Genomic DNA, 72089 nt, shown 5'->3' on the forward strand with positions numbered 1-72089 from the left:
CCACCCTGAAAGACATGTGTGACTGGCCACTAAGGTTTAAGTAAAAATACTCTCACAAACTTTAGAAACCTCAACTATACAATATGCCTACCTATTTATTATTCATCTAGCCAAGAATGTGACCTATGTAGATACTTTCTCAATCTGTATTTATTTATCTTTAACATACAGTATATTCAAACTCTTTATTCTACAGTACAATGTTGAGTCCTCCTCTTGTAGAAGTGCATTCTGGGAACTGACAGCAGCCAAAGCCTTTAATCAGTGCGACTCCCACTCTGTGACCGCACACGCCCTGTAATAAACTCTGTGTGTGCAGCCTATTCTCATGAAATAAATAGATGCGTTCTGGGGTTGTTCTTTCTGGCCAGTTCTTTTCACCATACCACAATCTGATTACAAGACGACATGCTCCTGGAAATGGCTACTGGAATTCTTTTGGGAATAGAGCACTGACTCCCTTCATTAGCCTCCATTATTGAAGCGGAAGTGCCTAGTGCCCTCCGAAAAATGTAGAAACTAAGAGTTAATGAGTGAGTTTCATACTTGCATGTGTGATAAAAGCTTTAATCTCACAATTAAAATATCAATGTCAATTTCTACAAGTTTCAATCAAATTAAATACTGTAGAAAGGGAATGTCGAGTATTTTACAGTATAAGCAACTGTTAATAATGTTAGCATGTTGATGTTCAATTTAATTCGGTTTGAATTTAATTTAATTCTTTTGAACTGAATTACAAATTATGAGGCAACATCACATGTACAGTATCATTTAAGTATCGCTTCAGGTGAGGGGCAGGTTTCTTTTGATGCATGTATGATGTTGCACAGAAGAAAGAAATACAGGTCTGAAATAACATGAGTGTGAGTAAATGATGACAGGAATTTCCTCTTTGGGTGGACTATCCCTTTAAGGAAAAGTGTTTGGATTTGATCTGCCTTCATGAACTTCAACTTGGTCAATAGGACACATTTCAGTTACAACAAAGTCTGCATGACATTTGTCTTCATAATGTTGTTTTTAACTATTTACAGTAATCTGACAATACTGCCATATTTTGACATGCAACTATGGTAATATATGCTGCTGAAAAACAGCTTAAACCAGCCAAAGGTTGGTTGCTGATCTTAGGTTTAAGTTGGTATTGGTGTGATCTACCAAAACCCCTCTAAAACGAGCAAAACAGATCAGCCAGACAAGACTGGAAGACCTACTTAGAATTTTTAAGTAGGAAAGTGTTACACTGCATGTGGGGCATGAATTTGTGAATTAAAGAGAGCACAGAAAACATGACCCACCTGATCTTCGCAGTTTCTTTATGACTGTTGATTTTTCTCTTTGAGAGGAAAGTGGAAAAATTATGACCCACCCAAACATAACCTCAAACAGTCCTTTACTCACTTTCAAAGGTTTTAGAAAGTTTTTGAAAGGTCAGGAAAACAAAAAGAGCATGTGTGATGGAACTGGTTGGAAATGCAGAAGTTCAAAATTCATTAAAAGAAAAAGCTAAGATGGAAAGTTATGTAAATATTTGTCTCCTCTTAGAGGAACAAGAAAGAGAGAGATTAATGCCCAGCGCTTTTACCCAGAACCACACAAGTCAAAGCACAAGACAATGTCCATATTGTTCATATGAAAGTTTTACCCCTGGTTTCACAGACAAAGTTTAAGACTAATCCCAGACTAAAATGCATGTTTGAGCTGTTTTAACTGAAAGCAACTTGAATTGTTGCATCTTAAAATATGTCAGTGCCATTGTTTTGTCTCAAGATGGACACCAGTAATGTTTTTTCCTAGGGCACGTTTATAAAAGCTACTTAAATGTCCTAATTGAACTAAGGCCTTATCCTGGCTTAATCTAAGCCCTGTTTGTGAAACCAGGCCTTAGTCTATCTAGCAACATTAATTTATTTATAAATTCAACAACTCTTCAACAAGGAGAACTGTTCAATTTTTGCAGTTAAGCTGCTGCTTCACTAACGCTCTACAGAAACAGGACATGTGAAACTTCATAACCCCATGTTACAGCCACTTAAACTCTGGGTTAAGCGACCCAGATTACACTGATTAATACTGCTTTTAACCCTGGGTTGTGAAGCCCGGCTCTAAGCAGGTTTCAACAATATCAGCAATACTGCAATACTGAATTTTAAAAGTAAACCGTTATCATTCTGGAAAAATAGAGAAACATGTACATATGCAGTATATAAGTATTAAGGTCTAGGTAGATTAGATGGTAAGCATTCAGTCAGTTCTCGTAATCAGTGTGTTGGATGCAGGAGAAATGGGCAGGACTAAAGATCTGAGCGACTTTGACAAGGGCCAAATTATTATGGCAAGGCGACTGGGTCTGAGTATCTCTGAATCGGCAAGGCTTGTGTGTTGCTCCCGGTCAGCAGTGGTGAGAATTCACCAACAATGGTCTGAGGAGGAACAAACCCCAAATCGGCTATAGGGTGTTGGGACCCTAAGGTTCATTGATGCATGAGGGCAGCGAAAGCTATCCCGTCTAGTCTGAGCCAACAGAAGGTCTACTGTGGAACAGGTCACACAAAATTGTAATGACGGTTATGGGAGGAATGTGTCTCAACATACAGTGCATCGCACTCTGCAGCATATGGGGCTGTGTAGCCACAGACCAATCAGAGTGACCTCTTTCTGCAGGAAAATACACCCTGTTCAGGAATGGTTTTAGGAACATGATGAAGAGTTCAAGATGTTGCCCTGGCCTCCAAATTCCCAAGATCTCAATCCAAATGAGCATCTCTGGGATGTGCTGGACCAACAAATTATATCCACAGTGCCTCCACCTCACAATCTACAGGACTGGAAGGATCTGCTGCACATATTTCTGCCAGACACCACAGGACACCTTCAGTTTAAATTGGAAGTTTTTTTATGGTCAAGAAATCCATATTAGCAGGTGTCTTCTGCTGTTTCTATAAAGTCACTATGAACTGGAAGTTGCGACCGACATTACTTCAGTAATTTCCGAGTGAAACAAGGTGACGTCTTTAGAGAAGGAAGGCCATTCTAGAGAGGATGTGCATATTCAGAATTTGATCAAAGATTACAAATACTTTTTCTGTGAATCAACTTGCATGGATGAATTGTTCACCACAAGTCCAGTAATGTGCACTAAAAGTAAATAGGGTCATTTGATTTCATGCCAACTTTAAAGGTGTGATGGATGGAAGTGAAGGTACTAGCAATCAACTTTGTACCTAGTTGTGATGGATCATCATGTTGTTAAATGTACTGTGAATTACTAACGCAGAATAAAAGTGAACAGTGTGAAAGTAAGAGCTCCCATACATGATACATCCTTCACATGCAATGTTTGATTTGGCTCTAATAGTTACTTTTCCATCTTTCTCTCACAGGATCATTGTCTGTGTAACACCTCAAAACACACTGACATAAGAGGAAGTGACTTCAACGGCAGCAGTTAGTCAGCTCTCTAAGTTTTCAGCAACCAAACAAACCCTCACAGGCTCTGATTGTCATGAGGTCCAAAACAAGCTCATTTGAAACTTGGAAAATCAGGTAATTCTTTCATAAACAGCACAGCCTTTCCAATTCTGCACTTATGTGAACTCAAATAGTCTCTTTTGGTGGGAAGAACTGGAGGTGTTCCTCTCAGATTCCTCTAAACTGTAGAGTCTACAAGCACATTGACAGCATTTATATGGTGATTGCAGCTTGGCAAACATCAGGACAATACTCAGTATTCTTCCTGAGACCATGTGCTCTCCACATGTGACATTATGCCTACAAAACACAGAAAGACTTCATTCAGAAAGCTTGTTGTCCACTTGTAGTGGCTGTTTTACTTAACTGAATGATTGTTCAAATTGAACAGACCATCCAGAAGTGTAAGATCCAGCCTGAAAATATGGTTAGCTTCTCAGTGGGCGGTCAATAAAGGGTCAGATGTGTAACAGAGGAGCATGGCACTGGATCAAGAAGCAGATGTTCCTGGGGAACACACGTCTAGTGTGTAAAAAGTATGTTTAACTTGAATGCACTAAGTCGCTTTGGAAAAAAACACAAATGTAAATTTTACATCATGCATTTAATGTTTTAAGTGCCTACACAGCTCTGTTCCAAAAAAAGACTTAATGAGTTAGATATTTGACTGATATATGATATATTTTATTTCCATTTTTTAAAGAAATTTAAACTGAAAATGAATTTAACTGAAGCTTCTCGAACAAGAAAAGATGCAGGGCAGGACTTGATTTTGTCCATTGGGAATTGATTGGATCATTGTCTTTTGTCAGTTGATGCGATCTCATGTGAATGACATGTTGCCGGAAGGGAATTTAAATGATTTTAAGTGACTTTAAATTGCTTATACTTAACACACATGAAAAAACAACAACAACTGTTATATTTTTTAAGTGGCAAATGAGACAAAAGTCCCCTTCTGGTGAAAATCAAGTTTTTAATGTTATTTATATGTCTATGTGGTGTTTTTAATATGCTTTAAGACAAAACGTGCAAATTCATAAGTCAACACCATTGCTGAGTATTTTCTCCTTAAAACTCCAGTGAACCAACCGAAAAGAAAGTATACTTTATTGTAATTGAAATATGTTCCCTTTTTCAATAGTACATTGCAAATATACAAAAATGTTACTATCTTTAAATATATTAAAAGTATATTAGCATCATGCTTTTACCTATTTTCACAATACAACTCTTAACAAACTTTAAAATAATTGTACTTTAGTATATTTTCTAAAAATATATTTTAGAAAAATATCCTTGAAGTGAAAATTCTGTTTAATTTGTAAAAGTGTATTTATTTGCACGGTTACACTATTTTAAGGTGTCAGTATTACAGTATAATTATACATTTAAGTACTGAGTAATAATAATTAACTACATGTACTTACTATATGGTTAGGATTAGGATGAGAGTTTGGTTTAGGGTTAATTGCATGTAATTATGCATAATTTATAGTTATTACTACAGTAATTACATGTAACATAATGTAACAATGACACTGTAAAATAAAGTGTTACCAAAGTATACTTTAAAAATACATTATATAGTATTTTGTACAAAGTATAGCTAAGTTTTATTTGTCTAATAATGTACATTTGTTATTGAAGACAAAGTATGCAATTTGTAGTATTTGGAATAAGCCAAAGGTATTAATTAGCATATACTTTTTACTCAAATTTCCTGTCTAGCTACTGTCCTATCCTAAAGGCGAAAATGCCAAAAAATATATATATTTAAAATATATATAAATACACTTATGGTATATTGCTTGTATGTTTCGAAGACACTTGTAATGTACTTGTAACACAAATAAAGTACACTTTAATATAACTAATTAAGCATGTAATTAGTCCCTACAGAGGCATATACTTAAAGTATACTAAGTATACTTGAAGTTGGTCCAGTTTAGTACACAAAAGTACACTAAATACACTTAAAGTTATGCTTTACTACAATTTAATTATAACTAAAATGTACTTAGTACAAAATTAGTTGTTTCAAAATAGCACACTTCAAGTTAACTAATCATTAACACACTTGAAGTATACTGATAATTAGTCTGGCTGCAAGTATATTTAGCATAGTTTTTTTTTCACCAGGGAAAGACAGTCTCAAAATCGCGGTTTGAAATCGTTGGCGTTTTTGACGTCACAAACTACCTTGTAACCGATCACGTCAATGTGTGATGGTCAACGAGTGGATCGCTGTGCTGGTGTGAGTGAGTGGAGGCGGGGCTAATTTGCATATTCATAGAACCGTGTGTATACTAAATGAGGGTGTAGAGTTACGTTCAAGCAATTTTAAGGCATGGAGATTTTTTTTAAAGGAAAAACTTTGAAACTTTGTCATTTTGGTGATCAAAGATGAGTTTTAAGGGATACAATTGTTGACTACAGGGGGACTTTAAGAATATTATTTTTTTTAAAGTAGTGAGCTGCATTGCTGCCTACTGCCTAGCCGGCTTCCTTCTAAGGCATCATTTAAACTGATCTGGAACCTCATAAGATACTGATTTGGAAAGCTCTATATAGCCAGCTATTCTGTGAACTACACAAATAGCTCTCGTCTGCAAAGCACACGACTATAAATTAATTTCAGTTTGACGTGAGCATGTTGCTAATAACTAACGTTGTGATACTTTGATAGTCTAATGAGCATAAAAATAGAACACACAAATATTGGGTAAAATGTTAGATTATATCATTATACTGTTTTAGTACATTTTAGTAATTTTTTATTAAATTATTCTGGGGTATTTTTGAGGTGCATTTAACATTTACCTCAAATTTAACATTGCATTTAAATCTCTCTTGCTTTATCCAGCATCTTGGAATTACTATTATATTATTATTATTTGAAATGAATTCATTTTAGGATGTTTTCAAAGCATACATGTGATGTTCCCTTATAGGTTTCCCATATTGATGTCTCTTATTTTTAGGAACTTCCTTAAAATGCTGTCTAGGTAGGAAGCTCACTATAGATAGCTTTTGAAACAGAGCTCATTCACACACACACACACACACGCACACGCACACGCACACACACACACACACACACACACACTCCCTGCACCCACTCCTAATCCCTGTCAAACGTGAGATCACTGCAGAGCGCTGTACTGTGTGTTGCCAAGGAAACCTATTTTAGGTTGAGGATGAAGCGACGAGAAGCTCTGTTTACAGTGCAGCTGCAAAAAGAAACAGCTTTTTTCTATAAGTAATCAATATTTATCTATCTGGCTGTCTGTCTATCTATCTACACATCCATCCATCAAGCAAGGTTGCATTGTATCTCTCGGATGTTGTAATGGTGTCTGGTAAATGCTGAGCAAACAAATGAGGTAGAGATGCTGAAGTCAGCAGAAATAAAACGCAGAATGAGAGAATAGAAAGGGAATCAAAAAGACGTAGTATTAAATGTATTAAAAATGTACTTGAGTATATTTTTAGTACAATACAAATATACTTTAATGCATTTTTAATACATTTAACAGTACGTCTTTTTCACCTGGGATATCACCTTCTCTGAAGAGTGTGAGAGCTGAGATAGAAAGAAAAAAAACGTGAGAAAAAGCACGAGAAGGGAGGTGGGGAGCGAGAAGACGAAAAAGAGAGAGAGGGGAGTTATATTTCTTCCACTCTGTTTTGGAAGGGAAGGACTGTGACGTTCAGCAGCTGGAAAGCACAGTAGGAGAGACTCTTCATGTTCCTCCTCCCATGACTGAGCGCTGTCTGTCTGTATCTCCAGGAAATACTGCGGCTCGACACTACTGAGGACGAGAGAGTTGGATTTCAACAGCGCTGTCCGCAGACAGGCAGGGACAGGTGCTGCAGGCTGAGAAAGGAGGAGCAAAGACACGCCGAACCGCTTCAGAGGAAGAATTCTGAAACAGCTGTCCAGCAGACGTCCTGCCTGCGAGAAGTAAACCCTCAAGGGCAGAAAGAGAGAGAGAGAGAGAGAGAGAGAGAGAGAGAGAGAGAGAGAGAGAGAAGAGAGTGAGAGAGAAGACGAAAACTGCAATACGCTGCACCACCCAGAAGCTGACTAACAGTTTGGGTCAAGGCTCCTCTAGGACGGCAAACACAGAGCAAAGAAAGCAGGGACATTAATCTGCAAAGACACACGAGCAGGTAAAAATAGATATTGATGAATTTTTGCAGGTGTGTGTGCTTGATAATATATGTCTATTACATACATTACATTTTCTTAAGGGTGTGTTGCTTGAGTGCAACCTCTGATAGATGATAAAATTGAGAAATTTCTGTATTCATGGAGCATGTGGCTGTTATTTGCTAGTTAGGCTTGTGAAACCTCTTTCCACTCGTGCACATGGCTGTCATTACGACATGTGAGATTTTGGTGCTGCAGAATATGTACGAGCAAATTCCTACACACCACAAAACAAGGGCTGAGAAGCGCAAAGCAACCCGACACCTGGCTCTTCTCCGTTCTTCAAGCGCATACTCAACTGTTTGACCAGAAGAGAGCTTCTAAAAATTCCTCAGACACATTCCTCTGTCCAACAGAACTTGGGAAAGTCAACTTGACTTGTGCATGCATAAAGCCAAAGACAATAGCAGCTTGAGAACTGAAGCATTGGAGGTGGATTGCAGGGTGTAAAAAGCATGAAGTTGAGGCGAAAGAGACTTCGCTCCACCGCGGTTGCAATCCGCGGGTGTAATTTAGGGTTGCTTTATGTAACACACTGGAAACCTCGAATTGGGCTGAGTGCAGTATTTGTCTTTAATCATTTAGAACATTGTCCAAAAGGGTCGTTTGTGGTTGGAGGAATTTCGAAAGATTGAAAGCTTAGGCCTGAAACACCCAAGAGAGGAGGAAAAAGCTGAACCACCCAAGAGAGGAGAGCTTGACCAGCTCAGATGAAATAGCCATGTATGCTGTGGGAGATTGCACATCTAAAAACAACAGCCAAAAACATCCAAATTATGCAGATGTGCTTTAAATACAGCATCATCATCTGCAGCAGACGGGATCGGGTGGTCGGGTTTTCAGCCAAAAAAGGCTATGGCTAAAATGGCTCTGAGGGAGAATCAAAAGTGGCATAGTTGCGGGGCTGAAGAGAGTCTTAACACATCTCTGTCTGCAGTGTGAATGTCATCATCGCACTTGTTTAGATCACCGCTCGCACTAATAATAATGTGACCCACATACTCACACGTGAGTTATTTCCTGAGTGCCAGCAGCATGCAATTAGATCCGTCTTCAGACCCCTGCTCTTACCTCTCACCCCATTTTATCTTTTTCTGTCTCATTCTGGCATCCTCAGTCTTATTTTCTCACATTTTGTCATATGCTGTCTCATTAAATCTGCCTAGTTCAGTGTCAACCTGGCTTTTTCATTAATATTCAGTCTATTTTCTTCTTTAATTCAGTGAAATTCTTATTCATTCTCACTAATTCCATCTAGTTCAGTCTTAAAGGGATAGTCCACTCAAAAATGAAAATGTTCACGCCATGTCGCAATCACTGTAAATAAAGCTCTGAATGCTTTCGAATTGCTCTCGCGCCTTTGATGTCATCATGCCGATCAAGTCGAACACACCTTAAATCTGCAGTGGTCAGTTGGCACAGTGTTCAGGTGGCACAAATCGTAGCTCTCAGAAAATTACAAGTTTACATGTTGTAATTACAAGTAATACAAACACATGAAGGCTTTTTACCATTCAGAATCGTTACAACACTCTGAATGGTCTTACTTCTCTTTCTTCTTTCTATGTCTTTCTTCTGTATTCAGTCTCATTCATTCTAACTAGTTCAATCTCAGTCTGGCATTTTTAATGACATTAAGTCTTCTGACACACTTCTGGCACATTTAGCAACATTCAGTCTCATCTGTTTTCTTATTCAGTCTCATTAATTCCATTTAGTTCAGTCTTAAAGGTATAGTCCACCCAAAAAATGTATATTCTGTCATACTTGCTCGCCTCTCCAAAACTGTATGACATTCTTTTCTCCGTGGAAGATAAAAGAAGATATTTTGGTAACACTTTACAATAAGGTTTCATTTGTTAACATTAGTTGATGTATTAACTAACATGAACTGACCATGAGCAATACATTTGTTACAGTATTTGTTAATCTTTGTTAATGTTAGTTAATATAAATACAGTTGTTCATTTTTACTTCGCAGTGCATTAACTAATGGTAACAAATACAACTTTTGATTTTAATAATGTATCAGTAAATGTTAAAATTAACATTAACAAAGATTAATAAATGCTGTAGAAGTGCAGTTCATTATTAGTTAATGTTAACTCATGATGTTAACTAATGTTAAAGCTGCAGTCTGTAGTTTTTCCTCTTTGTCGCCATCTCTGTTCGAAATCTGCAATTGCAGTTATTCGCGGAATTATCAACTTTACGTTGGTTGTGCCTCGGCGCGGCACAGCGCAAATTAATCCAATGTTTTGAGGAGAATGTGCGGCTGTCAGTCACTGCGCCGGTGTGGATATTGTCATTCGGAATCACAGATTCTACTTTTTGGAAATATGACCAACATACGAATTTTCACTGGAAAATATCATCTGAACAAGTAAGTAACATCCACTTTTGTTCTGACCAACTAAGGGGAAAAAAGCATTGCAGTAAATCGCGCCGATTAAATCTGACGATTGCTTATCATATCACGTCAAACCGTGCAAATTATACTTTGTTCTCAAATTGTTAATGTTAACAACATCAGCATTGCGTGACTACATTTAATGTGTATTAGAACCTGTAGTTCAGTTTGTCATACCAACAAATTAATGTTCCATAGAACTGGTTCTCTTTGAAATACAAACACACTTATCTGTAATCAGATGCATATTTAAAACTGGAATATAATCTAATTTCAGTCACATACATGTGTCATTGCCATGGGCCCGGTTGCAGTGTCTTTTTTTCTGTAGCCACTCCGAAGTCCGAAGTCTTTTGCATTTTACCATGGGTGAATCTCCAGTTGTCACTGGTGATTGTCGTCTCAACCTTTCTGGATCAGCCATCGAATTGATGTTTAACTATATCAAGTGCTGTGAGAAAAGGCTATAAATCTCCACCTCCAACATCCTCACACGCAACATAGACTACTAGGCGAGACTCCTTCTTTATGTGTACAGACGTGACGTAATGACGCAAAGACATGCTCGAATTTCCAGCGGAAATCCACCAGTACCACTGGAATTAAAAACATTATTACAAGCTTACCGTTTTGAATCGAGCTAAGCCAAGCAGAGAGTTTTGAACACTGGCTGGTTATGTACTTGCTCAAAAATTTATTTTGGATCATTTTTAACCCAAAAAAGTTACGGACTGGAGCTTTAACTAATAAAACATTGTAGTGTTACTAATGTTTTGAGGATTTTGTTTTTTCATTTAATGGAAGCCAGTAGACTCCAATGTTGTTTGGTTTTCAACGTTCTTCAAAATATCTTTTGTATTTTGCAGAAGAACGAAATGAGGGTGAGTAAATGAAGACAGAATTTTCATTTTTGGGTGGAATATCACATTAATATATCTTATTCATTTCCAATTCACTCCCATTTTTTTCCTCTTCTGAATGTAGCTCAGGCTTCGGCTTATTCAGTCTGTCAGATGAGAGACACACTGCCGACCTGCTGACATGCACTTCTGAGGGGTGTGTGATGATACGTCCCCCCAGGGAAGGGGGGTAGACAGATCTATCTCAGCAGGGGCGTCAGGGCACTTGGAAGTGCAACATTTGCCCATGGACTCATTCCAGATCTAAAATGAAGGCAGGATATGGCCATGAGATAAATCCATATCAAGAGGGTGTGAGAGGCAGCTGCTCAGCTTCTAAACCTCAGCGTGGTAGATTGTTGCACTGAATGGCATTGTTTGTTATTGTTTAACAAGTCATGGCATTGTACAATTTATTCAAAGGCATCTCACACCTGCTGGGGTTTAAGTTGAAGACTAACCATAGCTTTAACCCTAACCCCTTAACCTAACCTAAGCATTATTTAGGCTTCCCTTTGAGATTTATTCCACCCGGTCCAGGGGTTCACACACCTGCTTGCTTTGATCATGCCATGACAGCAGGCCTTATGTTAACCTTTTCATCAGTGTAATCATCAAGCACATTTCTAGACGTTGCTGTTTATGCATATGCAACAACACAGATTAAAGTCAAATGGGTTTGATTCAGTGGTATATGTGACCCTGGATCACAAAACCAGTCACAAGTAGCACCGGTGTATTTGTGGCAATAGCCGACAATATATCGTATGGGTCAAAATTATCGATTTTTCTTTTATGCCAAAAATCATTAGGAAATTAAGTAAAGATCATGTTCCATGAAGATATTGTGTACATTTCCTACTGTAAATATAGCATAATCGCGAACATCAATGGACAACTTTAAAGGCGATTTTCTCAATGTTTCGATTTTTAGCACCCTCAGATTCCAGATTTTCAAATAGTTTTATCTCAGCCAATATTGCCCTATCCTAACAAACCATACATCAATGGAAAGCTTATTCAGCTTTCATGATGTATACATCTCAATTTCAAAAAATGTACCCATGTGACTGGTTTTGTGGTCCAGGGTCACATATTAGTATGATTTATATTTTATTATAGTATTTATAAAAATTTTGAATTAGCCTTTTCATATTTTATATATTTTTTCACAATTTAATTCTAATTCTGTTGTTTTTACCATTTTTAATAGATTTTTTAAAACATATTTATTTATTTTTATTTCATTTGAATTAGTACTCCAGGTTAAACTTAATTATTTCAGTTAGTTGCAATATTTCTAATTCTTGTTTAACTTCAATTTTTTTAACATTATTTTATTTACAGAAAGACTGTTTTTAATAGTTTTAGTTTTAGACAAAAAATAACAACACTGCTTTGATTTAAAGAATCAAGTACAGAGAGCGGGTTACTGGATATGGTTTTACAAAGATTATGAGAAAGTTGCAGAGGAGGCATATCCGGAGACAATCTCAGCTCTGACACAAAAAAGTACTGCATTGTTCCTTCTGTATTCTATCCCCTAACCCACCCATCGCATAAAACTTTCTGCATTTTTACAAATTAAAAAAAAAAAAAAAAAAAAAAAAAAAACTGTGATTTATAAGCTGTTTTTCAAATGGGGACAAGAAAATGTCCCCACAACAACAAGGATTTTGGATATTGCCATCTTTGAGGGGACTTCTTTACCAGGACCACGCACGCACACACACACACACACACACACACACACACACACATATTTTCCTCTATCACTGACACACTCATGCAGTCACACATTCTTCAAGCCATCCTGATGATGCTTGTCACATTTAAAAATAGATTTCCATTCAGTGCTCCAGTGAGGTTTATTTGTGTTTCACTGCATCAGTGTCCAAAAATGCTTTTAAAGCCCTGTTGAACTCGCACAGCAACCTCTGAGCTGGTGCAAAAAGTGCAAAAACACATAGATTGTAAAATGATCGGAATAATGCCATTCATCCAGACTAAAACGGATTACATCTTTGTCAAGGATTGTCCTGCTGCTCACCTTTACCTTGCTCCTGTTGTTTATCAGCTGTGATTTGTTAGGACGTTACCTCAGGGGAGTCGTGTATTCCTATGAAATGGAATTTCTAGTGTTTTGTAAACAGTGTCCTCCCTCACTGTCTCTAACTGGGATCTTCAGGGGATGTGGAACACTGAGCTGTGACATCAATCAGACTGTCATCTTTAGTACTTTGGTGGCTCCATGTTATCAGATGGCAATGCCGTGGTATTTTAATATACAGTGGCCTCAAACCGTATTTGGACACAGATGATGGTTTGATATTGTAGTATAGACATTGGTTACACTTTATTTTAATGGTCCACTTTTCTACTAACTATAAGTAACTTTGCAACTACATGTTAACTAACTCTCATTGGAGTATTAGTTTACTGTAGCAGACTGTTCGGTTAGGGTTAGGTGTTAGGGTTCGGGTTTGTAGAATAAGTTGACATGTAGTTGCAAAGTGATTTATTGTCAATAGAATGTCTGTTGGGGAGCATAAAAGTAAATTGTTAGCAGATATTAAGCAGACAGTCTACTAATACTCTAGTAAGTGTTATTTGACAATTACATGTAATTGCAAAGTTAATTAGTAGAATGTCTAAAGTGGACCATCAAAATTATGTTTACCTAGGCATATTATATCTCTTTATTTTTCATATAGACATTTCTAAATGTGACTGTCATGGGCATGTTTAACATTTAGCATATCAATTAGCATATGATGAGCATGGATATATAAAGATGTGGTTAAAAAAAATCATTCTAAATATAAAAGAATAACAGTCCACACCACAACTATAATAACAACTGCACAGAGAAGTTATATCATTGGAATCACTTTCAGAACGATTTTTCCAGCTGATCTGAAGTTTTCTGAAGGCCACTCACTTGTTTTTCTAAGACTGAGAGGGTTATGATTTCTCAAAGCACCAATTTCAGTCATATCTGTTACATAATAGGGATATTTTATGTGTTATTTAAAAAATATATATATTACAGCACCTTTATTATGTTTTTGCATCACCATACAGGTTCGCAAAAGGTTCTCTGTTGAAATGAAAAAGGCCTCAGGTCTTGAACAGTTTAGAGAAGCAGGTCTTAAAGGAGTGAAAGGACATTGGGCTCTGCTGCCGAGAGAATGTGGATGTTTTTTCAGTCGTACATATTTGGCTAGCCGTGGCCCGGTCGCAGCTTTAGAGAGTGTTTGCAGTCTGTCGTTGAGGGTCAATGTTTAAAGGCCTCTCAAAAGGAAATATGTCCATAAATGGCAAGAAGTCTCTCTCTCTCTCTCTCTCTCTCTCTCTCTCTCTCTCTCTCTCTCTCTCTCCTTGCCCTCCTCTCTCTCAGCCTCTATAAACTCTCTACAATTTCTACTTATCCTTTCTTTATCTTTAAAGCTTCTTTACTTGTGTGGTGTTATTTAAAAACATGTTAACATACCGTCACTATGAAATATCTATTAGCAACAGTGTAGCAATGTTCTTTTAGTATTATATTATTATAGTACTTATTAATATATTTATTTATTTTTATTTTATATACTTTGTTTTCATTTTAATATTAGTTTAGTTTATTTTTATTTTTGTCAGTCATTTTTATTCATTTTTTTTATTCGTTTTTTCTATATACAGTGAGGAAAATAAGTATTTGAACACCCTGCTATTTTGCAAGTTCTCCCACCTGGAAATCATGGAGGGGTCTGAAATTGTCATCGTAGGTGCATGTCCACTGTGAGAGACATAATCTAAAAAAAAAATCCAGAAATCACAAAAAATGATTTTTTAACTATTTATTTGTATGATACAGCTGCAAATAAGTATTTGAACACCTGTCTATCAGCTAGAATTCTGACCCTCAAAGACCTGTTAGTCTGCCTTTAAAATGTCCACCTCCACTCCATTTATTATCCTAAATTAGATGCACCTGTTTGAGGTCGTTAGCTGCATAAAGACACCTGTCCACCCCATACAATCAGTAAGAATCCAACTACTAACATGGCCAAGACCAAAGAGCTGTCCAAAGACACTAGAGACAAAATTGTACACCTCCACAAGGCTGGAAAGGGCTACGGGGAAATTGCCAAGCAGCTTGGTGAAAAAAGTTCCACTGTTGGAGCAATCATTAGAAAATGGAAGAAGCTAAACATGACTGTCAATCTCCCTCGGACTGGGGCTCCATGCAAGATCTCACCTCGTGGGGTCTCAATGATCCTAAGAAAGGTGAGAAATCAGCCCAGAACTACACGGGAGGAGCTGGTCAATGACCTGAAAAGAGCTGGGACCACCGTTTCCAAGGTTACTGTTGGTAATACACTAAGACGTCATGGTTTGAAATCATGCATGGCACGGAAGGTTCCCCTGCTTAAACCAGCACATGTCAAGGCCCGTCTTAAGTTTGCCAATGACCATTTGGATGATCCAGAGGAGTCATGGGAGAAAGTCATGTGGTCAGATGAGACCAAAATAGAACTTTTTGGTCATAATTCCACTAAACGTGTTTGGAGGAAGAAGAATGATGAGTACCATCCCAAGAACACCATCCCTACTGTGAAGCATGGGGGTGGTAGCATCATGCTTTGGGGGTGTTTTTCTGCACATGGGACAGGGCGACTGCACCGTATTAAGGAGAGGATGACCGGGGCCATGTATTGCGAGATTTTGGGGAACAACCTCCTTCCCTCAGTTAGAGCATTGAAGATGGGTCGAGGCTGGGTCTTCCAACATGACAATGACCCAAAGCACACAGCCAGGATAACCAAGTAGTGGCTCTGTAAGAAGCATATCAAGGTTCTGGCGTGGCCTAGCCAGTCTCCAGACCTAAACCCAATAGAGAATCTTTGGAGGGAGCTCAAACTCCGTGTTTCTCAGCGACACCCCAGAAACCTGACTGATCTAGAGAAGATCTGTGTGGAGGAGTGGGCCAAAATCCCTCCTGCAGTGTGTGCAAACCTGGTGAAAAACTACAGGAAACGTTTGACCTCTGTAATTGCAAACAAAGGCTACTGTACCAAATATTAACATTGATTTTCTCAGGTGTTCAAATACTTATTTGCAGCTGTATCATACAAATAAATAGTTAAAAAATCATACATTGTGATTTCTGGATTTTTTTTTTTAGATTATGTCTCTCACAGTGGACATGCACCTACGATGACAATTTCAGACCCCTCCATGATTTCTAAGTGGGAGAACTTGCAAAATAGCAGGGTGTTCAAATACTTATTTTCCTCACTGTATATATATATATGTGTGTGTGTGTGTGTGTGTGTATTTAGCTTAAATGTATTTTTATTTCAGTTTTAGTTTTACTAATTTTATTATTTCAATTTAAACTTATTTTAATTTGTCTATATCCAAAAGACAGTTTCAGACAGAGATAAATATTTTCTTTGAACTCTCTTTGCACATTCCACAGAAAGATTACAATCAGATACTTAAGATATATGTGAAATTTACTTTAACATTTAAACAAATTAAATATTAGAGTTATGACTACAATAAAGCTCTTTGATGCTGACTACAAAGAAAACTAAATTATTTCTCCATCTATCCAGGTAAAGGACATTAATTCAAACATCGGAGCTGGATTATCTTCAATGAGGATTGAGGACACATTTAAAACAGCTGCTCTCTGAGAATGTAACCCCTGCCCTTTTACTTTGCGAGACTCCAGCAAGTTTATCACACAGCTGAGGAGATCTGAACTTCTAGTGGTCTCGGTTCCTTCAAATACACACTGGACTCAAAGCAGGGATGCCTGCCAAAACGCCAATCTACCTGAAGTCCAACTACAGTAAGAAGGGGAAGAAATGTCGTCTGAGGGATATTTTATCACCAGATATGATCAGCCCACCTCTCGGAGACTTTCGACACACTATCCACATTGGAAAGGGTGGCGAGTGCGATGCCTTCGGTGACATGTCGTTCCTACAAGGAAAGTTTGAGCTTCTACCAGGGAAAGGTGGTCCTACTCGACCTCAATATGGCATCCACGGGGAATTCACAAGAGCTAATAGTGCCTCCGATGCATCGTGTGTCGAAACTCCATCGCCGGTCCTGAAGAATGCAATCTCGCTCCCATCCATCGGGGGCAGCCAAGCACTGACACTTCCTTTGATCTCCACCACCGTGTTTCCCATGAACCAGGACCACTTGTCTGAGCCATCTACTCCTCAAGCCAGTTCTGAAGATCTGGAAATCCTGCAGATGGAGACCCTGCTTCAGTCCATCAGCGTCTTCAGGAGTGACCCCAGCCCCGTCCCGGAGGAGGACGAACCTTCGATCGACCGCATGGAGATGCCTGAAAAATCTCTTGCAAAAAAGATGCACAGCAGTGAAAACGAGCTTGAAGCGTTTTTGTCCGTCTTTGTTAATGGAAACGGAGATGCCAATGGGAACTTTAACAATGGTAACAACGGCGATTCAGTCTTCCAGTGCGAACAGGAGATGTTCGGCATCAAGGGCGACTGGGCGGACAGAGATAGCGGCGTGGAAGAGGGTCGTCTATGTGATTCGGACTTTGAAATCTCCAAAAGCAAAAGCCAATCACAGGAGTCGCTTACACAAATCACAGGATCCCTTTTCTCTCTCGAACTTGACTTGGGCCCATCCATTTTGGATGACGTACTCAATATCATGAATAAGCCGGTGTCTTAGGTCATGACTTTCACAGAGAACCAAAAGGGAATCTATTAGTTATGAGCCCAAAAACATGACATGGCAATATTGAACTGAAGAGGCTGAACTTTCTTTCCCAGAGTAAGTTTTTTGTCTTTAGCTTCAGAGTATCTTGCACACCTTGTTTTGCAAAAAAAAAAATAATGCGACTGACACACAGCCTTTGTGCCTTTTAAGTTGCATAGACACTGATGTTGTATGTAGATCAAATGAGGCTTATTCTGTTTACTGTTCTTAATGCACGACATCCACATCATACAAAAAAATCAGTTTCTGCAAACATATACAACGCTCCCATCACAACATCCTTCACACACAAATGTGTTTAGACTGACAGTTTCATTAACCACACTACCAAGCCTTAAAGGCCTGTACCTACAGCATATATGTTTTGACGTTGTGAAGCTAAATACGAAATAAATAAATGAATAAACAAATCTCCTTTAGATTATTAATATTTTGTTTGGTTATTTTATTATTCTTTTTAATTTCTTCGGAATAGGGAAGACTCAGTAACTAGAAGGCCAAAAGTTCAATCAGATGGATTTTAGTTTTATCTATTATTTTTGTATGTTGTTTTGTGCCTTATTCTGGGCCCTATTTTAACGATCTAAGCACATGGTATAAAGCACACGGCGCAAGTGCACTTAGGGGTGTCTGAATCCACTTTTGCTAGTTTAACTATGGGAAAAATGGTCGGCGCACCCGGCGCATTGTCTAAAAGGGTTGTCCCTATTCTCTTAATGAGTAATAGGTGTGTTTTGGGCATAACGTGCAATAAACCAAGCAGAGTATCATCTCCCATTCCCTTTAAAAGCCAGTTGCGCTCGCGCCATGGCGGATTCGCTATTTACATGGCGGAATTTGCAAGCGGAAAGACTGAACGCTTCTCCAGAGAGGAAACGGATCTGCTCGTGTGCGAGGTTATAGCGCAAGCAGACAATCTACGGGACAAGCCGGATTCCACCATATCTTTATGTACAAAATATTAATATTTACATTGTAATCCTTTTATTTTTAATATTTGGCATGTTTGTGTGTTGCTATGCATCCCTGTGTGTGTAATAAGCAGAGTGTGCACGCATTGTGGACCTGCCTATAGGTTTACATTACTAACGCGCTCTATAAATAACAAAAAAATAAATGTTGCGCTGGACTTTAGACCAGGTTTTTGTTGGTCAATGGTGCCATCTATTTCAGTTGCCTAAAAAAAGCAATGCGCCAACAGTGAACCTGAACACACCTCGTTTTCAGACCAGCACGCCCATGGACGCACAAATGGGCGCAAATGCATTTGCTATTTAAACAACATGGCGCAGGACGTGAAAATGATAACTGCGTTAGGCTGAAACTAGCAAAAAACAATTGTGTCGCCTGGCACTGCATTGCGCCGGGTGTATGATAGGGCCCAAAGTGTTTAAATTTAACTGAAAACCCTATAATTGTTTTGTTTTTTTAATGACAGGTTCCAATTGTGACAACTTGTCCCATATAGTATGAGAACATGTCCTGCTATTTGGGCTTGTTGTCAAAAAGGTCAGCATGTGTTAAATAAAGATATAGGCCTATATAATGCTGGATGTGCTGAAAAAAGAGCTTTCCTGTAGCTCAAACAGTAGAGCGTTGGTGAATGTAAATGTGTACCTTGAAATGCAACACGTTGCTTTGGATAAAAGCGTCTGTTAAATGTAAAAAATCAGTCTGATACTGCAGCAGATGAGCATGTAACTGTAGGTGGAGAGTGAAAAAAGAGGGAGATGGAGTAAAACAAAGAGAAATTGACTTTTCTTGTTAGCATCTTGCATTCCTCAAATTGTGTCCTGCTGTGGGAGTGGACGTGGGTGAGATTGTGTCTAAAAGGAGATGCCAGTACTATTCGTTTGTGTCTTGTTGAGACAGAGAGAGAATGGTCTTTAGCATTCCTAGCATTCCTATGAGAAAACAAAGAGCATGGCCATAAATAAAGCCATTGGACTGAGGCATGACCCTCTCATGCTCTACACGGTCGTAAAAGCTAACAGCCTGAAGACAAACTTTGTCCTGTACAAGGAGATCTGACTGCTGCAGTGTCTTGGCGACGCAGAGATTTGTATGTCTCAATGCTGAAGTTGAGTCGGAGTGCCAGACAGCTGCAACATAATTTAGCTTTGTCTTTGAAAATGACGCTTATTTTATTCAGGTTGCAAACTTTCTATGGAATCTGCTCCTGTAGAAGTGGAAATGGAACACCTGTCCTTAAAAAAGTTATTCTCTGCTCTTCGACTGACTGATTACTAAAAGGTTTCACCACGTGGAATTCGAAATAGCATATTAGTGTCCGTTTACACAACAACGATATGCTTAAAACGGAGACGTTTTTCCTTTGAGTTTTCCGCGTACAGACAACACCATTGTCAAAACGATCCCAATTCACACGAATCTGCGAAAACGGTGTCATATGAACAGCCCCTGAGTTTTGAATTGTATTTCAGTTCTGTGCCTCAGGGTACGTTTACACGACAACGATATGCTTAAAACGAAGAAGTTTTTCCTTTGAGTTTTCCGCGTAAAGACGACACCATTGTCAAAATGATTCCCATTCACACGGATCTGCGGAAACTACTAAAAAGCCTGTATTCTGCTGCCAGGCCATTAGATGGTGATGAAACATTATAGATTGAACAAGTTATGTGCATGACGTCATCATCTTCAGAGATTCGCGTTTTTGCTGTTTAGATGGAGGCTGTTTTAAAAAACTTGCACTTTGAAACCCGTTTTCAAAAGTTTGTGTTTTCAGGCACCCAAAACGCTGTTGTCGAGTAAACAAACACACCCAAAGATGTTTCAAAATCAGCCATTTCCTGAACACCCCCCCTGTCTGTCATTTGTTGGAAAAACAGATAGTCCCGCCCCCAAACTCTATGATGTCGCACTGAATTCATCAGCTTTTGCGTAGTTCATTCATGCTTCATCCCTGTGTTTCTGTTTTAAAACTTATTTGTTTGCTTGTTGGTTGGTAAAAAAAAAAACTAAAAAAAAACATGGTGGTCTCTGATAATATGTGCTTATTCTAAGTTTATAATCATTAAAAGAAAATTATGTTTTTGAAAGAAGTCTCTTATGCTCACCAAAACTATTTTTTTTTTATGATCAAAAGTACAGTAGAAACAGTAATATTGTGAAATTATATCATTTAAATATATTTTAAAATGTAATTTATTCCTGTGATGGCAAAGCTGAATTTTCAGCAGGCATTCAGTGTCACATGATCCTTCACAAATCATTCTAATGCGATCATGTGAGAGCCGAAAATTCAGCTTTGCTGTCACAGGAATAAATGATTGTATTTTTGTTCAAATAAATGCAGCCTTGATGAGCATAAGATACTTCTTTCAAAAACATTGACAAATCTTAATGATTCAAAACTTTTGACAAGTAGTATATTTATTTAGCTCTGTATGCAACTTAGGACAATTTTGTCACAAAAGACAGAGACCTGTTCTCTGACTGGACATGAAACCACTGGGAATTTCCAAGAAGACCTGTGAAGATCATACCTTAAGCAAAAACGTTTGAAGCTGAAGAAGAGATGAAGTCATCCACCTGGACCACCTTGTAGTTTGTACCTTGGAGTCTGTGATGTGTTGTTAGGTAAATTACTGTATTTACTAGTACTCAGTCAAACAGATTGTTTTCTTTTCATGTTTTCTACTTAGATATGGTAGATTGCTCAACATAAATTTCATTGAATACTTTCCTAAATATAAATGTGACCGTACGGATGTCACGGTGAGGAAATGTTCACACCGGTAAATAAACTTGCCATAAACATCAAACTTTTTTGGCACATACTGTAGCAAGACTTTTAGACTTTAAAACACTGTAAAAAAAAAAAAAAAAATTAAATTGTAATTTTTACAAGACAGGCTAAAGATGGTTTTTAACAGTTCAAATTGTAGTCAGCATGTCAGAACACACCTGTTGTTCATCATCAAGTTAGAAAGCATTCCCTTACATAACTGGAAACACTATAAACCGGCACAACCTCAGTGAGAGCTTGGATATATTGTGTCCTGTTGCATAACTTTCATTTCAAATGAAGCCATGTTAAAAATGTTAATTTTTATCAGGGTTTCTAAGATTGTGCTCATAACTTCCTCCCATTGCTTTCTACTCTGCTTTGAAGAGGACGCAGAATACAAGACCCCACAGTTGGTTTTAAACCCCACAGTTTTAAGATTAAGTGTGAGTTGGTGAAAACGTCATGTAAGTTTCCACTTTTAGCCAGATCACATAACAGTACCACAGTCAAGTCACCTTTATTTACATAGCGCTTTTTTACAATACATAGTGTTTCAAAGCAGCTTTACAGTGATGATAGGAAATTAATGCAACAAAGTTTGTGCTGTACAGCAGATCTAGAAGTAAACAGAGTAATAGTCCAGCTTAAGAAAGTTCAGTGATGGTTAATTTTTGTTCTAAAATAGTTATTAATTCAGTTTATTTATATATGTATAGCTGCTCTGGAGAAAACAGTGCTGTCATCGTCCAGGGATGTGTTTCTCAAAAGCTTCGTAAGCCTAAGTTGATCGTAGAACAATTGCCACCAATGGCAATACGATTAACTTAGGCTTACAATGCTTTTGGGAAACACAGCCCAGCTCAGTTCAGTTCTCATATAATGGTGTCAGTGAAGGCAGATCAATAATATTGTTGAATATTAAATGTCCCCAATTAAGCAAGCCAAAAGTTAAAGGTGACATTTTTAACCAAAACTCCATCAGGTGACAGAATGGAGGAAAAAAAAGAAAACCTTGGGAGAAACCAGGCTCAGTCTTGAGCTTGAGATTCTCATTTTCATAATTCTGTACAAAAAATGTATTCTACCTCTATGACTTCAATAAATTACAAAAAGTTCTCACATTTCTCACATCTCTGTAAAATGTCTCACTATCTGCATCAGTTCTGCTGTTTCAGTCTCACTCAGACTGAACTAATAAAGGAAACATGGCGGCGAGAGACAGGATTACTTTCTTTTCCCTGTCACACACACCTGAAAAGATTTGAATCCAAGCTAATATTACTGGAGATTACTGGAGAGTGAAAAGATATTTTTCCTCCAGAAGAGCTTTTTATATGGTATAGGTGCTTGTTTATGAGTCACATGGAACTGACTGGAACTAAAAAAAAACAATATATGTGTACATACTCAGTATATATACACACACTCCCATTGACAAGTTTGGAGTCAGTAAGACTTTTAAGACTTTTACATTTAACTAATTAAAGTTGTATTTTGGTTAAACTTTGTAAGATATCATAGAGTGTTTCCAACTTGTCAACTTGCCAAACAATACACTGTAAGAAGCACAACAGCAGCAAACCTCGATTTCCTGGAATAAGGTGAGACTGTCAGACTCTTGATGAATATACGTTGGCTCATGATACAGAGGTGCCAAAGAAAGCATAATTCAAACTGAAGGATTTTCCACCTGGTCCAGAGCAGCGCTTGCTATAAAGCCGCCAGTGTCTCTGACATGAGGGTGTTACACAGGGGAAACCTCTCATACAACAATTTTTCTCCTGGCATGGAAGTAAATAAAAAGACAGAACGTACTGTTGGCTCTTTTTTTTTACTGACGGGAAGTGTTTTGAAACATGGCCATATTTGAAAGAATGAATGTAATTTCCTTTCCATAGTAACAAATGAGATGTGTTTTAAAACAGGGGAAGGTTTGGAATGGTGTTAGTGGATGTCTGGATAATGTTCCGGTTACAGGAAGGGCACGTTGGAAATGTGTTGTTATGATGGGGAGAGAGGACTGGAATCAAAAATCGTTCAGAGTGTCACATACTTCAACTGAAGAACTACTTCCAAAGTCATAAAAGATTCGCAAATAATATTTATTTCAGTAAATAAATCTCAAATAAATGCTGTTCTTTTAAACTTTCTATTCTAAGAATCCTGAAAAAAAAGAAAAGAATAATAATTACAGTTTCAACAAAAATATTGAACAACTGTTTTCAACATTGATAATAAATGTTGAGCAGCAAATTAGAATATTAGAATGATTACTGAAGGATCATGAGACACTGAAGACTGGAGTAATGCCATCACAGTGACAATTACATTTTAAAATATATACAAATAAAAAAACAGTAATTTAAATTGTAATAATATTTCAAAATATTACTGTTTTCACTGTATATTTGATTAAATAAATAAGAGACTTCTGTCAAATTACCAACATAAGACTAAAATAAAACTAGAAGTGGAGTGTGATGTGCTGAGCATGTAAAAAAAAAAAAAGTAAACATTTACTGATGTTTGTGGACTGTTGCTTTGGAAACTAGGTCTGAATCTCTGGCACATGACAGCAGTTTTGAGGACAGGTCAAAGGTCACAGGGCTACAGGCTGAAGAAGAGGCACATCACATGACCAGACAGCTCTAGAGCTTCCACCAAGACTCTTCTATACAGGAATGTTTTCATGTCCCAATTATAACTTATGCCTTCTCTCTCTATTAGTGTTCCTCTCTCTAGTTTAATAAGCCGCAAATGGTTTGTTATACAGTCACGTTTCTGGATCGGCTGCCAGCATGTCACTTTATGTTTTGTTTAGAGGAGTTTCAGCCACTTTAATAAACCTGTGGCAGAGACCATGAACTACACAACTAAATAGGCCCATTTAGGGAGAACTCCTTCCTTAAACACACATTTAGTGCATGCCATTCATTTAATGAGTAAGTATGAATCAGTGAGACAATATTATTTGGAAAAAGTTTGTATGAGAGTATTGTACAAGCACTGTAACCTCAGAAATATTGTTGCCCTTCATGCTTCGGGAGGTACAAGCATTTGGTAATATAACATTCTTTTCTATTATTGTTTCTATTTTTGTGTAATCTGTAGTATGAATCAAAATGCCACTGAGACTAAGATCAGTTATTGGTGCTTTACAATTGAAATCATCAAACCTTTAATAATTGAGCCCATGAGCCCCCTGTGGATTTAATCTAGTATTGCACCAGCATCAGAATTTAACAGTCTCTCACTGCAACTTTCAAAGCTTTTCATAATTTAATTTCTACAAATGTTCCCCGTTGGAAGTATCTGTAATGAAATCTGGGCAACACTTTACAATAAGGTTTCATTTGTTAACATTAGTTAATGTATGTAAATGAACTAACAATGAGCAATACATCGGTTACAGTATTTATTAATCTTTGTTAATGTTAGTTAATAATACATCTGTTAGTTATTATTAGTCTTTGTTAGTCTTCATGTTAGATCACAGTGCATAAGTAAAGTTAACAAATACAACCTCTGATTTTAATAACATATTAGTAAAAGTTTAAATTAATATTAACTAAGATTAATTAATGCTGAAGAAGTATTGTTCATTCTTAGGTAGTTAACTAATGTTAACTAATGAACCTTATTGTAAAGTGTTACGGCATGTTTTAACATTTACTAATCCATTTTTAAGATAAAAAAATGTATCTGTTAACATTAGTTAATGCACTGTAAACTAACATGAAAAAGAACATTTTTATTATTTAACATGAATAAATGCTGTAAAATAAATTGCTAATTGGTTAATGCTAGTTAATGCATTAACTAATGTTTACAAATGAAACCTTATTGTAAAGTGTAATCAAAATCTGCAATAAAATGATGAATGAAATGTCACTAGTTATGTTATTTGGTAATTTCTCATTCATTCAATATATATTTTTTATATATGTATAACATAATTACTTGATATCCAAAATGTTCAGATTTATTTATCCTTACTATTCAAATTACTATTACTAATACTAATTATTACTAAAAGTAACTTTCTGAATACCCTTATTGATTGACTGACTGACTGACTGACTGACTGATTGACTGATTGATTGATTGACTGATTGACTGATTGATTGATTGATTGATTGATTGATTGATGCTTTGTCAGCTATTTTGGGCATCTCAATTTAAAAGTTTAAGAAAACTGTCTTTTTAATTTTCAGAATATATTTTTAACATACATAGAATATTTCAATGTATATAAATCATTAGTCAGATAAAGAGCAGTCACTGCTTGCAGTCTATTAATAATTTATTACAGGGAGGACCATGATATTTAACCTTGATTGACTTTTCCAGCTAGTGGAATATCTTCTGAGTTGGACACACTATGGAAAAAGCTGAACTCTGAACTTGGTGCCTCTAGTTTAACCCTGGACAAATTTTCATGTTCAAAATTGCACCACATTCAGACCTGTCTCAATATACAAACCTCAATATAAAAATATAACAATGTATAATGTCAATATAAACTAAAGCTTGAACTTTCAGATGGCCATGGGTTCAGTTAGTTTATACATTTGAAACACTGCATGGCACATATTGTAGCTTTAAGCCTCTGCGAAAATCTGTGGCCAAAGATTTTGACATTCTCTGAAATGTTTTGTTTAGACTAATGAGATTATCTTATTCTGTGCCTCCCAGGGGAAAGAAAGTGTTTGAAAAGCAAGAAGGAAAAAAATCTTCGATTTGGCTCAGACTCAACACTTTTTGCATGCAACCTGCTAATTTAGCCTAGTTAGTGACCACATTGCGTGCCAGCAGATCGTTAGGCGGCTGTCCTGTATCTGTCACATGTCCAGGCCGCCCCGTTCAGACCTGTCAGCTACCCCACAGCGTAATGTAAGCTAGATCAGGCACACAGAAGCCAAGAAGAATTTTAATTAGCGGTGAGAAAACACAACATGGTTAAATTAATGCTGAGGAAGAAAGAGAAACAATTGCTCCTGTATGAGAGTGTGATGGCTGCATTGAAATAGGAAAAAAAGCCTCCAGGGAAAATAAAACATATCACACAGACATTGACAGTTTTATAAACACCTGGGAGGCACATCATGAGATCAATTTGGAGATCAACAATACTGTCGGTGGGACAGAGATGAAAAACACATTTGAATATGGTTTAATGGAGTGTGTTGAGCACGTAGCTGAAAATGTAGAATTGATGATAAACAGGTATAGTATTATGGTATTAAAATGATAGAAAACAGAAAATCCGACCTTTGATTGAAATACTGCATTTTTGAATCCTAAGATTCCCAGCTTTTTTTTTATTTATGTAAAATCTGTGAAATCAACAGTGACATTTACTTGTAAAAATATCCTAATATCAACAATTGAATTATTACTTGTAAGGTATACATTTATGCTAACTTAAACTGCAAAATCACTACTACAGTGGTCCTCAAGACCCCTGGAAACACAACTTCTAAGGAAACACAATGACTTAAATTATTTAAATGAATTAATTTTAACATGCACACCACACACACACACACACACACATATATAGTATAGTTTATACTGTATATAAACTGAGCCAAGAATTTGCATCAGAATTTTAAGTATTTTAAACTCAACTAATTTGTGTTTGACCAATTACACTTTACATGTTTTCAACATGCACCCTTAAGAAATCCCAACACAACTTTCCTCATAAACGCAACTCAAATACTTTGTGTAGCAGAAACACAACTCAAACTGAGTGAAAGTAACTCACATGAATTTTCAGGTGTCGTGTAAGCGGCCCCTAAGTTAATAACTACTGATCTTCGCAACGGAAGTGAATCAATCAATCGAAACTAACTTTAGCTGGACAATAACTTTATCCTAGAGCTGTTGTAAAGCCAAAACAATCTCTGTTCCTTTAACTTTCCAATTAGCACTGTAAAGCTGCTTTGAAACAATCTATATTGCAATATTAATATAAACAATATTATATACAGTATAAATGAAGGTGACTTGACTTGACTTGACTTGAATACACATTAGTGTAACATAGTAAATATATTGTCACATATTTTTCAATAAATGAAAAGCAGCAATTCCTTATGCATTACTCAATATATTGTAATATGTTAACATAACATATTATTACATTCAATATATTTAAACCATTTAATATATTGATCATAAATATATAGAAATATATTTTCTTTCTGGATAAGGGTGTGGAGGCCATTTTATTATAGTGAACTCATTGCTACGTATACAAGAAACCAGTTAGAGATGATTTGAGCTTTATGACATGGCAGTTATCCTGTTGGAAGGATCCATCAGAAGATGGGGGACACTGTGGTCATAAAGGGATAGACATGGTCAGCAACAATACTCAGGTAGGTTGTGGTGTTTGAAGATGCTCAATTGGTAATAAGGGGCCTAAAGTGTGCAAAGAAAATATCCCCCATTACACCACCAACAACATGCACCGATGATACAAGGCAGGATGGATCCATGCTTTCATTTTGTTTACGCCAAATTCTGACCCTAACATCTTAATGTCGTAGGAGAAACTGAGACTCATCAGACCAAGCAACATTTTTCTTTCTATCACCCACAGAACTGATGCTCACTGGATATTTTCTCTTTATATATTTTCTCTTTACTATTATTATTATTATTATTTGCACATACTGTAGCCAATTATTCTTGACTAATTTCTAACCAGTTGTAATTACTGATTTACACATCGTTTTTCTGAGTAAATTTTTTTACTTTTAATATCTGCAATTTGAATTTAGCTATAGGTTTTGTTATTTTAGAATATCTGAAAGTTCAATTTAAGCAGAGTGAATTAGTAATGAAAGATAACTTTGATTAATCTTTATATTCTATAATGAAAGTTATTATCAGGTCTGATTTTCTGCAGCATTCTTTAACTTGAGACCTGAAAGAAGTTTAGCACATATCGTAATAAACAAACAAAACAATACAAACAGATTACACCTTGCATGCTAAATGATCCCTTTAAGCTCCAGAATGATCAGGTCTAAGACGTTTTTCTAATTACATAAATCCTATTAAAGGAGCTTAACCCGCTTCCAGAAAGAACACAACATAACAAATCGTCAGTTCTCATTTTGAGCTTCACAAAAGAATTCCCCTAACTGACCTTCACTTATATCACCCAAGCAATAAGGTTCATGACGTCCTGTACTTTCTGTGCCATTCTGTGCCTCATCAAATGAATGATTGCAGTGATTTTCAAACAGATTTCCTGACCACTTCCCCAGTTTTGTCTTCAGGGGAATCAGCCAACAAATGACTTATAGTTTGCTCTGCATATTAAGATAAAACACGGGAAAGTAGGCCTATTTAAAAAAACAACAACAAAAAAAACAAAAAAAAAACACTATAGCTCTTCATTGCTTTTAATATTTATATTAAATCACACATTTGTGCTCAATAATAACAAAACAAAAAACACTGTGTTTAGCTACACAATAGACAGTAACATGAGTGATGTGATTCATAATTTGGAATCCTGCGCCACCTTGTGGCAAAAATAAGTTAATGAACTAAAGTTGTCATTCATGGTTATTAATCTGTGTTTAAGGGGTCTGTTTGTAAACTTCACAATCGTCTAATATCCATTTAGGGAGCTAGAAAGATAGACTGAATTAAATTGCTTTTGTATAAATTAAAACCACAGTTACCATATTAAGGAGAAACAAACTCATGTGGTTTAAAGTGATGATCAATAGTGCACTAAATGTTTACTTTCCTTAGAAACGCCTCCTGGGATCCAGCAGGTCAGCTTGTCCTGTTTTTTTTTTGTTTTGTTTTGTTTTTAACTTGTAATACAGCTGTAATACAGATACAACCAGATCAATAGAGACTTTACAGTCTGAATCAGCTGTGGCCAACTGGCCTGTCCTGAGTTATTTTAAGGGATGCTTCCTCTGACTCAGGATTCATGTGTCTATGGCAACAAACATGTGCATTGTCCACTTTCAAATGAACTCAGGTGAGAGGTCAAGGTAAGAGCAAGACAAAGTGTTATTCTCTTATAATTTATCAATCTCCGATTTCTTTTTCCTTTTAATTAAAATTGGAAAGGAATAATACCTTGTTTATTCAAAAAATTTCAAGTGGGAGACCAGTTTCAGATTAAAAAAACTAGTTACACAAATGCTTCTTTAGCAGTGGTTTTGTATGTTGCATACTGATCAAAACCCTATTAAATTAGAATAATTGTGCCTTCCAAGTTAAAATCTAATATATTTTTTGGAATAGCTTTTTTGGGAAAACAAATGCACACAATAAAACTACACTGGGAAAAAAATACTTTAAAACTTGATCTCAGGAGTCAGGACATTGTTTTACATTGTTTTTAAGTTGTAATATTATATAGCTTAATACAGTTTTCCGATTGCTTAAACACTATAACCAGGCTTTTGAACTAAAATTTCAACAATTTTATCAAAAAACACACCCATTTCCCTAAAGTATAAATACTATATACGAGTCAGATTTGTTAAACTGTCATTTCAAAACTCTACACACAATCCCCTTCATTTCTCATTGCCTACACCATGTTGTCATTTACAAAGCACTGGCATTCAATATTGTTCATTCAAGTCAGCACAGCTTCAACTCAGTTAGCATACAATTACCCAAGCGGAAACACTAAGAGTCCAAATTGATCACACACAAATTAAAATCTTCAATAGATAGATAAAAGGGCCCAAGTCAGTTCATTCAGTTTTGGAACAATGGATCCAGAGAGACATGAAGGAAGAGGTTGAGGACACTGGAGAGGAGGAGGGGGAGGAGGAAGAGTAGTAAGGAGTGGAGAAAAAGGTGAAGGAAGAGGAAGAGTATGAGATGGAGCAGGTGTAGGAGCAGTAGAAAGAGGAGGAAGAGGTGAAGTAAAAGGGATATGTGAAGAAAGATGTAGAGGAGGAGGATGAGGAGGAGGAGGAGGAGGAGGAGGAGGAGGAGGAGGAAGAGCAGTAGGGAGTGGAGTAAGAAGTGAAGGAAGAGGAAGAGGTGGTGAAGGAGGAGGATGAGGAGGAGAACAACGAGGTAGAGGAAGAGCAAGGGCAAGGAGACAAGCAGTCTAAGATGAAGTTCGTGCCACTCTAGTAGGCCATGTCCTTGTCCATGGTATGACTGAGGGAGGCTGGACAATGAGTATAGCCTAATTTGAGTCACTTCACCGTTGCTTCGATCATAAGAACCTTCAGGGAGTAAAACAGGTAGGTGTACATCAGAATGCTCTCTACTTTAACTTGAGTGCTGTACTCTGTGCTGTTACAGCACATACATGTAGCTTTTGCACTATGCTACTTGAATACAAAGAAATGCATTAAATTGCCTCTAATATAGAGGGTTTCTGTATGCTTCCATTTTGTAAAAAGGATGTGTTACAGTTACAGTAATAAGTACTTCTATTTTAGAAGGACACAGATGACCCATCTCGTGGAGGCAGGCTACGGCTCTTGCTCATTGTACATTGCCAACAATGTAATCCGCCTGCAAGAGATTCAAAGGAGAGTGATTGAAGATAATCACCAATTTCTAGGGATAAATGTCATCAGCCTCACCACAATTGATTGCATACTCCAAAAGCACAGGTTCCAGGTGAAACAGGCCTACCTTTCAAATTAAACTCTGACAGAGTGAAAGACCAACATCTGGAATATGTTCAAGTATGAGTTTTTATATTGTATGAAGTATTGAGTACCGTCACCTTATAGCAGTACAGCATTTTATACTGTAGCACAAAGAGAATATGGTGGTCTACCATTTGTGCCACCTTGAACCCTCTTGTTTCAGGGAAGTAATTTACTCTACAGTGTTTCATGTGTTTTGCAGAGAATCTAGGAGATTGATTCTCGATTGCCGGTCTGTTCCCCCTGAGATGATCTTTGTTTATGAGGCTGGATTTAACTTGACCAAAAGAAGGAGAAGAGGGAGGAACATAATTGGCCACCGAGGAGGGCCAATCTATGTCACTATGTGTGTGGCCATCAGCCAACAAGGTGTACTCAACTGCCATGCTATTCTTGGATAACACTATGCTTCTCCCTGGTTTCCTTGATGGTCTAAGAGAGTGTTTTTTTCCAGCTTGACCAGAGGGAGCCAGCACAACTAGAGTAGCCACGCTACGTTGTTGTTTGGGATACCGCCGGCTTCCATCGCGCTGCTCTGGTTCGTGACTGGTTAACCAATAACCCAAGGTTTTCCAACATCTTTTTGCCTGCATACTCTCCCTTTAAAACCCGATAGAGGATTTTTTATTTATTTTTTTTCGTGGCGGTGGAAAGTGTATGACAAACAACCTTACATCCATGTTCACCTCCTCAATGCCATGGAAAAAGCCTGCCTATTCATTTCAATTGATGCATGCCAGGAGTGGATCAGGCATGCAAGAGGATTTTACCCCTGCTGCCTAGCTAGGGCCAATATAGCCTGTGATGTTGATGAGATTCTCTGGCCTGTCCAAGACCAAAGAAGGGTTGCTGGGGCAGAATTATTATATATACACTCAGCTAAAGGATTATTAGGAACCCCATACTAATACTGTGTTTGACCCCCTTTCGCCTTCAGAACTGCCTTAATTCTACGTTGCATTGATTCAACAAGGTGCTGAAAGCATTCTTTAGAAATGTTGGCCCATATTGATAGGATAGCATCTTGCAGTTGATGGAGATTTGTGGGATGCACATCCAGGGCACGAAGCTCCCATTCCACCACATCCCAAAGATGCTCTATTGGGTTGAGATCTGGTGACTGTGGGGGCCATTTTAGTACAGTGAACTCATTGTCATGTTCAAGAAACCAATTTGAAATGATTCGAGCTTTGTGACATGGTGCATTATCCTGCTGGAAGTATCCATCAGAGGATGGGTACATGGTGGTCATAAAGGGATGGATATGGTCAGAAACAATGCTCAGGTAGGCCTTGGCATTTAAACGATGCCCAATTGGCCTAAAGTGTGCCAAGAAAACATCCCCCACACCATTACACCACCACCACCAGCCTGCACAGTGGTAACAAGGCATGATGGATCCATGTTCTCATTCTGTTTACGTCAAATTCTGACTCTACCATCTGAATGTCTCAACAGAAATCGAGACTCATCAGACCAGGCAACATTTTTCCAGTCTTCAACTGTCCAATTTTGGTGAGCTTGTGCAAATTGTAGCCTCTTTTTCCTATTTGTAGTGGAGATGAGTGGTACCCGGTGGGGTCTTCTGCTGTTGTAGCCCATCTGCCTCAAGGTTGTGCGTGTTGTGGCTTCACAAATGCTTTGCTGCATACCTCGGTTGTAACGAGTGGTTATTTCAGTCAAAGTTGCTCTTCTATCAGCTTGAATCAGTCGGCCCATTCTCCTCTGACCTCTAGCATCAACAAGGCATTTTCACCCACAGGACTGCCGCATACTGGATGTTTTTCCCTTTTCACACCATTCTTTGTAAACCCTAGAAATGGTTGTGTGTGAAAATCCCAGTAACTGAGCAGATTGTGAAATACTCAGACCGGCCCGTCTGGCACCAACAACCATGCCACGCTCAAAATTGCTTAAATCACCTTTCTTTCCCATTCTGACATTCAGTTTGGAGTTCATGAGATTGTCTTGACCAGGATCACACCCCTAAATGCATTGAAGCAACTGCCATGTGATTGGTTGATTAGATAATTGCATTAATGAGAAATTGAACAGGTGTTCCTAATAATCCTTTAGGTGAGTGTATATTTTTTGTTGATGTATTGTAATTTACATCAAAGGTGCACCGTGTAATTTTTAGCGGCATCTAATGGTGAGGTTGCGAATTGCAACCAACAGAAGTTACGATGTCTGTCAGAAAAATATGTCGTCGTCTGAGACATCAGAGAGTAGCCAGTTAAGCAATGGGGTTTCTTTACAAAGATAAATTAAGAAATTAGGTTTACTTAATTTTTCAGTAAAATTATGTGTTATTGCGAATATTACTGTTACTTGTTCATCATTGTGTCAGTGTTTTATTCACTGACTTTAGCTGGCTTCTTTGCACAAAGAACAACATAGTGACAAAGCACGTTTGTCCGTTTAGGGCTACTGTATAAACATGTCGGTTAAACATTTCAATGTAAGGGGACCAGCGGTGTACTGTATGTAGATAGAAATGGCTCATTCTAAGATAATAAAAACGTAACGGTTTAAACATAGCTATATATATATATATATGATATTGCATTTCTGTCAACATATCCTCCTTAATATTACACAATGCACCTTTAAGTAATAAAATATGTGCAAATGTGAAAAGGTTTTTGAGGTGGAGAACCACAAGCAACATAACTTGTTACCGGTTTTTGTAGTATTGTTTTCAATTTATCTCACCAGTATGTAAGACTATGTTGTAGTGTGTGATTTTGAGGGATTGTGTGTCATGTCTGGGGGCAAAGTTTGGTTTTCCAGCAAGATTGAATGGTTTTGAGTGCTTCAATTTGACCTGAAAATAGAAAGTTTGGGGAATTAGGTGTTTAAACAGGTGAGAAGTGTTTAAACAATCGAGAAAACTGTAATTCCTGTTTCTGAAAAACAATGGTTTGAAATTTGTGTATGTTACATGAAAAAGCAATAAAAATATGTTACAAATATGGTAGAACTATCTCTTCTACCACCAAAGATAGCTTTATAGATAATCTTTCTGACTCATCTCTCGACTGTAACCCTTGTTCCCTGAGAAGGGAACGAGACACTGCGTCAATACGACACGTAGGGAAATGCCCCCAGCATAGCGCGTAATATTTCATGCCGGGTGACACACATGAACTTTGCGTTTTCTGTCTGGGTGAAGAGCACGCACTTCTCGAGGGAGCCGCCTGTGCAAACTGTGAGCGTTTTTCTCTGAGAACGCTCCGCTCTTGTCTGGCCCTCTTCTCAAGTGAGGAGTGCTCAGCATAAAAAAAGGACCTCGTGGTTCAGGTCCCGCTCGTGCTGAGGCAGAGCGGCGATTTGCATCATGGGGTTCCCAGAAGGCCTAAATGTTGTTTACTGTAAAATCTGTTGTTTAGTACAAATGCACATATTGCCTGGACCATATTAAAATGTTTAATTTTTTATATTATATTTAAAACGAAAAGAGGCAGGTTTGTGTTTTATATTTCGTTTTGTTATAAATAGGCAAACGTTATGTGCAGTGAATATAATGAATATGCGTTGCCTGAACCACATTTGTGTGGCTATAATGTTTAAGATTTCTTTAAATGAAAACGAAAAGAGTTAGTGTGGTGTTTTATAACATATTTCGTTGCCTAAAATATACACAGAGATAACCGGAGTAGCAGAGCGAGCTGAGTAACGCGCTGCGTCAGAAGGTGGGCGGGGTTAGGATTTCCCAAGATTTTCCAAGATGGCGCCGCCCATACCCCCCATAAACGGCTTCAAACCCGTTCTTCAGAAAGTCTATGGGTGACGTCACAGACGCTTTGTCCATATTTTTTACAGTCTATGGGAAGAACCCATACCCTGCTAGGATCCACCGACATCAGTGGGCTAGTTTCGCTGATGATGAGGGGATCGGAAAGCATGGCAGGGTTCCCACACCTTGGTTGACTTCAAATTCAAGGACCTTTCAAGGACTTTCCAGGTCCAATACCCTCAAATTCAAGGACTTAATGCGGGGACACATTTGTTGTGTCCAACAACAAACGATGAGGTACCATCGTAGTTTCATGCTCACGTGAACTTCATGGCAACTTACAACACAAAGTACCTCATGCGGGAAACAGTTAACATAACTCAGGTTTTTCCTGGCTCAAAATGAGGCGGATGTGGTAAAATCCTATTAATGTATTTTAATAATAAGATAATAAAAATTTTATTTTTTGTAGATCATCATATAGCCTATTGTGTTTCCCACATTTTTTTGTGGGTATAGCTTGGTACCTCTAGGGGGGTACGGGGGCAGGCCCCCCCGTAAGATTTTTTTTTACATTTTAAAGATAAATTCATTAATCTGGTGCACTTTGAGTCACCCAAATCCACTGTTAAAAATAGATAATCCACCCGCAAACCGCCTATATTCTTTGATTTAGATATCTGCATCTGATCATCACATTACAATTATTCAAATTCTCAGTGTTAAGCATGATAGTATGGTAACATATCACACTGAAGTAGGCTGATTTAAAATTAACATTTATTTAAAATAAAAGTTCTTCTTTTGGCAAAATTACATAATTCCTTAATAGCCTAAACAGAGGCTTTACTAAATTGTTTAATTTCATTGTTGTTTCAATCTTTCATTACATTACTGTTTGAATACACAATTTTTTTTGTACCTTTTATAAAGGGCATTTTTCCCCCTAATTTTATTAAATGTATGCTCCATCTTTCATTTCAAATTCTTAAATTTGATCAATATATTCAATTAAAATAAGACACTAGGCTGTTACCAATCAAATTAAAGAATTTACGTTGAAAATTTATAACTGTATTAAATTAGATTATTTTAAATATTTTTGAATATACAAATAAGGAATGTTGAAAAGAATGATACTTTATGAAACTAAACCGCCAGTAGAAGGCGGCAGGCGACCGTCTTAATGAGCGAGTCATTGAGTCATTCATTCAAACGATTCGTTCAAATGGCTGATTTATTCAGAATGAGGCAGTTTATGAATGGGTAATTGAATCTTTGACTCAACCGATTCTTTCAAAACGCTGAATCATTCAGTAATGCAACAACTGTTGCTGTGAGATGCGCGATGGTTCTGCGGTGATCTTTGTTTGGAACTATTTTCGCTGCTGAAACAGAACAAAAACAGTCATTGCGTCTAAAATGTAAGTGACTTAATTTTAACTATTTGTTTATTGAACTGTTATGAAATCAGTCTCAGTTTCAATATTGATGGCATTCAGGCAAACAGCTCTCTGGTCGCGTGTGGCCTAGGCTATATATTGTTTCTTAACTATAATATGTTATAAATAACTGCGCGAGCCTCAACAGCGCAACATTGTTACCGTCAGTACATTAGGTAGGCCTATATTATTATCAACTATAGGCTATCAATCACCACTTACTTTAAATGAAATAAAACAGAATCATCCTCACGTTTTCGGTGATTCCCTAGTTATTTTTTATTGTCGCCTCATAATTCTCTATGCAGGAAAAACCCTGGTAACGTAACGCGTAAATGCGCTTAACTAGTGTAAATCAAGCAAGCTAGTATGCAAAGGCCATGAAGTGTTGGCGAAATAACACATTAGGGAACTGGAGTGAATATGGAATTATTTCCAGAAAACTTCTTGCACAAAATAAATTCAAGCACTTTCAAGCACCTGTCTCTATGTATGTTTATTTTCAAAAACTTTCCAGGGCCTTGAAAACATTTTTTCAGATTCACAAACTTTCAAGGATTTCAAGGACCCGTGGGAACCCTGGCATGGGTATGTGCCGATGTTGCCTATTGACGAGACGTTTGCAGACTATCATGAGTCTGGGTGGACGTCGACACTGAGAGCTCCAACCCTGCCATCCAAACTGCTGAAGACCACAGCACGTTTGAATGGCAGAGCATACACGGCAGCGGGTCACATGACGGTGTTACAGGCGTACCAGGCCGACCTGCTGGGGGATCTTGACCAGGGGGCAGGGATGTCCCCTGAGGCGGTTGCTGAGCTATGCCGCAACACAGATCTTGCTCTCCGGGCCACTAAACATACTGCTGCCGCGATTGGTCGGTCAATGGTGGCGATGGTGGCCATGGAGAGGCATCTGTGGTTAAACCTGGCTGACATCGGGGAGAAAGAGTAGGCCTTTCTCCTCGACTCACCGGTTTCGCCCTCTGAACTTTTTGGCACCTCCGTGGAGGCGGTGGTTGGAAATTTCAGGGAGGCGAAGGCACGCTCAGCTGCTTTCAGGAATAGTATACCGCTGAGATCTGGATCCACGCCCAGACAGATGGGAGGGCCTGGCCCTTCACGGTCTGAAGATCGTAGACAGGGCCAGAGAGCCTGTTTCGCCTCTCACGCCTCTCTTCATGGAGGAGCAGGTCGCAGAAGAGGCATGACTCCCGCAAGAAGAGGGACTTGAGGGAGGTGATCCAGCACAAACGCACGCAGCGTCGTGATGAATCATCTCCCCAGAGGGCGTTACATCTCAGCCCTCTCCTCTCGACTCCCCAGGCGTTTCTTACATCAGGCCTGGGGCTGGGCCCATGATGAGAACGATATTCTGATGGCCCGCCTCGGCTTGGTTAGTAAGAGCGCCTCTTTCAGGCATGTAAAGTGGTAGACCCCATGTTCATAGAGAACCGACTGGTGAGTCTTCACGCCGCACGCCGCAGGTGAGCTGAGAGGTCTTCTTTAATTCAACACAGATATTCTCTTCATTTCAGAAGCAGACCACCCCGCTTCAGTGGAGTGGTTTCGTCACTGACATTGCCCCAAAACGCCCCCGTTCTGAGACAGGAAGTTCTCAGTCTGCTCGAAAAAGAAGCGATACAGCGTGTCCCTCTGAGCCAGCAGGAGAGCAGATTTTAGAGCAGACTATTTCGTTGTGCCAAATCAGGATGGAAGACTCTGTCCGATTCTGGACATGAGACCCATCAACCGAGCACTTTACAAGCACACGTTCAGGATGACAACACTGGCACAGATCCATCCCGGGGACTGGTTCGTTTCAATGGATCTGAAGGACGCGTACTTCCATATTCAGATTACTACGCGCCACAGCGCTTCCTGAGATTTTCTTTTGAAGGCATGGCATACCAGTATTCCGTTTCCATTCGGGCTGGCCCTAGCCCCTCGTGATAGGAGATGCTCTGACATTGCATTGGCCGAAAGCCAGGCTTTTTCGCGTTCCCTCCGGTGAAGATTCTGCCTATGGTGTTGTGCAAAATCAGAGAGGGCGTCAGTGATCCTCGTGGCCCCGAACTGGCCGAACTAGCTCTGGTTTGCGGATCTGAGAGAGTTAATGGTGGCTCCCCCATGGCAAATCCCCCTCAGGAAGGACCTATTGTCTCAGGCGAATGGCACGATATGGCACCCCAGCCCGGAGCTGTGGAACCTTCATGTGTGGCCACTTCAGGGACCTTAAATAAGCGAGACACTCTGCATTCATGAGTGCTGGACACACTCGCGGAGTCGCACGCGTCTTCTACTAGGCGCCTTTACGCTCTAAAGTGGGGAGTTTTTGCAAAATGGTGCCAGGACATTGATATCGACCCGGTGATCTTTTCCGTGGTGGATTTTTTGCGTTTCCCACAGCACAGACTGGATAGCGGGAGTTTGCCATCCACACTGAAGGTGTATGTGGCTGCTATTGCTTCGTTTCGTTCCCCGGTTGATGGGCAATCGATCTGTAAGCACACTCTGGTGGCCAGATTTCTCTGGGGAGCGAGGAGATTATGTCCTTCACGGCCACCATCGGTGCCGCTGTGAGATCTACAGTAGCTCTAGTTTTGAGGGCTCTCTCTCTACCGCCGTTCGAGCCCCTAGCTTCGATTGCTGTTAAGGAGCTCTCCCTAAAAATGGCTTTGCTCCTTGCTCTCGCCTCTGCGAAGCCCATTGGAGACTTACAAGTGTTCTCAGTGAACGACGATTGTATCTGTTACAATTAGATGGTCTCTGTTTCGGACCCGGCAACTGCAGCGTTACTCTCCTGCCGAGACGGGGTTACGTGCTGTCTCAAAACAAACACTTTCTCACTGGATTGTGGTCCATTGAGAAATGGACTTGAACTATCGGACTTGAACTAGACAAATGGACTATTGCATTGACTTACAAGTGCCAGGGGGAAGATTGTCCCCTTAACATCAGAGCTCATGATGCCTCGCGGTTGCCTCTTCGTGGGCCTAGTCTAGAGGTATGTCTATCCAGGATTTATGTCTTGCTGCTGGCTGGTCTTCTCAGAACACCTTCGCCAGATTTTGCAAGCTGGATGTACAGTCTGTGGCGTCTCAAGTGCTTTCGGTGAGTTAAGTTTCTTACTCATGTAATGGTGAAATTTATAATTGTACGTAGTAGTTACCGCTATGCTGTTGACTCTGTGTATATGGCTACTCCCAGATAGCAACAAAGTCTGGACCGAGTCTGGCTTACATTAGGCACTTCTGGCTTAATTCTGGCACTGTTTTTTTCACACTCTTGTGTCAAACAGTACTAGGCTAAGCTCTGGCTGGAGTCTGGCTAACCAAAAGAAACAAAAATCTAATTGTATCTTTTTGGCTGAGCCCTGGCTTGAGCTCGGTCTGCCAGAATAAGAAAATATTTGGCTGAGATCTGGTTGGGTTTTGGTAGAAGAGTAAATAAAAGATCTCTGGCATGAATGTGCTTTACTGTAAAATAGCTGTGTAAGATGTGGTGTTAATTGGTTCATATTTTATACATCATAAGGTTAATTTTGTCAAAAAAAAATACAAATGAAATCTGTTTATTATAGGCCTAGTTAAAAAATACCTATAGATATTTATTCAAATAGTACACTTTTACACATAAGGAGACAAGAAGACCTTTCCTTTTTTTTAAAGGAAAGAAGACTTAATTATTCTGTTGGCAAGATTATTTTAATGGGTAGTTAAGGAGGTGACAATGTGCAGAATGAAAAAAAAGAACAAAAAAAAACAATGAGATGTTTGCAAAATGTTTGAAGACAAAGACAAATGGTTCAGTCTGCAGCATCATATAAGACAAAAGATTGAATGGGACTGAATGAGTACTTTGTGGTTATCCAAATGGTAGTCAATATGCCACAAAAAAAGTTTTGGCGAATTGATTACCATTTGTACAGTATAACGACAGTTTTACTACAAAAACCCATGGTTAAACTGGTTTTTAGAGCAGTCTTGCTCGGCAGACGGGTCAATAGAGAGCCTAAGTCCCTCCCCTTCCGGTCGACCACCATGGGACCTTATTTCGGAAAAATATTGTATGGTAGTCAATGGCGAGAGACAACAAATATTTTGATCTCGTTTGAATTGTGCCCTGATTTACACATATGATGTTTGTCAATTTAAAAGATACATTTTAAAGTCAAGAAAGTCGCAGCTTGATGACTGGACTAATAAGCTCACGTTGTTTTGGCGTTGTTTTGGGCCAGTTCTGGATAATATCTGGGTACATTGTAAAACTCTGGGTGAGTTTTGGTCTGCTTCCGGCATTGATCTGGTTGACTTTCTGCAAACAACACTTGGGCCAACCTTGGTCCGTAATTCCATGCGGTATGTGGGCCAAAATCTCAGCCTCACACTATAGTGTTTAATATAGCTGTTACCGCTAACGTATGCAAATTTTGCTAGGGTCAGAGCTGATGTCTCATTGGCCTAGTTCCGCCTATCAGATGTGAGCACTCGGCTAGTGACACGGCTATTAGCTGACTGTCTGTCTCTTCCGTGGCTGGTGTAGCTTGGCTCCGTTTTTTCCAGTCTTATTTTCCCTACTCACACGGCGGGATTTAATTCAATTCCCGCAGCGTTAGCTATGCAATGTAGAGTTACCGCTCTTGAAAGGGAACGTCTCCGGTTACCATCGTGACCTTGGTTCCCTGAGAAGTGGGAACGAGACATTGGGTTGCAAACCCAAAATTTTGTATAAAATATAAAGTATAAAATAAATAGTCCCACTCCACATGGTCGAAAGCCTTCTCTGCATCAAGAGAGACCAGGGCCTCTGGTATAATGAGTCTGAAGAGGTACTAATTATGTTCATCAGCCTTCTAAGGTTAAAAAAGCCTTGTCTATTTTTTATAAAGCCAGTTTGGTCCAGATGAATGATTTCCTGAATAACAGTTTCCAACCTTAGAGAGAGAATCTTTGCCAGGATTTTCACATCTACGTTAAGAAGGGAAATTGGACGATAAGACACAATCTAGAATTTTTTTATTAGGTTTCAAAATCATTGAGATGGATGCCTGATGCATGGAAGGAGGAAGATCACCATTATTAAGGGATTCTTCAAAAACCGAGATAAGTAGGGAAAGCTGAAGAGAAAACTTTTTTAAAAACTATGTGGGAAAGCCATCTGGACCAGGGATTTTCCACTCTGCATCTGTGTAATAGCTTGCAGAATTTCCACAAAGCACACTCAGGAAGACAAAGATAAATCCAAATAGTATTAATAAATTCACACAATATGATCCAAACAGAGAGATAAGCTACCAATGCATAGCCACAAACAATACCCAACAGCTAAGGAGTGAAAGGCATGAATTTAAATACTGAATATAATGAGGTGTGCACAGCTTCAGGAGCACTTTTGGCACTGTGAGCTTATTAGTCCAGTCATTTTATGAAAAAAGGTTGAACAAATTGCAACAGAAGCAAACTCAACTGATTTTGTATCCTCAATATGTCCTGAGTAAGGAATTTTGAAAAAGACCCAAATATATTCTATTCATATATTCTATTCGTGAATATAGGGTAAAAATTTTAACCTTTAGATATCACCATGAAAATTACTGAGTTGATTACTTACATCAAGACAAACAAAAAATGTATTACAAGTTTTTTAAAATTGTTTGTTAACATGGACAAACGGTGCATAATCTAATTACGTATGAGCTAATTTGCATAAATACCACAACAGATCTAAACACTGGGTATAGCCAGGAGAAAATGTCTTGTTGAATCTTGTTGACACATAACAGTAAAATACTTAATGTTAAGGTCTGAATGGAACCCATTTAGGCTACCCATGAGCATTAATACATAGAGGCAGGAAGAAGTACTTTAAACCAGCCTTTATTAATTATTATTGCAGAGATGGGGTTCGGGGCTGGGTCCGAATTTTTTATTATTATTTAACATATGAGTTGAACAGTATACCTAATAGTTTTTAAAATAATGATTACAAATGATATGCAAATTATATGAACCTGCTCAAAACATTCACATAAATATATAAATAAAAATAAATACTGGAATGGTGATATATAAAGTTCTCAGTCCAAAAGCACAAATATGTCATGAGAACATGCAAATAGCGCACAAAAACGGCATATATCATGTCCAAAGCTACGACTGTAATCTCTCAGAGTTGGAAAATACATTTTAGCAGTTTTTCTGCAATATTAGCACACCCTCATGTCAGGCTTTTTTGGACTTTGAGTAAACTTTTGTTTACTTGTAATAAACAAATACATTATTTTCATATTTGTTGTACATAATTCAACTGAACTACAGCCAAGGTGGAAATGATGCTGAATAAACATACTCTGTATAAAAGCTTGAGTTACCTTGATTTATTTTCTTGTGCTGAAGAGCACATGTGCCTGAAGTTTAATCTTCAACTAATATGTCCTTTTATTGTATATCCTTTTATATGTCCTCTATTATTTCAATGATTACCAAGTAAATAAAATATTTAAGGTGGATCTATTAAAGTGGATTTTGTTCAGGGAGGTGGAAATGACGGAAAACCTGGGGACAGACTTATTTTATTCCAAAAATAGTTTAAAATTGTGATATACATATGGAATTTCGATGGTATGATATTTTATTTGTCCTTAAGACAAACATGTTAAAAATATTTTTAAATCGATCCTAATATAATTTTTTTACATTCAAAGAGGGCCAGTCTGGGTTGGGGACAAGCATAAAACTGCAAAATCTGCTAATAAACAGAATTGCAAAAACATTTTTAAAAGAAAACAGGGGAAAGATTTGGTAGTTACTAGGATGTTGGAGCATGAACTTCATAATGACAATTTATCTGTGCATTTGTTTGTTTGTTTGTTTGTTTATTTACAAAAAAAGGCCAAGGACACAAAAGTGCCTGTAGGAGAATCACCCCTAAACAGAATGGTCAAATTAACTGCACAAAACTAATGAGGGAAGATGGTGCAAACTGAAAACAAAGTCAGTGTGATGTTTGTAGGACATAGAGCTAATGCAAAGGCTGGAAATCAATTTATCCGTTGCTTTGTCGTATTCATGGAGAACGCGGGTCATTATTGCTTAGCAAAAAAGAGAGAAAAAGCGGTGCAGCCGGCGTTTTCCACGGGTTTTTAGACGCGACATGTGGACGGCTCCTCAGTCGCCAGGTTTGATTTACAAGATGGAAAACGCAACCTTAAAAGCATTATCACTGACACAGTTCAATGATCGTGAACCTGTCATGGGCAGTGGAATTCATTGCGGCAGAAAGGACTGCCAGTCTAAAATTAATTTGTTCTATAAACAACTCACCTCTGTTCTCGCATCGCATGCAGACCTGACGAGCAGGTCGGAAATTTAATGAAGATGGAACCTCTGAGTGATTGGAATGAAGGAAACGGCAGGTGAAGACATCCGAAGAGAAGTCGTCTCATTGTTAGATGAAATTTCTCCTCACCTGGAGCACAAGCTATTGTGGATATAGTTCACCGTGTTGGTGACTTTCCTCACACAGCGAGCGACCCATTCTCCTCACAGCGAGTGACTCACTTTCCTCACACAGCGAGCGACTCATTCTCCTCACAGCGAGTGACTCACTTTCCTCACACAGCGAGCAATTCACTTTCCTCAGCTGGCGACTCACTCTCCTCACACAGCGAGCGACTCACTCACTTTCTTCAGCTGGCGACTCACTCTCCTCACACAGAGAGCGACTCAGTCATGTACATTGGCCTAATATTATAATAGAATCTCCACCCTTTTCAAGTACTGTATTGGTGCAGTAACTACTTCAGTAAAGTGTTAAATTTTTGTGTTGTAAAAGTCATTTATTCTGAACCAATAATCTTAAATTGATTCTCATTGCATTTTTTTAATTTTTTTTTAATTTTACATTTATAAAGGCAATTTTCCCCTAACTGTCATCTTTCAAGTCAAATTCTATACATTTTAAGTCACTATATTGCTTTTACCAATCAAATTGACTAGTATATCACAACAAAAACATTTTTCCCACTGCAGAGAAAACAGAATCTGCAACAGAGGTGGCATTTATAAAAATTTGAATAAACAAGCATAAAAAAACAAATAAAAAAAAAACATTGTTTAACCACTTTAAAATAAACACCCGTAAAGCTTTTGTTGATTTTATAAATTATCTTTAAAATAGAATATTTTAAGTTCTCTTACGAGAGGTTCTCTCGTATTGTGTAAGTTGGTTACGCTACGGGAAAGTCTTCTTTCTTCGAGATCTGAAGCCAAAAATTATCCTTAATTTTGTATTCATTGTCAACGCAGTGCGGCAGCCGGCAGACCAAGGCAGGCTGTACAAGCGTGCTCATTGGCTGCTCGGCGGCAACTGCTTAAGCCTATCAGTGAGCCTCGTGAAACCCAGTGAGCCCAGTGAGGCCTCCACACCCTTCTAACCGTCAAGATGGGTGTGGCCAGAGTGTATATAAGAAGGCTCACAGGCTGAATATCTGATTTTCTTGTCTTCAGCGAAGCTCTTCGCATCGCTGGATCTTGAGAGCCGCCGCCGTTGAAACCAGCGACCAGCAAGCCTAGGACAGCGCCTGAAGAAGCCGGCCACCTTCGCCGCCTTCAGCCATCCGTGCCTGCTACGCTATCCGGCGACATATCCTTTTACTGCTGTGTGTGTTCGCCTACTGCGACACATACTTTCTCTCATTCTAAAAGAGCACGAGGCGTTTTTCTAAAAATGCCTCGTTTTTTCCTGCGGCTTGTGCCGCGCCCCGCTCAGCAACGGAGACCGCCACCTCATCTGCGCTCTCTGCCTGGGCCGCGAGCACGCCGCCACCGCACTCTCTCCGGGCGGCTGCCCCGAGTGCGAAGAACTTTCAATGTCGACCCTGCGGGCTCGACTTGAAGTTTTCGACCAAGCTGTCGTTCCGCCTGTCCCTGCCGGGCCGCGCAAGAAGCGCCGCTCGCAGAGACCTCCGGACACTGATGTGACTGAGGAGCTCGCCGGAACTTCTCCCTCGAGCTTCTCTCTCGCCCTCTCCGCCCCCCCTCCCGGCCGTTCAACCGCCGGCTCTCGCCCGCGCCGCCGCCGCGTCAGGGGATGAGGCGAATGAGATAGATACACTCCCTCTGTTCGAGCCGCGCTACTGCGCCACTCACAAGGGATGGCAGAAGTGGACGGTCTCGGAGCGAGCTTCCTCTCCCTTTGTCGGTCCTGGAGCTCTCTTTACGTTACAAGAAAGCTACGCCGTCCTCGCGCGTCACTCACCGGCGAAAGGAGAACAGAGTGTTTTCGTCCCGCCCTGGCCGGACCTACCTCCATTCCTCACACATTTCTCAGTCCCCTCTTGAGTTCAGGCGACTGGAATTGTTCATATTGCAGTATACGAGCCTACGAGACATGACGCTCTTATATGCTCGCTCTAACCGACAGCTAATGTATTCTCCCCTGTGGCTCAGTGGCAGAATCTTAGGCTTTTGCGCCAGGGATCCGGGTTCGATCCCGGCTCTCGCGGCAGATAAAAATGTATGCTGTTCGCTTCTCCAAGCTCGCGGCAAGCTTTTCTTATTTACAGAAAGCGAACCCGCTCTCCCCATTGTTGGGCCGCGCAGATTGCGCCGTTCACAAGGGATGACAGAGCGGACGGTCACGAGCAACGTTCAGCGCGTGTGCCTCACTCACCGGCAAAAAGAGGAGAGAGAGTGTTTTCGTCCCGCTGTGGCCGGACAAACCGCCAATTCTCACACATTTCTCAGTCCGCTCTTAAGTTCAGACGGCTGGAAATATTACTATTGCAGTAAACGAGCCTGTTTTTATTACACGCACGCCTGCAAACAAACTTGAGGTCGCTCACTTATATGCTCGCGCTAACCAAAAGCTATTGTGTTCTCCCCTGTGGTACAGTGGTAGAATTATAGGCTTTCGCACCAGAGACCCGTGTTCGATCCCGGCTCTCGCAACAGATAAAGTTTATGCTGTTCGCTTCTCCGAGCTCGCGGCCAGCTTTTCTTACATACAGAAAGCGAACCCGCCTCTCGCACCCCTCCTACTCAGGGTGCTCGATTATTATTGAGCCTCTATACACGAGGGAAGAAAAGACGGTTAAGTCCCGCTGCGGTTGGACCACCATCAAAGCTTCACGCTCTGTCAGTCCCCATTGCCATGGCTACTGCAGATGTTTACCTCGCAGCCAACGAGCCGGTATATCTACCCGCTCGCCTGCGCGCAACCACCGTTCTCACGGCGACCCAGAGAAATCTCAAATGAGCATAATGTCTGGTTGCACGGCTCACGCCATATGTGTTTCAAATGCAGTGAATGTGCCCACGTTTCCGTGTTCACCCCTGCACACAAGCACTATAAATCCCGTGTCTCTCACAGAGCCCACTCTCATAAAGCAGGCAGAAGCCGCTCGAGTGTTAAAAGTAGGTCACGTGTCCACCTCCCCGTGCCCACACCTACTCACTGCCCACTCTGTCACACGGCCTCTCACGACCGGTCATGTTTTCAATGTAAGTCCTGTGCCCGCCCTCGAGCGCTCACACATACTAACAAACATTTCGCCCCGACGCCGCCCTCGTGCGTCGCGCCTCACACTGTATGTTCCCCGTCCAAAGCCACTGGGATACTGTGTGTAAAACGTCCAGCTATCGCTGCATGCGAGCCGCCGTATCTAAGCACCAAGAGCGCGTGCGCTGCGCCCGCGCCTCCGTTTCGAGCTCTCGAGCCCGCGACGCGCGGCAATCAGAGCTCGGAGGCCATTCTGCCCCTGGCTGCACACGCGAAAGCGTGGGAAGCTATTCCAGGCGCGTCAGAATGGGTGCTAAGCACAGTAAAACAGGGCTATACTCTGCAGTTCGCTCGCCGCCCTCCGCGCTTTCAAGCGTGTACCGAGACCAGAGTGAATGGGGAAGTAGCACATCTACTTTGAGCAGAAATAGCTACACTTCTGTGCAAAGGGGCTATAGAACCGGTTTTCCCCTTCTATGAGCGAGTCGGGCTTTTACAGCCGTTATTTCCTCGTTCCCAAGAAGGACGGAGCTCTCAGACCAATTTTGGATCTGAGACGTTTGAACAAAACTCTAATGAGAAGACCGTTCAAAATGCTCACAACCAGGCAAATTCTCGTGCAAATTCGCCCGAGGGACTGGTTTATATCTCTCGATCTAAAAGACGCGTACTTTCAGATCCAGATAATACCCCGTCACAGGCCATTCTTGAGATTCGCCTTCGAAGGTCAGGTATATCAGTACACCGTCCTGCCTTTCGGCCTGTCGCTGGCACCCCGTACATTTACGAAGTGCATGGACACGGCTCTCGCTCCCCTGAGGGGTCGGGGAATGCGAATTTTGAACTACTTGGACGATTGGCTAATTCTAGCACAGTCAGAGGTCGAACTCATCGCCCACAGAACAGTGTTTCTAAGCCACCTGGACAGCCTGGGGCTCACGGTCAACTAGACCAAGAGCTCATTAGTGCCCAGTCAATCAACCTCTTTTCTGGGTTTGGATCTGGACACTGTGGCAATGACGGCCCGCCTGTCGACACAGCGCGCGCGCTGCATTCAACGCCTGGCCGCGTCTTTCCTGCCGGGCAGCACCGCACCTCTCAAGACATTTCAGAGGATGCTGGGTTGTATGGCTTCAGCTGCAGCAGTGCTTCAGCTGGGTCTGTTACGTATGCGCCCGCTACAACGCTGGCTGAATGCCCGAGTGCCTCACAGAGCCTGGGCTTCCGGCGGCATTCGAATCAGAGTGACTCAGAGCTGCGTTTCAGCACTGAAGCCCTGGTTAGCGGCCGACTGGTACCAGCGGGGAGTGACAATGGGAGCCATCTCGCACCGCAAAGTTATCTCGACGGACGCTTCCACCTCAGGTTGGGGCACTCTTTTCGAGGGCAAACCGGTCTTTGGCCTGTGGTCAGACCAAGAGAAATGCCTCCACATAAACTGTTTGGAGATGATAGCGGTCGAGAACGCGCTCAAGCGCTTCCTCCCATTTATACAGGATCACCATGTGCTAGTCCGCTCGGACAACATGTCAGTGGTATCCTATGTGAACCGACAGGGCGGCGTCAGATCCAGAAACCTGTGCAAGCTGACAGAACGCCTTCTCGTGTGGGCTCACCGCTCGTTGCGCTCGCTGAGAGCCGCGCACATGCCGGGCCACCTGAATGTCGGTCCAGACAGACTGTCCAGAGACATCATTCCCCCGGGAGAATGGTCCCTGCACCCCCAGACAGTCCAGTTTCTCTGGCGCCTATTCGGCAGAGCGGAGGTCGATCTCTTTGCGTCAAGAGACAACGCTCACTGCCCGAAATTTTTCTCGAAAAGCGAGGATGCGCTGTCCCAGACATGGCCCAGCCTCCCGCTGTACGCTTTTCCCCCGATCTCCCTGTTACCACAGGTCATTGCGAGGATCAGGGAAACGCACCACCCAGTGCTTCTTATAGCCCCTCGTTGGGAGAACCAAACCTGGTACCCAGAGCTGGTGAGGCTGTCGCACTCATCCCCATGGCCGATCCCCGTGAGAAAGGATCTCCTCTCTCAAGCCGGTGGATCGATCTGGCATCCCCATCCAGAACGATGGTCTCTGCATGCATGGGTAATCAACGGATACCCGTTGACCTGCCAGAAGGGGTCGTGAACACGATCACGCAGTCTAGAGCCCCCTCCACGAGACGGCTCTACGCGTCTAAGTGGTCGGTGTTTTCTAAATGGTGCGCTACTAAGAGCTTAGATCCACGTGCATGTGGGGTCCCACGGGTGCTCTCCTTCCTACAAGAGCTGTTGGACAAGGGCAGGTCCCCTTCCACGCTCAAAGTGTATGTGCCTATTGCAGCGTTCGCTGAGACGACACGCGCGGCCAGACATTAGGAAGGAACGAGCTTATTATCCGCTTCCTCAGAGGAGCCAGACGGATGAATCCCCCGCGGCCCCCCTCGGTTCCTATTTGGGATCTGTCCTTGGTCCTGGAGGCCCTGAAGGCTTTTCCCTTTGAACCGCTTGAATCTGTGGATTTAAAGTACCTGTCGCTCAAAACCGTTTTTCTGATAGCTCTGTCTTCAGTAAAACGCGTGGGGGATTTGCACGCGCTATCTGTTAGCCCTGCATGTCTTGAGTTCGGACCGAACGACTCGAAAGTCATTCTCAGACCGAGACACGGTTACATCCCCAAAGCGATTGGAACCCCTTTTAGGGCACAAATTATTTCCCTTTCGGCTCTGCCAGCATCCGATATTGGGGACAGTGATAACCTCCTATGCCCTGTCAGGGCGCTGAGAGTTTAAATCACGCGCTCCGCCGCTTTCAGGCGTTCCGAGCAGCTCTTTGTTTCCTTCGGCGGGCGCACCAAGGGTCTCGCCGCCTCGAAACAGAGCCTGTCCAGGTGGATAGTGGACGCGATTGCAGCAGCTTATGCCTCCAAACACCTGCAGTGCCCTCTGGGTATCAGAGCCCACTCTACTAGAAGCATGGCCTCTTCGTGGGCATGGTCCAGTGGAATTTCTATCCACGATATTTGTATGGCGGCGGGCTGGGCCTCCCCATCGACATTCGTGAGGTTTGATAACCTGGAAGTTCCCGCCTTACAGGCTAAATTGCTGTCAGTATAAGTGACATGTATGCTCTGCCCAGTCGCTCATGTGCAGACTACGTTCGCATGCTGACGATATTTCTGGCATGTTACTTAGGGTGAAGTGTTTTATACTCAGACCGGCTGGTCCGCTCTGTTTCTCATTCCCCGTTACGCGTTGTTTACCGGTGCTGGCCCGCGCTGCTGGCCGTCCGTCTTCCAACCTGCTGCGCGGGGGGTTATTCTCTTCGTAAAAGACCGATGATGTCGCTCTTTTCCTCCCCTAATGTGTGCTTATGTACTGTGTGGGCTCGCGCTGCCGGCCCCACTGTTTTTCACTGATATATAGACCGGCAGCGCCGCTCTATTTTATACACTGAGTGAAGTGCTTTGTACTGTCTTGGCCCGTCTCTTCGACCGGCCACCTGTTCCAGCAGAATGTTTTCCCCGGTCTCCCTGGGTTTCAAGTGCTGGATGCTCGGCGCGCACGGCGTTGACAATGGGTTCCCGTAGCGTAAGCAACTTACGCAATACGAGAGAACCTCTCGTAAGAGAACGTACTCGGTTACCTAATGTAACCTCGGTTCTCTCTAGAAGAGGGAACGAGTATTGCGTAACCTGCCGTGTCGCGCCACGAGCTTTTGCGCTTCAGACTACGAAAACCAGATATTCAGCCTGTGAGCCTTCGTTATATACACTCTGGCCACACCCATCTTGACGGTTAGAAGGGTGTGGAGGGCGCGAAGCGCCCTCATTGGAGGCCACGTTTCACGAGGCTCACTGATAGGCTTAAGCAGTTGCCGCCGAGCAGCCAATGAGCACGCTTGTACAGCCTGCCTTGGTCTGCCGGCTGCCACACTGCGTTGACAATGAATACAAAATTAAGGATAATTTTTGGCTTCAGATCTCGAAGAAAGAAGACTTTCCCGTAGCGTAAGCAACTTACGCAATACTCGTTCCCTCTTCTAGAGAGAACCGAGGTTACATTAGGTAACCGAGTACGTTTTATTGGCTTTTTTATTGTCCAGCAGCAGTCCTTAAACAAATATAAAATACACATAATATACACAAACTATTTTGTAATTTGTAATTATCAGTTAAAGTACCCCTATTATGGACTTTTGAAAATTACCTTTCATGCAGTGTGTAATGTAGCTGTATGTGAATGTAAACAGTCTGCAAAGTTGTAAAGCTGAAAGTGCTTCATAAATAAAGTTTACTCAAAGTTGACTCTGAACCACTCAAATGAGTCTTAGGACTTCAAATCTATTTTCGTCAGGTTCACACATCACAACGTTATGACATTTGCATAATGCTCGCTTACACAGCTTGAGCCCCTAAATATTGACTATTTCACTCAAGTCTTAGTTCCTCCAAGTATACATCTAAGCCAAAACATTGACTTGACATTTGGAGATGGATGTGACGGGTGACTTCTTCCAGTACAACCTCCTGAAGGGATACAGGGGCCTCAGGAACTGCAACAACACAACACCACAATCCATGGCAGGTGAGTCGCTCGCTGTGTGAGGAGAGTGAATCGCCAGCTGAGGAAAGTGAGTCGCTCGCTGTGTGAGGAGAGTGAGTCGCTTGCTGTGTGAGGAGAATGAATCGCTCGCTGTGTGAGGAGAGTGAGTCGCTTGCTGTGTGAGGAGAATGAGTGAAACACATTCCAACCCTGGCGGTCTGACCAAATCAGTGGGGAGACAAAATAATCAGTTGCTTCTATACACTCTGCAGGTGCAATATAATAGCATACAACCAATTATCTGGCTTTCATCAGCCAGTTCCCTTGTGTTGGAAATTAGCATTTTCTATAACTGTAGTCCTCACAAGACTTGTATTTAGAATAACTGTTCCCTTTCGAGGCGGTAACTTCGACATTACGTCGTGTGACGTATATGGGAACTCCTCCCCTTCTCCACTTTTGCTGAAATCTTATGGGCTAATGTCAGCTGGGGACAGCTGGCCAATTGATGCGAATATGCAAATACTGGCAGGTCCGCTGGCAGTATAAATTGCATGGGCGCGACAATTACGTCAGAATCTCTTTCTTCAATCTCTTTCTTAAATCATCGTGCTACAACTCAATCAGTAAACGGAATTCTAGTCATCGTAGGAGGTGCAATCAGAAGATTCTTACCTTTCTTCTCAGCATCCGATGGCTCCTACTTGCCGGATCTGTTCGGGCACTCGGCTAGTGACGCGGCTATTGGCTGACTGTCTGTCTCTTCCGTGGCTCTTCCGTTGGCCCTATTGAACCGCCCGACACCCATCAGTTTTGTGAGCCAGCAAAGAGTAAGCTGGATTCGTGGTTCCTCCAGTCGAGCCGCCATCGGGCTGCATCGAGGAGGGGAACACCGTTTTTCCCGGACGTCCACGAGCACGTGGTGAAGTTGTGGGCTGCTCCCCAGTCGGCACGCACCCACTCCGCTACACAGGCCATGTTTGCCCACGTGGACGAGGTGGAAGCCCACGGATACGTGCGCATGCCCCCCGTTCGGACCGCAGCTTGCCGTCCAAGCCATGCAGATTTACGGCTCACCAGGCAGATAAGGCCTACGGAGCGGCAGGGGAGGCAGCCTCAGCTCTCCATGCCATGACTATACTCCAGGTATTCCAGGCAAAGCTGCTCCAGTCCCTGGATGGTGTCGCCTCTGTGGACGCTGACGTCATCCGGGATCTCCGCTCGGCAACGGACCTCGCGCTGATGGCCACCAAACGCTCCGCGCAGGCCATTGGCCGCTCGATGGGGTTCCTAGTCGTCCTCAATAGGCACCTCAATAGGCCATCACAGTCTCGATCCTGTTCTATTTCGGCTTCTCGCTAGCCTCGGGGTCCTGCTAGACAGCCCGCTGCGGCGCCCCGCACCGAGCCGGACGCTCGTGTCGGCTGGAACAAGCAGTGGCCAGGACCGGGGAAGAAGAGGCAGGGACAGAGAAGGAGCCCACGCCACGAGAAGATCAGTGCGTCTTCCTCGGCATCCAAGCCATCTTCCTGACAGAGCGGGCAAGAGGAAGAGAGAGCGCACCGGAGGCCCCGCCCCCAAGCGCCTTGTTCTGTTGCATCAGGTCCCTCATGTTTCTTCGAGCGACGATTGCAATATGTTTGTGAATGTGGTTCCTGTTCTTGTGAGAAATGCAATAAAAACATGTATCCCTTCACAAAAAGAGCTTTTTCTTCCTCTTACACCTCACTCTGTGTCAACCGCCCTGCCCCAGAGCAGCGCGGAGCCACAGCCCATAACTATAATGGCATCTCGTGGGCTCGAGAATGCCAACACCACGCACAGCCCTCCGCGAGCCGCCCTCCCACCAGAGCTGAGAGCCTGGCGGGGGCGGGGCTCCAGCCTAAACACAGCGCCGTTAGAAACCGTGATGGCCACAGAGCTAACGCGCCCGCTGTGTCACTTTCTGGATGCGTGGAAGGCTATTCCGGGAATTTCGCCATGGGTATTGGGTGTAATTCAGCACGGTTATTCTCTTCAGTTCAGACGCAGACCGCCCCGCTTCCGCTTCGGTGGATTTATAGGACGCATACTTTCATATCCAAATTGTGACGCGCCACAGGCGCTTCCTGAGGTTTGCCTTCAAAGGCACGGCTTATCAGTACTCAGTGCTCCCGTTCGGATTGGCTCTGGCTCCCCGCACCTTTTCGAAGTGTGTAGACACGGCGCTCTCTCCCCTCAGATTAAGCGAAATTCGTATCCTGAATTATCTGGACGACTGGCTGATTCTAGCCCACTCAAGAGATGTGCTAATCGGTCATGTGGAAACGCTGCTTCGCCACTTGGTTACGCTGGGAATGCGTGTAAACATGCAGAAAAGCGTGCTGACACCGAGTCAGTCCATAACATATCTGGGTGTATGTTTGAACTCGGTGATGATGCAAGCCCGTCTCTCCCGAGAGCGCATGGAGTCAATATCTTCGTCCCTGTGCCGTTTCAGACCGGGCAGGTCTGTGTCGCTGAGGGAATTTCAGAGGCTACTGGGACTGATGACAGCAGCTTCTTCAGTGTGCCATCTGGGTCTGCTGCATATGCGACCGCTGCAGTTTTGGCTGAAAACTCGAGTCCCTCCGAGGGCGTGGTCTTCCGGCCACAAGCGCATTACGATTACTCACAGTTGCGTCCGCACTCTGAGACCGTGGAGCAACCTGGAGATGTTCAGCTCAGGAGTCCCTCTGGGTATCGTGACAACGCACCGTGGTCTCGATGGACGCGTCAACCTCAGGCTGGGGAGCAGTGTGCTTGGGCATGCCTGCCTCAGGTCTGTGGTCAGAGTTGCAGAAAAAGTGGCCGTCTGGATTTGAAGGCGGTATCTTTGGCCCTCAAAGCTTTTCGGTCGCAGTTGGAGCAGCAACATGTACTGATTCGAACCGACAACACGTCTGAGGTTTCGTACATAAATCGCCAGGGCTGCGTGCACTCCAGAGCCCTGTTCAAACAGGCAGCGAGTCTCCTGCTGTGGGCAGACCGACACTTTCTCTCCGTAAGAGCGGCGCACATCCCCGGTCTCCTGAACTGTGGAGCGGACATGCTTTCGAGGAATGGGATTCCTCAAGGAGAGTGGAGACTTCACCCCGGATCGGTTCAAATGATTTGGGATCCGTTCGGGAGGGCGGAAGTGGATCTGTTTGCCACGAGCGAGAACACGCACTGTCAGACATTCTTCTCGCTATCTCACTCCCCTCTGGCAGGGGATGCCCTGACATTGCGCTGGCTGGAAACCAGGCTTTACGCGTTCGCTCCGGTGAAGATTCTGCCTACGGTATTATGCAAAATCAGAGAGGAGAAAGCGTCTGTGATCCTTGTGGCCCCAAACTGGCAGAATCAGGACTTTTAATGAGCGGGACACCCTGCATTCACGAGTGCTGAGCACTCTCTCGGAGGCGTGCGCGCCTTCTACCAGGCGTCTCTACGCTTTGATATGGGGAGTTTTCTCGAAATGGTGCCAGGACATCGGTGTCGACCCGGGTAGCTGTTCTGTGTCGGATATTCTGCGCTTCCTTCAGCACAGAATGGATAAGGGGAGTTTGTTGTCCACGCTGAAGGTTTATGTGGCCGCTATTGCCGCCTTTCATTCCCCGGTTGACGGACAGTCGATTGGTAAGCACACACTGGTGATCAGTTTTCTCAGGGGAGCTAGGAGATTATGCCCTTCACGGCCGCCTTCTGTGCCGCCGTGGGATTTAGCCCTGGTTTTGAGGGCCCTGTCTCTACCACTGTTCGAGCCGCTAGCCTCGATCGCGATTAAGGAGCTTTCCCTGAAGACGGCTTTACTCCTCGCTCTCGCTTCAGCGAAGCGCGTTGGTGATCTGCAGGCATTCTCGGTGAGTAACGACTGCATCTGTTTCGGACCGGGCGACTGCAGCGTCACTTTTCGGCCGAGGCTAGGCTACGTCCCGAAGTCCCTCAATACACCGTTCAGAGCACAGGTTGTTTCCCTGCCTGCCTTATCTGCTGAACTGTCAGCCTCCCATGGCGCTGACGTTCAGAGCGCTGTTTGCCCTGTCAGGGCTTTGCGGATGTATATGAATCGCTCGGCTGCCTTTCGTCAAAGCAGAGGCTTGCTCACCAGTGTTGGGCAGTAGCGTCGCTACAAGTAGTGATGTTACTAGCTTAACTACATTTCTCAATAGCGTGGTGGTAGCGTCGCTGTTTTCTGAATCAAATAGCTTTTCAGTAGCGAAGCTCTTTTGTTGATCAAGTAGTGCGGTAGCGTCCACACAAGCTGAAGCTACATTTTCTGAAGCACAAGCTCAAATCGGATGCTAATACAACTGCTAAGGATCACTGATCCTGGATCATTAAGTGACACCACCCACCACCCTACAACGACCTGCCGGTGATGACTTTTTTGTGTTTTACAGCGGTTGGCAATGGCAACCAGCTTTTTGGTGCATTACCGCCACCTTCTGCTCCGGAAAGTGACATCATATACTCTACTTGGGCTGACACGCAAGAAATTTACTTGATGGAAAGATGGCAGAGGGTGAGGACAGATAATGGTTCAAATTTTGTGAAGGCTTTCAATGTCTTTTCAGAAGTTCAAAGAACCATTCAAGACAGAGAAGAGGAGGACGAGGAAGAAGAGGAGGGACACACTGTCTTCATAAATGTCACAGACATTTTTAATAAAACAGAAGAAGACTACAGTCTCCCACTTAATCAGCGATGTGCCTGCCACACCCTCAACCTGGTTGCAACGAGAGACATTGAGGGTGCTTTGACCCAGTCAGAGGCCTTTAAAAAAGTATCAAGATCAACAATTGGCAAATGCCAGGGACTGTGGAACAAGCAACACAGAGGCACACAAGCTTCAGACATTATCAAAGACAAGCTAGGGTGCCAGCTGATAGTTCCCAGTCCAACAAGGTGGAACTCCATTTACCATGCCATGGAGCGCTTGAATACCTGTATCCTGACAAAAGAACAAGACCTCCAGGAGACCTGTGAGAAGCTTCTGGTGACTCGCTTCAAAGCAACAGAACTCACCTTCATACAGGAGTATGTTCAGGTAAATATTACCTTTATTTTAATATGTACTTAAGTTAACCGGTGTTCATGCTGTAATCCATGTGTCTGTCTGAAAATAAAGGCAACCACATACCTCTAACTGAGCTTAGTGTAGGGAATTTTTTTCCCCAGGTTGTTAACTGAATGTTAAACAACTACTACTTATTAGAATGATGATGATTATAAATAAGAAAACTTATATTATTATTACTTTTGAGTAATTGTTATTTATTCCTTGTCTTTTCTGTGCATCTTTAAGGTTATGGCGCCTCTGGCCAAGGCCCTTGACGTACTACAATCAGATAAAATGGCCTACACAGGAGTGTTGGTGCCAACAATCTCAATTCTCCTCAGTAGAATGGAGCAGATGAAGCATGAGGCAAACATGCATCACTGTAACCCACTGGTAGATGCCATCATCATTGGGGTGAAGAGGAGGTTTGGATACATTTTTCAAGATGCAAGGTTGCTCGTAGCATCTGCAGCTCATCCTATGTTCAGATTGGCGTACATCCCCAGTGGAAAAAAGGCTGATGTTGTGTCAAACCTGAAAGCAGAAGTTAACCTGCTTCAAACTCAATACCCAGATGATCACATGCAGACAGATGGCGAGGACCCAACTGATGATGGCGATGAAATAACTGGATACTTCCCATCACTCAGAACAAGAACAGTTCTGAATGAAGTGGACAGCTACTTGCAATCACCCGGAACCAACCTTGTCAATGCATTCCAAAACCTGCCGATGATGAAGAAGATCTTCCTGAAGTACAACACAGGAGTTCCTGCTAGTGCAGCTTGTGAACGACTCTTTAGTGTAGGAAAATAATTCTTCCGACCAAAAAGAAACCGTCTTTCCGATGCAAATTTTGAAAAGCTTCTACAGTATTGTGTCGCGTGAATAAACACCTCTTGTTAAAAAGCTCGGGGTCCAGCCTGGCCACCTCTTGATATGTGGTGGCAGAAACTTGTTTCCATGGAGAGAGAGAGATATCTTTCACACACTCACACACACACACACACACACACACAAACACACACACACAGCAAATGTTATTTAGAGGGCATGTTTTTTTTGTTTGTACTGTTTGGAGCAGGTGGTTTGAGCTGAGTTGAGTTTTAAATTAACTTACAGTTAGTCCTGCAAATGTGTCCAAGTCTAAAGTGTGCATACCCAGGCAAACACATATGCATATGCATACGTACACATACAGATGACACACACTCTGTTATTATGTGGATCACGTTTTTTGTTTGTTTGTTTTTGTTGCCAAATTGGTTGGAACAGTTGTTTAATAAACAATTGAACTGAACAATTATGCTTGCCTATCTGTTTGACTTTTATTGATCACTGAGATAGCATTGATTTGGAATGAAGTTGGTTCAATATAAAACTGTAATTTTAAAAAATAGCTTAGATGTAGTGAACTACTTTTGCCATGTTCCTGTAGCTTAGCTTGCTACATTTTCCAGGGTGGTAGCTTCAGTGTAGTGAAGCTTCATTTAATGTAGAGTAACTGCTAGCTTAGCTCACTACATTTTCCAAGTAGCTTGCCCAACACTGTTGCTCACTGGGTTGTGGACGCTATTACTTTGGCTTGCCAGGGGAAAGATTGTCCCCTTAACATCAAAGCTCATTCGACGAGGGCGATCGCCTCTTCGTGGGCCTGGTCTAGAGGTATGTCTATACACAGGACTTATGTCTTGCTGCTGGCTGGTCTTCTCAGAACACATTCGCCAGGTTTTATAAGTTGGATGTACCCTCTGTAGCATCTCAAGTGCTTTCGGTGAGTTGAGGTTTCTCATGTGTTAAGTTTGCAGTAGTTACCTTTATTGCTAACTCTGTGATTATGACTTATGAGCATTTGTCTCTATGGCAGTAGTCACTGTTGCTAACTCTGTGTTATTCTTATGCAGCTGTCACCGCTATGCCGTCGACACTGTGTTAACTCATGCTATTGTGTTGTGTTTGCCCTGAACATTCAGTGCAGGCAGCCTTCCTATTTCATTGCGTTGGGATATGCAAATTTTGACAAGGTGAAACAGGCGCGCTATTGGCCTATCTCCACCTATCAGATGCAAGTATTCCTAGCTGCGCGGTTATTGGCTGTAGGAACTGTCTGTCTTGAGTGGTGTAGCAAAGAGTATAGAAGTACCAAGAGGCGAAACTCCGTTGCAGTTTTGGCAACAATCGCTAGATGGCGCTGCTGTCGCGCTGTCGCCATTTTGGACTGAACCAACGGCTTTACCGTTAGCACAACTACCGTATACAGCATTAACATTATGTCTGGAAATAATTGGAAACAGTGTTCTGCCATCAACTGCAACAACTACCAGTGTACAACCAATCAACTAGCATTTCATAGATTCCCCAAAGATCCAGAGGGGTAAAGTAGAAAAGGTTTTTATTAACGTTAAAGTGAGTTAACGTCAACGATAGCAGGTGCTGTAATGTTAATGTAAGCTATCCCATAACCGCAGTAACAGTTTGTTAACGTTATGTATTTGGTCGAAATTGAGTCAGGACTCAAAATGGGCTTTTTAAATCGCATATTTTCAGAGATATATGAACACCTGACCTGGCAAATGACCGCTTTATTAATTCATAATTCATTGGAGTGAAATAACTTATGAAAGTGAAACAGAAAAAAAGTTATATAAGTCTGAGTTTATTAAAATGTACATATTTAAAAATATAATTATTTATATTTTATATAAAATATATATATTGCAAAATATATTTTACTCTATAACTGCAAGAAAATGAAAGCAAAAAATCTGAACAAGTTGTGTTCCACATTTTAGGTTGATATCTCAAAAAATTAGCTTTCAGTAAGATTTTATTTGGGCGTAGTACCAAACTTTTTCACTAAACTTACCGAAACAGGCCAATCAGGATGCTCTCTGTCTTACATGTGCTTGCTGAGGCACACATGCACACTAGCACACACACGCAAGGTCTCTCGCTCCCTCACCCTTTCTGCCGTGTGCTCTACACGGTTTGGAGCTGCGCGCTCTTGCTCGCTCGCTCTAGATTCCGGGAGATTTTAGCTAATTTGCGGGCATCAGGGAGCCGCTATCAATATGCGGGAGACTCCCGGAACTTCCGGGAGACTTGGGATGTCTGCTATAGAGATATTAAAAACTAGAAACTACTATTTTGTTCCCTTAACCGCTTTTGAATTGGAACCGGTATCATTCAATTCTGCGTGTTGCGTTCAGTCCAAGATGGCGGAGCTGCAGCTCTGCGCATGGGTGCGTTTGTTGCAATGGAACGTTCTGTTGAGTTTCGCCTCTTGGTACTTCTATACTCTTTGACCTCACTCTCTCACGGCAGGATTTTATACAGTTCCCATATACGTCACATGACGTAATGTCGAAGTTACCGCCTCGAAAGGGAACGTCTTCGGTTACTATCGTAACCTCGGTTCCCTGAGAGGCGGGAACGAGACATTACGTTAGCCGCCGTGCTCACTTGTTTGGCTGTTTAGCGCTCAGCCGTGATTCTGACGTAATTGTCGCGCCCATGCAATTTATCCTGCCCGCGGACCTGCCAGTATTTGCATATTCGCGTCAATTGGCCAGCTGTCCCCAGCTGATGTTAGCCAGGGGGCCAATGTTTCGGAAAACATTGAAGCTTCCCCGGGCGCCACCATTGATTAGCAGACCATCACCTGCTGTTAGCATTCCATTGACTCCCATTCATTTTGGCGTCACTTTGACAGTGAATAACTTTACATCTGAGGCGTTTAAAGACTCCATTTGTCCATTATTTATTTCTAAAGAAACACGAAAATGTATAAAAGGCTCCATTACCTTGTATCTTACGTTATGGCCCCGTAGAAGCAGTTTTTGTAAAAATAGGTTAACGATTGCATCACAACCACGACATAACCATGTTGTTTCATCTGATAAATAACCATGACAATAGTTAGCCTACAATACATTATAATACTTACCTATTTGTGTTTATAACTTTTAAGAGTACAATGCATTATAATTCCAGATGAAGCCTGCATTTATAATGGGTATTCTTAATGCATTTTAATGCACGCATTATGCCTTGAACTTATACACAAGATACACAACACAACATTTAGAGCATGCATGGAAGATGCACAAAATGGATATAATGGTGCCACCATGGCAACATGGCAACTAAACTTAAGAATTCTTAAAGGTCATTAAAAAGGAACATTGGCTTGCCAAGAACCACCCCTCACTCATTCTTGGCAGCCTTATACGTGACATTTGAAAAACATGAATGTGGTTAACCAGACTGTAAAAGAACATATTTGTGTGCACCTCAAACTGTATATAACTGTTTATATTGTATATTTAAATGTATATATTTACTTGTCATTTCCAGGACAAGAACAGAAATAACCAATAAGCTAGACATGAATAAAAATAACATTAGCTGCACATACTTGTGTATAAATGTTTGTTAAAAAGGGGATTGACCTTCTGATTTCTATAGTTTCTTTTTGTATATATAAATATTAAGCTACCTATTAAATCTACATGCCTTTTCCGTTTATTACTACATAGATTTGGTAAACTCTATAGATTCTTACAGTTTTTATGAATAAAACATGATTTGCATTGTAAATGTATTGTTCCTTTGTACTTTTCCACACAAATTGGATTTTACTGAAAGGGAAATGTCTTATAACCACTTCATGATATCTTATGGCTGTTCAAGTCAAGTCACCTTCATTTATATAGCACGTTTAACAATATGAATTGTTTCAAAGCAGCTTTACAGTGATAATAGGAAATTACAGTAACAGAGATTGTTTTGGCTTTACAGCAGCATAAAGTTATTGCGAAGATCATTAGTTATTGACTTAGGGGCCGCTAACATGACACCGTTCTAACAGAAAACCCTCAACGCACTCCGGCCGCTCATCCGCACAAAACAGTGCCTGGTGGCTCGATTACACACTCCCGGAAATAGGTTCCAAGGTGCACTCAAAAAAATGCTGGGTTGTTTCTGTAAACAAATTGTTGGGTTGATTATGCTGGGTCAAAATTATGTGTTGTTTTGGGTACTGTAAACACATTATTGGATTGCTCATGCTGGGTCAAATGAGTTGTAAGGGGGTCATTCACAAACAAACAGCTGGTTGGGTTATTTTGACCCAGCAACTAGTTATTACTTTTTTATTCTTTGCAGAACTTTCTAGATTCTTCACTTCTGACTCAAGGAGCACGCCACTCGGAGGGCAGTGTTATGGTAAGTTAATATGAATGTTTACCTATATTTTTAACAAGTTGTGGTAACAGCAAGCTAATTTCACTGTTCAGCATACGATATGGAAGTGTGAGGGGTAACGTAATTATTCTGTGAAACATTAAATAGCCTATCCGGTTAGATTTTTTTTTCTGACAAATTGCCGCATCGTTAGTTGTAAACCAGCTATATCAGCAGCCTTTTTGAAATATGTCAATTCATCATGTAATTATCGTATTCATTGTGGACTTTGCGTATTTAAAAGTGAGGAAAGCGTTTTGAATGAAATCCATACTAGCGCAACTTATGTTTTAGTCCCTCACAGCACATAAAATCTGCGGGAAATTAGTCTAGGTTACTGTAGCTAGTGAGTTGTGTGTGGAAAGTCTGCTGGCATATTTTATAAATACTCGCCAGAAGAAGCGACTGGGGTAAATTCCAGCACAGTCTGCATGTGTCTTCTGTAATATCTCTGTCGGAACCAGGATAGTTTTTGCCAAAAAAAAAAAAAATGCTTTCAAGAGCTTTATAGTTTTTTTTTTTTTTTTTTTTTTTTTTTGTTTTTTTTAGTAAATGTATGACGTGCAATCTTTACAAACAGTGACTGAGGAAAGGAGAAATACATCAATATCATGTTAAGCATTTTCTTGCCCTGAAAACCCATTTCAAGTTGTTAAGACTTGAGGTACTAAGACTAATCATAGACAGTAAAAGAAATGGACACAGCGACCCCATAGACTTCAATGGAGAAAAGTGAAGTCAATTAGAAGCACTCACTTCCTGATGGCTGAGCGTACTGCACAGACTCAAACTGAGCTTGATGACGTAGATGTGACGTGAGCAACCTGTCTGTCTTCTAGTAGCTGTGCCAAGAGAAATCTGAATCATTCCCTTCCAAAACTTGCAGAGACAGAGAGCGTGAGTAAGAGGTGTCCATGAGCTAGGAGCAGGAGCAACTTTTGCTAAGTATTCTGATTAATAATTTTGTCATTTTGCCTCCACGTCCCCCGATTGCCTGCGAGCTTCTACTCCTGTCTATACGGTAATTTCTCTACTGTGCAACAGAGAGTCGCGTGGTTATGATGCAGTCGTTAGCCTATTTTACAAAAACTGCTTCTACGGGGCCATAACGTAAGATACATGGTAATGGAGCCTTTTATACATTATCATGTTTCTTTAGAAATAAACAATGTACAAATAGAGTCTTTAAACGCCTCAGGTGTAAAGTTATTCGCTGTCAAAGTGACGCCAAAATGAATGGGAGTCAATGGAATGCTAACAGCAGGTGATGGCCTGCTAATCAGTGGCGGCCCCCAGGGAAGCTTCGGTTTCCGGCTGATGGATTACCCCCTTGAGACTAATAGGCTCTATGCACGTCACAGTTCCGGGTTCGATTGTACTATACTATCAACTTCCTGTTCATCTTCCTTTTTATACACAGACAGATATGGCTCTCTTTTATAGTCGTTGTCTTCAGGACTTACCTTGTCTGACGGTAAATGATGTAGACCGACTACAAAAAATCATGTGCCGCTCCAAACAGCAAGCGGGACAAAGGATTTAAAATGTACATCGGCAGCTATATCGACAACTATGAGGGTAAGTAGCTAACATACTCTACTATATTAAAACAGACAGACCAACTATCAATTAAGAAGCCCTTATCCACCATTATGGCCATGTCAGGGGTAAGAAGGTTAATGATCCCTGACTGTTTGAACAACTCCCGGTCACTAATAGACCCTGCATAAAGTCCAGACACAAATGTTATTGCAGATGGAGTTGGTGACACAAATCATTCTGTGCTTTGCCGGTTCAGTCAGTTCCGAGAAGGCCATCAGGTGGTTATAGGTTGCAAATCTGTCAAGAAAGAAACATGCATTGGTTCTCACATGGCATAAAATACTTACACTTAGCTTTATAGTATAGTATAGTAATTTCCAGTTTAGGAAATAAGAATGCTGAACTACAAGTAAGTGATACAACAATTTTGCAATAGCCTACATCATGAGTCATGAAAATTATGCAATTCGGTATGTATGATTAAACTAACTCTGATTGCTGTTGAAGACAACCGCTGCTGTTCATACTTATAATTATGTTAACCTACGTTGTTGTTATTATTTCGGTCGGTGTAGCCTACTTTTAGACTGCCTAGGCTACGTGCAGCTAGCTTATACAACTCCAGTAATATCAACAACGTGGACTAGTGTTTTCAGGACAATGGCAACGCGATTACAAATATCAGAGGCAATATAATATTACCTTGTATAAAAGCGTATGTCCTCATCGGACCCAGCAAATCTCTGGAGACCAAAGCAAAGCGTGATCTTGGTCTGGTCCAACTGCTTCCGTATATCTTCTATCTTCCTTGTCAACTCCTCATTTTCATGTAAAACCATGTCCAGAGCTGCAGCTTCGGGAACTGAACAATAATCGTGTCCTCTCCATGTCAAAGTCCATATCTTGCTCTACGTCCGAGTCAGGATCAGGGGGCAGCGGTCTCTCTTGCCGTTCCCAAACACTCGACCTCAGCGGCTGCACTTGGTAACGGTTCCACTCAAACAGTGTAGGGAAAACACCTTTATTCAGACGTCTCAGACTAGTCCCTTCCATAAAGTCATCAGGTCTGAAATTACCGCTACACACCTTTGTGTTTTTGTTGACTTGGAAGTCATCCCTCCTGATCTTAACAATTTTTTTCTGAGATCCTCTTCCACAGGAAATGAATAAAAACTCACAGCCGAGTTGTATCTTGCCGACACAACGCACAACAGCACACAACAATGTTCTGATCTAGGTCGCATTAGCTTTTGATATCGGAAAACCTTTTTCTCCATAGTTAAGCTGCCAAGATAAAAATAACTAGAAATATAAGAACAACTAGAAATGTTTGTTGTTGTTAAGTTTCGCGCCATACACAAGGTTATTGCGTGGGTTAGCATCAGATCTAATACGGAAGTGGAAACTGTTTGCCCAGTAGAGAGTGTAGCCGGAAACACGTCACAACCCCTGCTGCATAGAGTGTATTTAGCATAGACATAATAGAGAGCAGATGCCCCATTGGCCGCTGGGCGCAAGAAATGCGGCCGCCATCTTGAACCGGTAATACTACTAGTTGCGTAGCAGCAGAAGAAACAAGATGCCGAGCACTGTGCAGCATATTCCTGCTCAAATCGGCGGACTATCGCAAACAGGGCTCGGGGGATTACTTTTCACAAGTAAGATTTAACATTACCATACTATTGGTTGTATTTTGTGAATAGAATATAACCAGAGAGTTGAGATGGAACAAGGATGTTTGATATTACTGTACTGAAATCGTAGCCAGCTAGCTAGGCTATGTTTACTGCACCGGCCGGTGTTCACTTGTGGCCACACAAGCTACACTTTTCTTGTCATGTGAAATTAGCGCAACTTAAAGTAGATTCCTATGTAGTGAACTAGCCTACTGCTGTGTTTGTGTTAGTTAGTTTGCTACATTTGACTGGGTGGTAGCTTTTGTGTAGTGAAGCTTTATTCATGGCAGAGTAACTGATAGCTTAGCTCACAACAATTTCCAAGTAGCTTGCCCAACACTGTGTATTATTCACATGTAATTCACCCTACCAAAATTAATAATAATATAATTAGATATTGTTTCTTCAACTTATTAAAATATCTGACTACTGCCACTATCTGTTTCTGCTTCTATCAGAATATTCTATTAGGCTACTGTTAAGCCCACTGTGAATATTAAAATACACCGAACCATGTGTCCTGTATCATAGCTACATTACATTTGCAGCAAAAGAAACCGTGTGAAAATCAGAGGTATTCAGTGAGGTATGATTAATGAAATGTGCTGACAGCGTCACAGATGAGGTTACAATGTTCTTCCGCTAGACGCATGCAGTTCTGTTTATTAACTGCGAGCGCACCAAAAGTTATGGACTGCAGCTTTAACCAACAAAAGTTAAGGAAAGCTGCAATCTGTAACTTTTTTGGATAAAAATTTACAAAAATCAGTTATTGAGCAAGTACATGAAGATCAGTGCCCTTTCCCAGTGTCCCATTATAACAGTACATTTATAACAATGATTTATAATTTGAGCTGTCGGGTCTGATTTCACTGGAAATTTCTGTCTGTATACAAAGAATATACAGCTATTCTATCGCATGTCAGAGTAGCCTTCTGGTGATGGTGCTGGGTTTGTAGCTTGTTCTTACAGCAGTTATTTAGAATTTAAAAAAAAAAACCCTTAATTATCAAATTAAATTTTAAATGTGAAACCAAACCTGTAAATGAGAAAATGTGAAAACAAAATGTACTGTAAGTAAACAACCATGAACAAAGAACAGAAAAATTTTAACTGAAGAATAACATTTAAGGCGAGACATGGCAGGCAAAAACATTTTTCCGAAACAGCAAAACAACAACATCCGAAATACACATTTAGGTCTTTATTTTACTACACTTTGTTTGTTTGCGTCAGTAGATTTCTCATAAATTCAACAAAAGTTGGCGTTCTAAATCATCCCACTGCTCCGCGATCGCTGCCTGCAACCTGTCATCACATACACCGTTAGAAAGCTAGCAACTAATCGTGAAAGTAAAAGGGGGGATTTAACTCTAAATGTGCAATCTCATTGGCTGATATAAATCTTTAAAGTCCGTTTTCTCAAAATGACTTTTATCTCACACTCCAAGTCTGAAATCTCCACTTCAGTAGCACCTATATACACCAAACTTTCCAGTCTTGTACCTAGTTATATTATGAAGACATTTATGGGACAAAATATATTTTTTTAAGGCTATTGACAGTATATTCTGATTTACAGGATAACAAAAGTATATCCATAAATCCCTCTGTATTTTTTCCCCCCATCTAATATGTGAACATAATTAAAAAATAATTTTGAACCTGGCTTTATCCAATAGCCTACTCAGATTTAGTTTTTTATATGCAAATCAGCGCATATTTAATTAGATAATGTATCATTTGCATATTTAAAATTAAATTACAGAAAACTTGTAATAATTTTTTTTTCTCATATTAATGTAGGTAATCAACTGGGAAAGTTTCATGGTGATATCTGCTAGTTAAAATTTTTACCCTATTCACCTGTAGTGTCTCGCCTTAAAGGTCCCATGACATGCTACTTTTTGTAGGCTTTAATATAGGCCTTAGTGGTCCTTAGTACTGTATCTGAAATCTCTTTCCAAAAATTCAGCCTCGGTGCAGAATTATAGCCACTACAAGCCAGTCCCAGAATGAGCTTCCTTCAGACGGGCCGTTTCGGTGTCTGTAGCTTTAAATACTAATGAGGAGGAGAAAGGCAGCGCAAGGTGGAGGGTGGGTGTGGCCTTGACCATCTTGCGCAATGGTACCATGCATGTTTGTTTATGTTGGATATAGCCTATTGCAATGGCACGAAGACACACAGTCCTTAAAGCATTTCAGTTTGACCCAGAATCTGATCCAGATGTAGAAGCAACGGATGAAGAAGTTGCAACTCAGCGGCTCCAGCAGGACGTTTCCGAATGGTTAGTTTAAAATATTATGTCTGGATACGGTACTTTATTCAGATGGTTTACAGTTATTATCATGTAGCTAACGCGAACCTACTGTTGCCTTTTCATGAGAGATCTGTAACGTCTGTAATTTATCTTATTACAATTACATCAAGCTCTGCGATCTTGAAATGCGGATATCGCACGCGCCATATAACCAACAGGAAAACGGTTATCCAAATAACAAAGAAATGTACAACACTCGCGTTACAGTATGTGTAACTTGATGCTGTCTACCTTTACATTAGCGCAAGTAGCTGCATAGCTAATGTGACAGCCACATTCTACGTGTAAGAAGCTAGGTAACCATAAACAGTAAAGCAACACACTTATATATCATTTGTTGACTTACTTGTCCGAGGTGTGTAGCTGTGTGTACCCTTCGGTGTTCATTTGTACATCCAATTATTGAGCAATTATTATGCTTTGCTCGCTCAAAGCCATGATATCGCTCGTGGACAAACTAAAATCACGCGCGCGCGCGTTCTACTTCCTAGCTCATTTTCTCATGGGCGAGAAATATTATCTGGGCGGGCAAAGCAGAGAAAGAGGAGGAAACATTTCTCCTTATAACGTCATAAGGAGGAGATTCAAGATCAGCCTCCATTTTCTCAAAGGCAGAGAAAAATAGCAAAAGCTCGATTTACACCGATTAAAATTTCTAGAAACTTTGGGACCATATACAGGCTAGGGGAACTCACATTAATGTTAAAAAACCTCAGAAAGTGGAAATTTCATGTCATGGGACCTTTAAATGAGAAAACTAAAGACCTTTATCACAGCACGCGTCATCACATGCGGCTCTGATTAGTAGTGTAAAGGAATTTCCGCCTGGATTGTTGTCAATGGACAGGCGCCAGTTCTGAGAAGAAAATTACTATAATTACTATTTATTACTATAAGTCAGTTTGCAAATATTGAATGTAAATAGATATTTTGTTTGTTTTTCACATTTGGTCATATTTGGTAATGTTTTTAATAATTGTTTTTTGATACTTCCACAAAAAAAGCTTTACTTGCATGTCAGTTATATTGCCACAATCTAAGTGATTGTGTGTAATCAACAGGTGGGGACCAACATGGTTGAATATTTACAAAATGAGATGACTGGAGCATTGCTGCACATTCTGTGCCTCAGGGATGAGACGAGGGGGACATATCAGACCTTTGCCATTGTTCCAGGCCACACCATCGAGACTGAGTCTTTGCTGGAGGCTGTTAATCTTTGTTTCAAAGCTTTTGTTTTGTTTTTGATGTTAAATACACAAAGCAGTGTCTCCCCACCTGGGAGTTTCTCCAGACTCCAGCATGTCATGTATCAAATTAATGGAAAAGAGTCCTCCACTGTAAAATTTGTGGACAACAGTTGTTTCAGGCCCACATGATATTTAGTCTCATTTTAAATGTTTTAAATGTTGCTGTTCTTAATAAATCAACACATCTTAATAAATGAAATCGTAATCGTATAAGAGTTCAAATTAGTTGCTTAATGACTTTTTAAGGTGCATTGTGTAATATTTAGGAGGAACCGTTGACAGAAATGCAATATCATATACATAACTATGTTTTCAGTGGTGTATGACTACTTAATGAACCATTATGTTTTTATTACCTTAGAATGAGCCATTTCTATCTACATACACCACGGGTTAAATGAGATTTAAATCACATATACAGTGGCCTCTCTGGTTTATTGTATTACAGAGACAATAATTGTTTTACATTTGTAATATAACAAATATGTTTTACTAATTTTATTAAGGCAATGAGACAGGAAATAACCCAGCACATGAGTAACACTTAACCCAGCAAGAGGGTTAATTTCACCCACTGGTCGTGTCGAATGACCCAGAAATATGGGTTAAATGGTTGTGATGAAACAGAGATGGATACAAATGCAAGTAAAAGGCGTTTATTAATGCTGGTCAGATGAACACACAGGTCGGGGAGACAAACACTCAGGTGGAGATGTGATGCAGGGACTTTGATGGGCAACTCGGAGATGGCGTGCGGCGATCGGCGTGCTCAGGAACCAGGAACAATAAACAATCCAGACAGAGTGAAGAACAACTACGAGTATCCACAATGACGAGTAATCCACACGAGGAGACGAGAGAGAGCCACACGGGAACAGGACACGACACCGGGGAAGCCACAACGATCTGACAACATGAGATGAAGATTACTGAACATATAAAGGGAACGGGGATTGATTACAGCTGGCACAGATAATCAACACGGGATTGGGTAACCACGCCCACACAGACACACACACACAAACACACCAGAATGAGACAGCGGATTCATGAACCGTGACAATGGTAAACCGTTTTATCTGTACAGAGGTAAAGGGAAGGAAAGGAGACCTTCACAGGGGAGAGCCTAGTTGACACTTCAGGACTGCATTATCATTGCGTCCAGACCCAGTTCCTTCATCAGATCTGGATACAGCCTGGATCCGGCGGACTGCGGTAAACCTCGGGATAAACAGAGAGACTAATATTAACATAGACGCCATCCTTCTTATGATGTAACAAGTACATCAGGATTTATGGGAAGTGTTCCTGGTTCCGGCTGACCCAAACTATGCAGCCTAACATTTAATTATAGAAGTCTATAATGTGTTATGTGTATACTAGGGCTGCGTATCATCAGCATAACAGCGAAAACTAATTCCATGCTTCCTAATGATATCTCCTAAGGGTAGCATGTACAGAGTGAACAGCAACGGTCCTAGTACTGAGCCTTGTGGTACGCCATACTGAACTTTTGATCGATAAGACATTCTCTTAATTTGCTGCTACCTGTACAAACTGATAATGGTCAGATAAGTATGATTTAAACCATGCTAATGCAATTCCACTAATGTCAACATAATTTTCGACTCTATTTAAAAGAATGTTGTGGTCGATAGTATCAAATGCAGCACTAAGATCGAGTAACACTAATAGAGAGATACAACCATGATCGGTTGATAAGAGCAAATTATTTGTGACTCTAATTAGAGCTGTCTCAGTACTATGATATGATCTAAATCCTGACTTGAAATCCTCGCAGATATAATTTCTTTCTAAAAAGGAACATAGTTGTGAGGATACTGCCTTTTCTAGTATCTTAGACAGAAAAGGTAGATTCGAGATCGGCCTGTAATTGACTAATTCTGTAGGATCAGGTTGCGGTGTTTTAACAAGTGGTTTAATCATAGCCAGCTTAAAAGTTTTTGGTACGTATACTAATGACAAAGATGAAATGATGATAATAAGAAGAGGATCTTTGACCTCTGGAAGCATCTCTTTCAATAGCTTATTCGGTACAGGGTCTAACATACATGTTGTCGATTAGATGATTTAACAAGTTTAGTAAATTCTTCCTCTCCTATAGCAATGAATGAATCAAAATTTTCCTTAGGGAGACTACAATGCACTGCCTGATGCGATACTGTAGTAGACGGTTGCATAGTTATAATTTTCTCCCTAATATTATCAATCTTGTAAGTAAAGAAGTTACTGCTGTGCTGCTTGGAAACTTCTGGGCTTGAAGCTTTGTTTTTCGTTAGTTTAGGGTTTTGTTTATTTTCTTCTAATTGGGTTGAAAAATAAGCAGATCTTGCAGTTTTTAAGGCCTCTATGTATGCAATCATGCCCTCTTTCCATGAAATGCGAAATACCTCTAGTTTTGTTTTCTTCTAGTTGTGCTCCATTTTTTTGGCTGCTCTCTTTAGGGCCTGAGTGTGCTCATTGTACCATGGCGTTTCACTATTTCCTTTAATCTTCTTTAAGTGTAACGGTAGCCTGGCTAACGTCAGACCTCTTTCTCATTGAGACGTGGTCTGGGAACCACATGTACATTTTCTCGTATTTGAGGTGGGGTTTACGAATGCCCAGAGCCGTTTATTGGGCGCTACGAATGTCTATCAAATGCGCCTGTACGTAGCTCATAGCCGATCGTTTCAATTATACCAGATGACGTATGTAGAGCGACAGAAATTCGACGAGGAAGAAGACGATGGGTCAGAGATTTATATGTACACCAGAGTCCTGCACGGGTCCGATTTTGTAAATCCGCACCCATCCATACCAGCAGTGCTTAAAACCGCACCCGACCCGTTTTCCGACAGCAGCACTAATTAAAATCTGCACCCGACCCGCTTAAAATAGAACCGACACCCGACCCGCACCCGAAATAAAATCAGTTTAGACTATCACATTATAGACACACTTACACAAATGTTTATTGCCAGGTCATACAGAAGTTATTACACAACTATTAACACAAGGACAACTTCAGCCGAAGCTGTCAAAAGGCCGGTACATGAAGAACATGGCTAACGTTACCACAAAACTGAGTAACCTTAACATTTTACCAATCGAACAGACGCGGCTACAACATTATGCCATGCAATTTCGTCTAGCCTACATCTGACAATTTTGGGTTCAAACACGCCCTGCACACCACACATACTTAACAGTGTTAAATTTGAAAAATACTGTTCGAGAACTGCTTGGTTTGTTATTACCACAGTTTCTGCGTGCTTCCTCGGCGATGAAGTTCCACTTTTGCGGCTATCCAACACGAAAATGCATGCAGCAAATAAGCCTTTCACAATATTTTCTTCAGATAACTCCAAATTTCTCCCACACACTGGCCTTGATATTTGATGACGTATTGTCGACAACTTTACAATCTCCACTAGCTATTCTTTTATTCAACTCCTCAGCATCTATCTCGACGACTGCAAGCAGATCGTGCGCGCGGTTATGATGCATTTTTAAAAGTGAAAGTAGCCTAGGTAACAGAGCCTAGGTTATAGATCCTGTGAGGGCGTGGCGCGTGGGCACAAATAAACTGATGTGGATTTT

The 72089-nt window shown here is 41.0% G+C and overlaps 1 protein-coding gene across 1 annotated transcript; it reads left to right on the forward strand.

Annotated features, from left to right (window-relative positions):
* Positions 1 to 7155: 7155 nt before the first annotated feature.
* Positions 7156 to 20725, forward strand: cdc42ep3 (CDC42 effector protein (Rho GTPase binding) 3). Its single transcript, XM_084093284.1, has 2 exons — positions 7156 to 7650; positions 16606 to 20725. Exon 2 carries the CDS (start codon positions 16805 to 16807, stop codon positions 17705 to 17707), a length of 903 nt encoding a protein of 300 aa, XP_083949410.1. The 5' UTR covers positions 7156 to 7650; positions 16606 to 16804; the 3' UTR covers positions 17708 to 20725.
* The last annotated feature ends 51364 nt before the right edge of the window (positions 20726 to 72089 follow it).

This window comes from Abramis brama (assembly GCF_963993115.1).
Source record: "Abramis brama genome assembly, chromosome: 19".
NCBI lineage: Eukaryota > Metazoa > Chordata > Actinopteri > Cypriniformes > Leuciscidae > Abramis > Abramis brama.

Coding starts and splice junctions, on each gene's coding strand:
- cdc42ep3 (XM_084093284.1), top strand. CDS start 16,805: ATGCCTGCCAAAACGCCAATCTACCTGAAGTCCAACTACAGTAAGAAG.